This window comes from Ambystoma mexicanum, chromosome 5q (assembly GCF_040938575.1).
Source record: "Ambystoma mexicanum isolate Mex_15411 chromosome 5q, UKY_AmexF1_1, whole genome shotgun sequence".
In the NCBI taxonomy this organism is placed as follows: domain Eukaryota; kingdom Metazoa; phylum Chordata; class Amphibia; order Caudata; family Ambystomatidae; genus Ambystoma; species Ambystoma mexicanum.
Window position 1 is genome coordinate 321,241,981 of NC_090933.1, and position 72,089 is coordinate 321,314,069.

Here is a 72,089-nt window from a genome sequence, read left to right on the forward strand (position 1 = left end):
ACAACAAGCTCTCCTTCTCGCTTCTAGCTTGGATGAGCTCTGTTGATCCTTTTAACAGTCAACCACAAACGACAGTGAACCAAGAAGCAAGCTGGTCCTTTATTCAGGCAACCAAACCTCCTTAGACAGTAAAGGGTTATGATTGGCATGTAGAAGCACTCCTGGATGTTCAGTAGTTTTAATCGCCATAAGAATGAGACGCTACCCACTGAGTCTCTACCACAGCCCTGAACTGAAAAACAGTGCACAACAATTAAATCCCAAACAAGGTAATCCTCAACCTTGCATGGCACAAGGAATGGAACATCATCCAAGTCTGTGACATAACTTTACACACATCATAAATCCAACACAACATATCACATTACAATACAGTGCACTGCATCGCATTCCAATATAGGCCCTCATTAGAAGTTTCCCGGTATCACTCCGGTAATTCCGGTGGGATAACGGGTAATGGACCCACCGTTACTAGCACCTGATATCTTGGTAATTCAGGGATATTCCAGGTGCCAACAAAGGAGGTCATTCCCCATTCCATGGGGGGAATTCCAGGTATTTCCGGCACTGGTTATACCAGTGCTGGAAATTCCAGCTGCTTTGTGCTGGTGGGGGCCTGACTGACCTCAAGCTCTTGGCTGGAGTTAAGTCAGTTAACCCCCACCGGCAAACTGTAGTTTTGCGGTGCATGAAAAGTGGCAATCACAGAATAACTGCCACGTTTCCCAGCACTTTTCATGCACCACAAAACAGATAATAAGGGCCATATTCTTTGAAAGTGTCCTCAAGATCCAGTCAGGTAGCTGGTACACAGTGGGTGTGTTTTAAGGGCATCCGTTTTTCTCAGGGTTCTTTTTTATGTCCTACTGCTATGGTACAGTCCCTGTTGTGCACAAATGCCTCAACTTTCTGACCCATGCATTTTTAAATTGTTGTAATGTATGTGTTTTCTTTCCTAGGCTTTGCAGCATGCTGCTGCTGTGTCTCACAGCACTCGGAAGCAAATGCAAGGCAAGATATTAGTGTGATATAAAAAAAACCGGATTGTTTTGAAAACATCAATTTTAATTGAAGTGACCCTTTAGTTCAAATTATGAGACATACCTCAGTTGCGAAAAAGGCCCACATGTTTCTTCCTGTAGCCATACAATGGCATCTCTTAATAAAATATAAGAGCAATTTGTGACATGAGGAAGGGAGTGAAAAGGTGGAAGCCTCTTGCCTTTAATATCTGAGCCTTTTCCTCCAAAACAGCTTCCAATCACATCTCGCCAGTCAATCCACAAAGCAAATCTTCAAATGTGTGGAGTCCAGAGCAGCGATAGGGAGCGAGTGTGTGTTATGTGTATGTGTGTGTGTGTGTGAGAGAGAGAGCGAGAGAGAGAGAGAGAATGTGTCTGTGTGTGAGTGACTCGTTCTAATATCTTACTTGGAAGATGCTATGTTATTTTTGTTACACTCTACTCTGCTTGCAAAATGCTGAGATCTCCTAATTTATTATGCTACACTGTATTGTGTTATGTTATGGCACGCCACTGTCTGTTAGGTATTACATGTTTTGTTACCAAATCTAAATGCACGTTAAGTAGAAATGATGCTTCTGATGTACATCTTCCTTTTCCTTTTAGGTGGCTGACCCCCGCTCCCAACATGCATACATCCATTTGAACTTCCAGTTGCTCCCTTGCTGCATCCTAACACAACACCTCTCTTTTTCTTCTGCCTTACTGGAGTTTGGTGGTTGATTGCATCCACTCTTCTACCACCTCACCCAGCTGCGTGCACTGAACTTTGGATGGCTATGGAGCGCCATCTCCTGAAAGTAATCCCATTTGGCTGACAGCACACATTGGCAGCATGCTGCCTCACATTACATTTCATTATGCAGCTGCAGTTTTCCATAAATCACTGGGCTGCATAGTTACTTTATTGCCTGCTTTTATCCCTTCCACAATATATGTGGACAACACCAACTCTGTTGTTCTTATAACTTTCATTATGGCCTCTGAGGATTGCCATAGTGCCGGAGTCGCATTGCTCCTAATTGGCTCAACCTTGGTTTTATTTGGCCTACCAGGAGCCCTCAGTTGAGAGAGCCGACCCCCAGCACCAAGGCCCACACAAAGGCCCCTGTCTGGGGCTGTCCGGTGCTGGAGGGAGCCCCCCTCGATTCCCCCACTTCTGCAACTTTCCCTGAGCCCACGCTGCATAATGAACAATCTTGCTGAACCCCTGCCTTTCGGGACCATAACATATGTGCTAATACATTGCACCGGTAAGCACCCCGGATCACCTGTTCCAGGACCACAACCCTCTACATGGTTGCCTGCTGAACCCTGACTCGCTTGCCCAACAGCCTGACTGTAAACAGATTTTTCTTCCCACTTGATATGTGTATCTGCCGTAAATGTCACACTTAGCTTGCTTTCTGCTGCCTGTGAGTGTCAAATCCCTTATTCCTTTTTAAGAGGGCCTTTAATATCTGTTTCCTGATTTTGTGCTGTATTCAGTGCTTTTTGGCTAATTCTAATATAGGTGTGCTTTTATATTGTTGCATCCTACTTTTTGTGCTACACTTAGTGCTTTTTGGCAAATTCGAATTTAGGTGTGCTTTTTAAATTGCTGCATCCACCATTCTGTGCTGTATTTAGTGCTTTTTGGCAAATTCAAATCTAGGTGTGCTTTTTAAATTGCTGCATCCCCCAATTTGTGCTGTATTTAGTGCTGTTTTGGCAAATTAGAACCCAGGAGTGCTTTTTAATCTGTGCATTGATTGTCCTGCTTTGCACACCTCCTCCGCTCTGCCTTCCTGGCTCCTAGGCCACTCAGTGAGTTCCTGTGCACTGTGCAGCTCTCCAACTCTCCAACTCTCCTATCAATTCTAACTGCTATTCTACCACCAATCCTACCTCTCTCACCACGATGTCTGGAAGACAAAAACTGACAAAAAGCTTTCCTGGACTCTAATCCAGGCCTGCCTATCGCTGACACTTAAGTTAATGCCACTTCCAGACAGACTGTTACAGACATCCTCTTCACTGTCACCTCTCCTGATCTGGCCTCCACTCGCTCTCCTTTCTCCTCCTCACCCATTCATGGTGACACTAGGTGGGAAGTACTCCTTGCATACTTCTTATCCTCTAGTGTCACAATGGCACTATCATGGGCCAAGGTTCTCAATCTACTCTTCTCCTACTCAACCAGCTTCTGCCTTCTATCATAAATGTCATCCATTCCCCTGCCACCCCTTCTTCCTTGCCCCTCTCTCCTCCACCACCACTGATGGGAGTACCACGCCTTGTACACCCACTTGGAAAACCTTCAAAGGTAGTAACCAGTATCACTTAGCTACTGTGAATGCTCGTTCTGCTGTCAAACTCTCCGACATCTGTCTCCTGTTTGAAGCCTTGACCTGGGCGTCTTTGCGCATACTGAAATGTGGTTCAATTAGAGCTCTGTCACTTCTCTTAACACTCTCCTTCCTGAGGGCTACAAAATCCTCTCCAAACCCAGACCCAACAGGCCTAGAGATAGAGTGGCCCTGATCTTCTCTGAGTGGGTCCATGCTTCCATCATTCCGACTCAATCCTACTCTTTTGAATGCCTCATCTGTAGGCTTGTGGTCTTGCCTACTCTCTCTTTCACCACTATCTACAGACCCCCTTGCTTGATCTCCCTCTTCCTCTCTGAGTGGGCCAAACTTGCCTCTTCCCTTTCAATCTCATCTTCCAAACTCCTCCTCCTTGGTGACTTCAGCATCCACCATGACTCTTATTAATCATCATCCTCTCAGTTCTGGATCCTTTGTGACTCACTCTCTCTCACTATTCTTCCTTACGGCCCACCTCACTATGCCAGCCACTCTCTTGATGCCCTCAACTTTGGTGACACCCCTATCTCTAATCTGGTCATGACCCCCCTCTCCTTCCTGGTCTGACCACTCTCTAGATTCCTCCCACCTTGCCCTCTATCCAAGCCACACCTTGCACTGCCACCCTACTTTGCCGTAATTCGCCTGATGAAATGAGTGTGTTAGTTGCTGCTTTTGTCTCCACCTTCAACCCCCGTCCATCCCCTGCTCCTGACTCTCCCTCTGACTCTGTCCTTGCTAACCTGCAACTTGCCATCTCTAACACGCTTGACATCCTTGCCACTACCATGAGGATCCGTCTAAAACCTGGCACCAAGAATAACAGCTGGTACGGCTCTCATCTAGCATCTCTGAAATACAAGTGCAGAGTTGCTGAACAGAAGTGGCAGACCTTGGGCTCATCCTCTGACAAACTGGCCTGCTTCCTGCTCCAAAGGTAATATTGCTGCTCTATCCACTCCAGGAAGTGGGCCCACATCCAAGCTTGCATCTCTGGTACCACTAACAAAAAGGCCAAACTTTTCAAAATCTGCAAGGAACTCACCAATCCACTTGCAGTCTTCAACTCACTCCTTCCTTCCAGGCTCTCTGCACTGACTTTGCCTCCCACTTCACATACAAAACTCAGGACATTGTGCCCTCACTCTCCTCTAGCCCCATGCCCGCTGCCCTGCCTCCCTTGGCCCCCATCCACCCACCCCACTCACTCTCATCCCTCCTGCTCAGAGCACCAGGCGAGGTTTCTAAAGTGGTCCGCTCTATGAAGGCTCCTCCAAACAGGTGCCCATTGCTTCTCCAGAACCACTAAAGACACCATCTCCTCTCTCATCCCTTGCTAACTTCTGCAACCACTCCTTCGCCACTGGCTCTTTCCCTCTATCTCTCAAGCACTCTCTTGTGCACCCTCTCTTAAAAAAAAACTATCTTCTGACCCCACCTGTCTGGCTAATTATGGCCCTATCTCTATTACCCCCTGACTGAGTGAACTCTTGAAGTTGGTCCTCGCCCAACTGACCCGCCACACTGGTCTTGTTGGAATCCAGAGGGAAACTGCTCCCCTGAACACCTGTGAAACCATGCTCGCAAATCTCAACTCCAACTCTCCTGCTGTTCTCATTCTCCTGGATCTCTCCTTTGCCTTTAACATGGTCAACCATTCCATCCTCACAAAACAACTCCGTTTTACCTTCGGCATCAAAGACCAGACACTGGATTGGCTGACCTCTTTCCTCACTAACTTCTCTTCCCAGCAGCAACTGGGCCCTTTCTCCTTCACCACCACCCTTACTACCACTGTGGTGCCCCAGGTTGCTATCCTATTGCCATGGCTCTTCAATATCTATCAGGCTTGTAATGCTCACCTAATATCCTTCTTCTCTCCTCATTAACAGTGTTATGCCGATAACACACAGCTTCCGTGCAAACTTCCCTTTACTTACCCCTCTTCATTCTCTCTCATCCCTGACTGTCTTTCCACTATTCAGGCATGGTGTCCAGTGAATTATCTCTGTCTCAGCGCCAGTAAGACAGAGATCCTCCTCATCAGGACACCTTTCCCTCTTTTCCTCCTACCCTCTGGCCACCCTCATGGGGCCCTCAACCCCCACCATCTTGTGAGGCCAAAAACCAGGGTCACCGTAGACTCCACTCTCTCCTTCACACCTCTCATCATGGACCTTACCAAGAAGTCCCACTTCCAGCTCCACCTCCTCAGAGGCATTCTTCCTTTTCTCACCTTGCCCCAGAAGCTCAATGTCTCCAGAGATCTGGACCTCTCGAGGCAGGACTACTGCAACACCCTCTTTCTCAATCTCCCTCTGTCCTCCCTTCGCCCCCTTCAGCTAATCAAGAGTAGGGCTGCATGACTTATCCTTGATCTCAAGCCAGGTACCATATCTGTCCTGCCCTAAAATGTCTCCACTGGCTCCCGGTGACTGCAAAGATCAAATCAAGACCCTCTGCATCATCCACAAGGCCTTGTGGGGCCGGGAGCACACTACCTCCCTAAATACCCGCCTGCTAGAGAGTCACACTTATCTAACTCCAACTCTCTGACTGTCAAACACTTCTCCAAACAGAGAGTGGGGGGATGTCTCTCTCCTTAGCTGGTACCTCCCTTTCATCCCTTCCCCTCTCAGACTTTTTCCAGACCTCCTTAAATTCAGTAAATGGATTAAAACTCTGTTCTTCTCTACCTGTTTCCCTCTGTCCCTTCCGTGCTAATCACCCCACTGACGCTTTGACTGGTTGCCTGATCCACATGAATCCCACAGGATCCCAGGTCCTCGCTCCAGTCAGTACCAGCACCCCTGCCCCCATTGCACTGCCCTGTGGGCCCCTGCCTAGTGGCTCAACAAGCCACCCTTGAGAGTCGCCTGTACCAGCACTTAGCCTGAGGTTCTCCTCCTTGACTCCCTTCAGCACCTCCCTCCCGGGGTCCCTCACACAGGTGTCAACTCTTATGCCCATCCTTCCAATGCCATCCCTTGCACTTCTCATCAATGTACTTACATGCTTGAATGCCACAATTCGTAGATGGACCACGACTGTATATTTACTGTTTTTTCCATTGTTATTATTTCCCCTGTTCCCTTAAAATGTGGCCTTGTGGTGCTTTGAAACACAATTATGGTGTATAAAGCATGACACAAATGCAAAGAAAAATAGAAACAATACAAATTCCTGTTATTTTTCCTTTTTCAATTCTCTCTTTAAATTTTATATTACCAAATCACCAAATCTGAATACTTGTTTTGTTTAAGGGAGCTACTTACATTTCTCATTTTTATTACTAATGTATGTATTAACCCCTTCTCTTTATTTTTTTGGAACATGATGCTTGATTTGGTATATTAACTGGTTAGGTTACGTTATGATGTTTTATATTAAATCATGATTTATTTTGTTATTTCACATTATTTCACATTAACGTCTCATATCTACCTCTTGGAAGCAGTATAAATTGACAGGTAGCACTCCCCAAAACAAACAAATAAATAAACAATGAACAGGCACAGCCCAACATTTATCAAAGGGTCATAATGCCCAAAGTAGATGTGCAAATTTAAGCTGATAAACTATATACACCTGTTTCGACGTATCATCTACATGCTGCCCTTGGCAGAATGGCCATATGGTGAGTACAAGAAGCTTTTCTGAGTTTTATTATACAAAATGATGCTGCTAGTTGTATTTCTGAAAGGGAGGTCTGCTAATCAGACCCCTCCCCGGCCCCCACTTTTATACAACTCCCTGCCAAAGGCATAGTGCAATCAAGTGCTTTGGATGTATGCCTCTCCTGGCATCCACAGTAACATCTTTGCTGGTTCAAAGGTTACATGTGCATTCTTAACAGCTTATAGAACACAAAGTTCCAACAGGCGGAAGTTGTTTATTAATCTTCAGCACCTTTGAATCCCAATTTAATAATTGTGCACTGTAAGGGATCAAGAGAAAGACTCATACACAGTGGCATGTTAAGTGTTGGTTAGAGACTTTTATTTATCACAAAAGAAAAAAAGGGGTTTGGAGAAATCCTATCTATCGCTAATACTAACAGTGGTTTCCATGCCTCAACAAAACTAAGGACTGCCTGTGTCAGGATGTTAAACCAAAAAGCATCCTGTGTCCTGTGCCCGAAAACCCTAAACTGACCCTTACACACTAAACTCAATATAATTTGCAATTTATTTCAAAGTTCCAAAACATAAGGTTCTAAGTTGTAAAAAAGAAAAAGGAATAAAGTTGCATTTTCTCCTTTCATACAATGTTTTACTTCACAGTTTCAAGGGGGACTTCTCCCTTGAGTTTCCCTTAAGCACACACGTATTTTGATTGTTTCAATATCTCTCTCTCTCTCTGTATTTCAGTTATCCTTAAAGGGGTATGCTTCTTCCCTTTTCCATCTGTTGTCACTGTTCCACAATTTAAAGGAGAGGATTTGGCCATTACACTTTCTCAATCCTTTTCCTAACCCGGGTGCACTCTCCTGCCACGCTTTCACAACCCTTAACCAAAACCCCCACTGGCAAGTCCATACGCCAGGTAAGGTCAGGGTTCGGGGTTCCATTAGGGCCTCGGGAGCCTTGCACCACCTTCCAAGACTCTCTTGGAGTCAGTCCTGGTGCCTTTGGTGCAGGCTCATATTAAGTATGAGGAACATCTTTGAAGGGGACTACTTTTCCTTGGGCCTGCAGTCAACATGGGGGCACTCACACAGTCTAGTTCCCTAGAACTAGACTATGCGGTATAGTGTTTCGGGTGTGGTAGCCTGGGACTACTTTACCAGGACTACTTTGCTGGGAGGCTATTTAAACCACACCCAAGCAACAGAACACGCTTCATGTTATTCTGCAGCCTGCAGCGTAACACTCACCGTGTCCAGTGTCCTTGATACCGGCAATCATCGGAGCAGCAAACCTGCAGAGGAGAAAAAGAACATCATTAATAGACTCTTACCTGCATACTCCATCCTGTATCTGCCCGATGCTCGTCCATGCTTCTGCTTACTCGCGGTCGCCCATCCAGCAATCTGCATCTTCCGGACACCGCATACTCACCGGACCGAAGCAACCTGAAGGGAGAGAGAGAAAGACAACGTTAGAAAAGGTTACTTACGGCGTAAGCCTCAGACATCACGAGAACCTCACCTGGTTGGCTACCTTTTGGCCGGCATCGTTCCAGAATAGCACGCTCACCAGAGATGACCATCACAACCTGCAAGGAGAGAAGAAACACAGGTTAGCAAGTACAAGGCGAAGCAGCACCGTGCTTAGCGCATTACTTACCGAATCGTAGTGCGCTTCTTGCGCCATCCATACCGGCAGGTGCTCAATCTAACCAGCACGACACGCCGAATCTCCTGCTCACCTAGAGGGGAATGAAAAGACATTAACCACAAAGAAAGGAAGGCTAGGACAGTAACATACAAAGACTGCTGCAATAAGACCTACGTTAAAGACACTTGAATGGGCTCAAACCAGTGAAGTAACTCAGTCGCCCAAGCCCACCGAAGACTACGCACCCCTGCAAAGAAGGCAGGACAGAGAGCACGCCAAATGTTACAATAATGTGAGGAGAGGGCCATAGGATTGAACTCAGAGGAGGTGGAAAAAGACCTTACCTGATCTTGAATCCAGTCCTCCTCTGCTTTCAGACCCGACTTCCATCGGAGGCACCACCCGGGATTGGGAAGAGGGTTCCAGGTGCAAATCAATCAACCAGAGCTGAGTGGCGCCCCCGTGGATACCAGGTGAGCATAACACAGGCTACCCACAGCTTTATTACTTCTCTCGTTATATTGGTCTTAATTATTCTTTAAAGGGGTATGATTCTACCCTTTTCCATTGATTGTCACTATTTCACAATCTCAAGGAGGGGTTTTGACCAATGTACTTTCTCAATCCTTTTTCCACCCCTGGTGTACTCTCCTGCCAGGGTATTCACAACCTTGTTACTTATTCTTAAAAGTGGTATAATTCTTCCCTTTTTATATTGGTTATAACTATTCTACAATTTCAGGATGGGGGTTTTACCTCAGTGTTTTCTCACTTCTCTTCGTATCCCTGGTTTAAGCTCCTGCCAAGATATTGCAATTGGGTGTGTGTTCCTGCCAGGGCTTTTTTATTTCCTCTCATGGGTGTCAGTACCAGACTCACTGCTGTCTGGTTCACTATCTTGCTAGGGCTTTTTCATTCTCCATTCACTCTCTCTTGCACCCAGGAAATAATGCTTTTCAAATATTGGGTCACCGACCCTTTCTTGTCAATGTTTATATTTGTATAAACTATTCCAGTTCCTTTAATAAGGCTCCCTCATGCTGTCAATGGTATGCAGTAGTCTCTTGAAGCCCCCCCCCCCCGATGTCCCATTCACTCTCTGTGGGCTTACTGGTCTTCACTGGTGACTTTGGCATTCCTCGCGTCTTACCGTCTTCTTTGCTCTCGGCCAGCTGGCTGGGGGTGCGTCCCATTAGCTGCTTAGTTCCCACTTTGCCTTCCTCTGATTTGGGTGGCTCCAGCTGCTCGTGGCAATGATGCAGCAAACGTCACTTTGCTTGGTTGCTCTGCATGTCATTCTCATCAGTCTATGTAATGCGTCCTGCAGTCTGCTCACCTGTGATGTCCCAGTCAGCGTCAGAGTTGGATTCAGCTGTAGTCTCTGTCTCTCACACTTGTTTTTTCTGTTCAGCTCTGTCAGTTTTAAATATTGCAGTGTTGGTTAGCATTTTCCAAAGATTAGAATGTGACATTGGCTTACCGCTTCTGGTCATCCATATTACTCCATCCCTCTTCCTCATCTCAGTACTATAAAAGGGAAAGGGGGGTGAATACGGTTCTTGGCAATGAAAACCCAGGAATCCGTTATCTACCTCACAAAGGGCCATACAGGAATGTTGCAAAGGCACATGGGTGCCATTAAGAATTACAGCTGATGGATTATTCAAATTCAGTATTTTTCGGTCTCTGGAGGGTGTCTTCCCCTACGTTGTCCTCCAACAGATAGCTACCTCCAGGGTCAGTGTCAGGTAGCTTCTGACTTTCCTTGGCTACTCAAGAGAAATGTATCGAAGGAATCAGTGATGATGTTTATAGATGTGTCACAGCACTTTAATCAGCCTGGTGGTATGTTAATCTTTAAATATAAGCCATGCCTGTTTGTGGCATGGTGGCTGCTAGGGCTGCACAAATATACAGCCACTTCAATCTGACATTGTACTAGTGTCCATTTTGTGACCTTTCGGCTTCCGCTATAACAGCGTTAATGTGTATTAGCCACCTGGCCAGTGGGATAATGGACAGGAATGCACACCTTTGTTCGTCCCACAATGTTAAAGCTTCCTCCCAGGGCACAAGAACCCTCCTCAAGAGGTCCCATTGGAACTAGGGCTTCAAAGGCCGCACTCAGATAACAAAGCCACACTCAAACTAGGTTTCTGATCAAAGTAGTCGTTTTGAAGTCAGCAGACATGCAGACGAGGTGGAGTTTGAGTAACCAAATGGAAGAGATAGGCTGAGAAAGGGGTTCTACCATTTTGTTTTCTGCTAGTGCTCTCTAGAGCATCCTGTCATCCAATTTCCTGAAGGACAAGGCACTCTGTGTATGATGTCAGAAGGCAAAGGACACATTTGACAATAGCCCGGATTGAACTGCTTACAGTAGGCTTGCTTGAGGCATCTTCCGGGTCATTTTGCCTCCCTTCATCATGGGGGACACCCCCTCCTTCTTAGATGCATCCTAGGACCGTAAAGGATGTATGATTCTCCTAGAACCCTTTTTAGGATGCAATCTATTCCAAAGGCCTGGGCCATTGAGGTGAGGGCAGATATTAATTTTGACCTAGGTGTGCTCTGTCCCCTAACCATCATCATAAAACAGTGAGTTTTACACTGCTGTTGGACCATGGCCTCTCTGCTGTCTGTGCATTGGAAGCAGGATCCTGGCTGCTGGAGGCGAAAGAACCCTTGTAGATGCCAGACTGAACCAAAGGTACAGAACCAAGAACTCAACTTGCCTTTGGAGTTGTTGGTTTGGGCCTCCACGCAACCCAGATGTCCAGAAGCATTGTGGCCCCTGCATCATTGCCTTGCGATGTCTGTGAGCCAGTCTGAATGTGCTTGAAGCACTTCGATCCACTACAAATCACCCAGTGCTGCTTGTGTCACTCACCGAACCTTCAAACGGCTTGATGCACTTTGAGTCATCCAGATGCTGACTTGACCTATTGATACCGCACTGATCAACCGGCTAGCAGTTTGACTCTGTGTAGGCAAATTATTTACATGGCAAATTGACCTGCTGTAAGGCATAGACTCCCCTAGCTGGAATGCTCAGTCGACTGAGTCAATGCATCATTTTGACACAGATTTGATTGTTGTCTCATGAAATTTAAAGTCATCATCTTGACCATTTCAAATGCTGACTTTACACAATATAGCTGACACATCAACTCTCTCGATGCCAACTGCCAGGTTGGGGGACCGCATCACTCAAAATATCTTGACATCAGCTTGGAAAAAGCAAAAATGCATATATAAGCACATAGCCAAGTTTAATGATGTTGAGTATCCAATGACAAGCACTAAGGTATCTTGAAGAGACCCTTTTCTCCAAGTCCACTTTAATGGGTCATAGTGCATTTTATGCCGCCCTCAATACCTTCCAAAGAAATATCCTTGAACAATTGACATTGCTGCTAATTCTATTGCCTGAGCACCACTGCTTATCAACCCGTAGTGCCTCTTTACATCACATTTCTATGTTCTCTACCTTTCATTTACAGGGATGCTTTTTGTGTGTTTTAATTAGTTTATATGCATTGATTATTCCTATTTGTCTAGGACCTTGATTGGACATTGTTTAATTTAGCGGGACAGGGGCGAATATCGGGGGACGAGGATGGGTGTTAGGCGCTGCTGCCAAGATCTGCCCTGTTACGCTGCGTTCATCGGTGAGAAGATTAATGTTCAGATTAATTGCCAGGCGAGAAGCCATGACGGGGAGGGGGCCTCTCTGAAATGTTTTGGATTGTATCGAATTGCTGAATGGAACGGACCACTGTCAATTGCCATTTGGCTTTTCAAAACGTTATTCAAATCAATTTCTTGAAGTTGTCACGGCAGAAATGCTGGCTCCTGTAGCGTAGTCTGGCACACTCTATGCTCCACCACACAGCTGCCCCGCATGTGATAAGACAAAGCAGAAAATACTGACAATCAAATGAAATACGCCGGTCATGTTCCTTCAAACAGGTCTCTTGATTAGTACCAATGTGCAGCCACTTAGCCCTGTTAAACTCAGCGGCGAGGCACATAACATTATAAACAAGATGACCTAGTTTCACAGCAATGGGCTAAATACTCTGGGTGATAGCTAATCACTCCTATAACAGTAGCACAGGTGGGATTGCAGACTCAACGACTCCACACACCTCTGTAAATCATCGTCCAGTGAGCAACGGGCCAGAAAAATCTGACACTCTCCAATACTGTGCCAGAGAACTTTACTTGTCTGAGCATGGAAGGCCCAGAGGGCCATGAATTGCCAGTATCCGTTTGCATTTGTGCAATTGAAATGAATGCTATAGAACATTCTACAGGAAATCGCGTTCAAAATGATATTGTGGTGAACAAAATTGCTGGCCCAGACAATGCTGCATTCACTAATTCTATTGCATCGAGCTCTGACATTATGGATGAACCTGCAGCCCAGTACGCAGCGTGCAGGCACCCGCCAGAAAGGAACCAGTGGGGCAGATGTCAATAACTGGGATAATGAGGTCCAGCCCGTCCATTTTTCCTCCTGACATCAGAGTCGAGAGCCTTGCCATGATTATAGAAAACAAGTGCCAGCGGGTAGCTATTCCGCCCTGCCCTCTTGACCCTATTGGCATGGCCACTACCATAAACACTCACTGAGAAGACGAGGGATCACCATCAGGGTGTAAATGTAACCTTGTCTAGCCAGAATTATCAGTCATAAAAATACTGCTTCTGCTTATTCTGGAGGACAGTGAAACTGGAGGAGCCATGGGGGTGTGCCATTCCAGAATGGGGAGCTGCTTACAGCTGCCAAAAGGTTTCTCAGCCAAAAACGGAGAATGCCCATGGAGCCTTGGAGCTTAAATAAAAAGTGCCCAACACCATTGGTGCAACTATGAATTGTCCCCATGTCCAGCTTGAGAGTGATTTCTTTACACCAGAGGATCAGGGCACCTATATGCAAATCTCAAGCCCGTAGAATAAAATCACTCAGCAAGCTCAGCAACCTACATGTCAGCAAGTGGTCCAGGGGCTTACACCCAAACACCCAGCCAGTAAGTAAGCTAGATGAAGGAGCAGCTCATGTAAAATTTAAACTAGCCCCTCCCGAAATTAACTATCAGAGGCCCAGTCAGCATACCGGGTACTGTGTGAAACTTGGAATTATAGGGGACACGTGTTATATTTGCATAGAACACCCGAAGTTAACTCTTTTTATCCAGAATCCAGGGGCTCATTAATCAATAAGTGCACTCACAGGCTAAGTGGTTTATGGTTGTTCATCTTTAATCAAGATGATATTATCAATTGCACAAGGCTTATTTATGACAGGGATGCACCTTGGACACTATAGGCATTGATCTGAGGGACAAAAGAGTGGTTAATGGCATGGCATTGGAAAGAATTCTGTACGCCATCGAGTAGTAGAATTGTACTTAGTGCTTTCCTCCATTACAGCAGTGCTGTTTGCATGGGTACAAGACCACAGAATCCTTTGCTTCCTGGTCTGAACTCATTTCCATTGGGGAAGAGACTTTGGGGCATTGTTAATGGATAAGAAGAGTTGCGCATCCCGTTAACTGTTTAGAATCAACAAGTTATAGATGCCGACACGAGTAAAGGCTCTCGGGTTCTAGTTACTGTTCTCATCTCCTTGGGAAGATTGAATGGTGAAAAATCAGAGCTATTGTAATAGTTCTACATCATGTTGTACTTTAATGGCCGTGCGGCCGAATAAAAAGTTATTGATGATGATGATGGTTTTGGTTTGTGTTGCTACTGTGATCAGTTCACCCATATCCTGAAGAAATATTCTTCCCTTGGCCCGAGTTACCAAAAGAGGTGATGGAGGTGTACCTGCTGGACTGTGCATGTTTCAACTTTATGATTGGGACTACTGCTGGTTTAGTGGTAGTGTGGGATAGAGTAGGCAGTTTAGCCACTACACATTGTGGAGAATCCTTTGGTTCCCCAACTAAAATCCTGCCTAGAGTCTGTACTGCGGGAGGATCACATGGGTGGATACCAGGTCTAGGGATGTGGGGAGATTGCGCAGAGCGAGACACTGTATTTTTCCTTATAGAGGAATACTGTTAACCCAAGTTTAAAAGAGGTACTGGCTAATTGCTATCTTGGTACATCTTAATCTTCTAGTAAGGGGAAAGGCAGCACACCTGAAAGAGTATCTCCACTTTGTGTTGCACCCAAGAACCCAATTGTTTTTACATCTACAGTCTCAAATCCTCCAAGATCAAAAGTATTCTAACAGGAACAACAAATATGTCTCCTTTTCTGTCCCTTCTGTCTCTAAAAGGGTTAAACCTTATAATTCTTTCCTTAATAAAATCTTGGGAATAAAAAACCTTTTTACATAATTTTAAGAAGCAGAGAAATCCAAGTATTCCAAGTTAAACTTCAATTTCCAGGATTCCTCAGGGAATGTTAAGAAAAAGAGGGCTCAAGAGGCAGGCAGGAGTCCAGGTCAGGCTGACAAGCCTAATTAATCTAAACAAGGACAGCCAATTAAGCCTAAGGGCCTGCACCTAAATCTAATCAGTCCACCCAAAGGGCATAAAAGCCTGCTGTTAGTGAAGCAGCAGAAAGAATGTGGATTGTCGGAAAGCGTAGAAGCAGAGGAAACATAGCACTTAGCCAGCAGAACAAGAGGAAGTGTGACCAGAATAGGGACGCCAGAGTAGATGGGCAAATGCCAATTATAAACTCAGAGTTGGCCCTGTGCTCACAAACCCTGAAGAGCAGAGGCAGCAGTCACTGGAGAAAAAAGAAAGCAGCAGGTAGTCTTTCCAGGTGCGCCTCAGCGTGATGTATACCAAGCTGAAGTTGCAGTTGTTGCTCAGGCCCTTGCGCAGAGCCCAGCCAAGGGAAACTTGAGAGTGGGAAGCTCTCGCTCAATGGGGCTGGATCACAGACAGATGTGCAGTGGAGGGTTGTGGATCCCAGGAGTGCCTGTAGCAGGAGAAGCAGAAAAGAAAAACCCAGAAGCCTTGCAGCACGCAACCTTTATAATGGGAGTCGGAAGAAGAAGCATCATACTTCTAATAACAAGAGGTTTCCTGCTGGTAGCTGTAACCAGCTTTCAATTGTACTTGGTTATGAGCGAGTAAGAATCAACCATAGAAATTAAAAGTATTTTACTAATGCGAAAGTAGCAAGCGCTTACCTGGAATGCTAGCATGTGAAGAAAAGTCTTTCTTACATGAGAAGCAGAAATACTTTGTTGCCAAGCGGTCCCGTGTCTCTGATTAGCACAGAGAACTCTGCTGGTAGCCGAAGCAAAGCAAAACTGACTTTCCTGAAAAATTGCAGGTATTGTAAAAGGGACCACATGCATGAGACAATGTTGTCCTGATCCTTAGAGGCTGAGACCAAAAGGTGGGAACAAGTCTTTATTTGAAGTGGCAGTTCAATCTTTAAACTCAATGGCGTGCACTTAATGTTAGTTTCCATTGTGAACATTTACCTTGCAACACATCAAAGGTTGAAGAAACAGAAGAAAGCCATGATAGAAGTTGACGATATAACAGGCAATGTCCATGCACACATGAAAGGTACACTGGTGGTTTTGAAGTTGCTGAAAGTGTTCGTACCCAAAGGTCTACATCCAAAGTTGGGAATGTGGCACAACCACTTTGTGGTAAACACTGAAGATCAGGTGTACAAAAAGCTGGAGAACAGAGCTGTTTACTTGTTCACCAAAGTCAAGAGGAATCTATAGTAGCTGCAAGAAAGGTAACAAGGCTGCCCTTTCTGACGAGATAGAAGAAAGAGTGCCTTGCCAGTCTATGGTGGTCAAATACGTGTTGTAGAATGCCTACTTTTAAAGTTGCAGTTAAAGCAGCATATTGGGAAGCACTAGAAGGTGTATTAGCATTAACAAGACTGTGGTTGTCAATCTTGATGAAGTTAACTGTGGGGCCAATGGAGCTGTTCTCACAGTCATATTGCAGAAATAAGTTGGTTAAATGGTTCTACCATTTTGTTTTCTGCTAGTGCTCTCTAGAGCATCCTGTCATCCAATTTCCTGAAGGACAAGGCACTCTGTGTATGATGTCAGAAGGCAAAGGACACATTTGACAATAGCCCGGATTGAACTGCTTACAGTAGGCTTGCTTGAGGCATCTTCCGGGTCATTTTGCCTCCCTTCATCATGGGGGACACCCCCTCCTTCTTAGATGCATCCTAGGACCGTAAAAGATGTATGATTCTCCTAGAACCCTTTTTAGGATGCAATCTATTCCAAAGGCCTATGCCATTGCGGTGAGGGCAGACATTAATTTTGACCTAGGTTGAGAGAAGAATTCATCTCAAACAAGAACATCCTGACAATTGTATGAAAGATACAGCAGACTCCAGAAATTAAGAAGTTGTTGGCAAAGTGGAAGAAGAAACATTTTCCAAATTCATCTGTTCTTTCTTGAAGGAAGTCATCAAAGAAACTCCATTGGTGGTGTTAACTCTTTGTGGAACTGTAAAGAAGGAGGTCTTTTGTCAAACAAAAAGGATACTTTAAACAGTGGATTTTATTTGTATGAAATGTTTGATTCCTTTAAACTTTTCAAGACTTTTGTTGAAACTTTATTGTTGCTTGGATGAAATGTACTTTGGATATTCTTGGGGAGCAAGATCTGCATAGGACCACCAGATGCCATCCAAGAAAAATGGGTGCTTGGTAACCTTTTTTTATGTCGTGTTTATGTTATTTTATTGTGGATATTGTTTATGGTGTGGGTTAGTTTTGTGAATATAGTCGGAGGTTTTCCCTTAGATTGTCAAAAGAGAAATTATATCGTGCCTCCTATTGCAATAAATATATGTATATTGGCCTACGCCAAGCTGCTCGAAAGTCGCTTGCGAAAGAATCTGTGTTGCAAGGTCCTGACCTTAAAATCAATGTGAGCCGCCATTTTAGGTTCATCTGCCATTTTAGGATTCGCTTTGTAAAAGTCACCCTGTGAGTTAAAATGGTGGACGATGCAAGACAAGAAAGGAAGGGGGGAACAAGAGTGAACATTGGACATATTGAACTCTGTGAACTTAATACGTACTGGTCCTCACCAGGAACCTCAGAGTCAATACTCTTCGGAACGCTCCCGAGCCTTCAAACCAGTGAAGTAACTGGAATCGATGTGCCCCTGCAAATCCACGCAGGATGGAGAGCTCATCTTTCAAGAATATAAGGTGAAATTGCTGTGAGGGCATTTCTGAGGTGATTAGTTGGGGAGGACTATGGGGGTGCCATCACTTGAATCCACAAGTGGCTAAATCCATCTCTCCACTTGCAGGAGAATATTTCTACGGGTTAAGCAGTCAAGATTAGGAGGGCATATCCAGTCAGTCATCGCTGCACTACGCATCCCGTGGGTGGAGACCGCAGCTGTCTGGGTCCGACCGACGCCCCTGTGGGAGCCAGGTGAGCGTAACAATAGCTAGTACAAGAGAAGTTGCAAAGGCTCATCCACTGTGGGACGAGAATGGTGACACCCCAGCATAATTCTTGGGAGATAGAGCAAAATCATTTGTGCCATTTTGGGGGCAGATAGCGAATTCAGAAGACATTAGAAAGCTAGCGAGAGTACTGGAGAGAACTATCAACCGGACCACGGACATACTCTACAATATGACGTTAGAACAGAAGGCGATAAGACCAGTAGCACTTCAAAACCGGATGGCATTAGCTGTCATTCTGGCTGAGCGTGGTGGAGTGTGTAAATTAGTGGGGTCCGCTTTCTGTGTTTTCGTACCAGATTCCTCCCCAACTATCTTCAAGGCAATACAGAATCTGCACGTCCTTAGTTCAGAAGTACATGTTCCCGAGGGAAACTGGGATTTTACCGCTTGGTTCTGGGACTTCTTGCGACCTTGGGGTTGGAAGGTACTTTCGGTCTTGCTGATTATTTTGAGAATCCTGTTATTTCTTTGTTGCTGTATTCAGTGTCTACCTGGTATGTGTTCGATGCTAGGGGGATGTTGCGCACAAGCGATAGGTTCGATAGGACATAAAGTGTATGCCCCAGATAAAACTTCCAAAGAATATGTGTTAAAAGAAATTTTTGCAAATTACCTAATGACAATAGATATTTCTGACAGTGATTCAGGGTGCATGGACGATGATGCATGGAGTTATTTGCAAGGAGATGCAAAGTAGTTTTAGCACTTGGCATAGGCCAAAAAGAGGGTTTGTCAAAAGAGAAATTATATTGTGCCTCCTATTGCAATAAATATATGTATATTGGCCTGCGCCAAGCTGCTCAAAAGTCGCTTGCAAAAGAATCTGTGTTGCAAGGTCCTGACCTTAAAATCAATGTAAGCCGCCATTTTAGGTTCATCCGCCATTTTAGGATTCGCTTTGTAAAAGTCACCCTGTGAGTTAAAATGGTGGACGATGTCATTCCAAAATACAACATGGCCGTCTTGACCTCTGTACATAGCTAATATGTAACTTGCCTGCAGGCCACTTGTTGAGGTCGTGAACTGAGACCTTGTCCTTCGTTGACTTGTGTGTAAGGGATTACTCGTGTAAAGAAACTAATCCACGAGTATACTATAAAAACAATGTATTCAAATACTGAACATAGAACACTTGTTTATCCCAATTGTATTAATGTTTAAGAAGACTAACATGGAAAATCCCAGATCACACAGTTGCTGTATAGGCTTGTTGATCCATGTATTAAAGGCAAACAAGTTATATGCAGTTGTTCGAGACTTGGCATGAAAGCTAGATCGGTGATGTATTAAGTGGAATATTAACCCGATGTGGGGCTGGACATTGTGCGCACAAAGTGTATAAAAAGCCAATGCATTCTAATTTACAGCGTCTCTCACTGGACACACTGAACCACGCTGGAGTTCGTTGTGTTGTACTTAGGGCCGATAGCTATCTGATTTTGCTCTGTTTTTGTAACTGGATTCAGTATAAAATAAAGTACTTTGTATGTTCCTTTGTAACCCATGTTCGGTGTATTTCCTTTTGGGGTACTCAGCCTCGATATTCTGATTTTGTTTTCACAAGATATTAGAATAGTTAGGGAATCCCCTGGTAGAGTAGATTTTGTTAGGATTTTTGTTATTATTTTGTACACAATATAATGGCAAATCCTGAGAAAACTCAGTACAGTGTTGTGCCTCACATTACTGACCTTCACAACATCCATGTACTTCTTTAGAGCAATCATAATTGTGTACCTATTAACTGGACAATGTATCTGCATCCCAGGTCAAAAAGAATAGGCATTCTGTGGTTATGCAGATTAATTCCTAGAAAAGCCCAGAAGCAGTCCGGGATGAGTTGTGCCTCACCCATCACCTATACCTATCTCTTGAATGGTCCTAGTAGGTCTCAAGAAAGCCCAGGAAGCCTAGTGCAAGGCAGTGTTCCCAGAGTAACCACAGTTCAAAAGCCACCCTCACTTAAATGTGTTCATACTTCCCCCCCAGTTTTACTATTTCTGGAAACTGTCCATTCCGGGGATTATGGGAGTGTTTAGAAAATGTGGGTCTGTTTTCTTGGGCATGATTCCTTCGTGAGCAAGCTTACAATGACACCCTAGCACTGGTATGGGCTTAAAAGCATGATCAAATCATAGTTTAAGACATGCCCATGTCTCATACCTACCAAGATAACTGCTAGAAAATCTGGATGGGGGTGTGAGGCATTATCTGTCCACTTTTTAGAGGTTGGCCAAGGAACCACATTGTTCACAACACTTGAGAAAAAAAAAACGTTACCTTTGCCACCTAGGTCTATAAGAGTCACCTATCTCTCCAGGTAGTACAACACTGTGTAATAATGTAATTAAAGAACATGGTTATCATTAGAAATCATTTGCCTATATAGTCATATCACTGATCATAAGCAATATGCAAGCAAGAGCCATACATCATACCTAAAACACGAAGAAGAAACACACACACATCATTTAACCTTACATCTTGGAGCATAACTAACCCAACACATAATTGTGTCTTATCTCTCTTAAACATAGTCCTCATATAGCAGACAAAGATGTCCACATGAATGCAAACCATTTGCCCTATGCCTGAATCCTTCCCAGGAACCACAACCTCCTTGCCCACTTTCCCTCCCTCTTACTTCACGCCGACTCTTGCTCTGCTCCCCAACAGGCTAAGGTGTGTCTTCCCAGGTGGAACTTTCACATTTGAAACATTTGTGAGAGGGTCGGGGCCATGACCCTATCTGGGAAAGCTAATAGGAAATTGGGAGGGCTCCAGTCCCTGGTCCTTCTTTCTGAGCCGGCATACTTGAGAAGATTACCTATCTATTATCATCATGCCTGCCCAGAACATTCTGACCGTATCCTTTTCTTTGTCCCACAGGACTGCCAGTGACAGCAGACATGGCTGTAAGACAGACAGCAAGCAACCAAGACCACAGAGAGAGAGAGAGCTGAGTGAACGTAGTGCAGAGAAGACCATGTCTCAGCAAACCATGCCACTACATGACACACTTCATCATAATGCCAACACGATTCAGGGCACAGGGGAGTGTGCAATGTGAGGTATTGGTTGGTGGGAGGGAGTGATATTTGGGTTTGAAGATGCATGTATGGTCAGTGAGGGAGAATAGTGTAGAGAGCATATATATTGAATTAAAAGGTGACTGGGGAAGTGAAAGTAGAGTGACTGTGATAGAAGGTGGGAGTGGAGTGAGAGTAGTAGTACTGTGGGAGTGGACAGTAGTAGTGTGCAGAAGCGGAGAGTAGTAGAATGGAGAGGGGGAGCAGTAGTGTGGAGAGGGGGAAATTGTAGAGTGGGGAAGAGTAGTAGTTGTGTGGGAAGTGAAGTGTACTAGTAGAGAGTAGAGTGGATTGTGAGAAGAGTGTAGCAGGGAGTAAGATCAGATGGTGAAGGTGGTTAGTAGAGAGAGGAACATCAGCAAGACAGAGATGGAAGTGTTAGGGAGCGTAAAGACAAACCATTGGTGGAGCAGTAGGGGGAGAGAAAAAGAGAGCAACGTGAGATATAGGGAGAGGAACATGAGATCAAGGAAGGAAAAGACCTAGTTGGGCCCAAGTGTCTGAAGGCACCAATCCTAACTTTAGTTCAGATTGCAGAACCTAGAGTAGGGACCACCAATAAGGAGTTTGGAAGTAAATAATATTTGCATTTAGGCCATCATCGTGAGACGGTGAGCAATCAAGGTATTAGGAAATAACGATCTCTAGTGACAAAAAAGAGGTAAATGGATGCAGAGTTTGGGGGGGTGAACGGCCCCCTCTAGACAAGATACAGAGGGACAACCATTTTGCGAGTCCCTCTTCAAAACAATAAAAACTTGATAAAGGTTGTTGCAAGTGTGTGTGTTCTTGAGGCCATCTGTGACACATAATTTTACATGACATAACATAAAATAACGTTTTGATGTCCCGTGATTTCTCCTTGTTTTCTCATTGTTGGTCTTCTCATATGTTATTATGGTAAATATGCAGACCGCCCATTGCAAACCACCGGATGGTAACCATCATTAAGCTGTGCCCTTGAGCCAATGAAAAGTACATGTTAAGTCATTTCAAATTACATTGAATATCCGAGTTCCTGCAAATGGACACTCCATATTGCGCTAAACAAACATACAACATCTGCACTGTGCATGACTCGCAACATATGCATGTGTTCTATGTTGAAATAAATCCGTTTTCAGTTGAACAGGGATGTTTGATGCGCTGGCTGCAAATGCACCACTAAATTCAAACGGTTTACACTTCCTCCAATACACATGAATTTCATTCTTTATTTTGAATTTGCTGCTTTCTTTCTTCTGGCTGTCAGCATTGATGCATATTAAACACAAGCACCTGGTTAACCATTCGAGACAGTCAGGGTGCTAGAATAATTGGTGTTATTTGCTAATATAAATACGTTCTGTGGTGCATGCTTCTACAACCAACCAAACGTGTCCACGTGGTTGCCTTCCCCTTTTCACTGGTCTGCAACCACCAACTGCTGCCCCTGTTTGCCTTGCCCAAATAAAATAACGCCTCTTGTCTCACAGTCTGTCCCCTTTTCAGGTTAATAGCTGGTGTGTAAAAAGGATGTGGCGTGTTTGAGAGAGCCCTTTGCTTTTTTCTTTTTATGGGATGAATTTCCTTTCATGAAGGGTTAATTGCCTTTGAGTGTCATTTAATAAAAGGATTTTGTCTGTGTTTTTAAACAAACAGCACATCCTTTTCGAACTTCCGGGTGCATGGAATTAATGGCTGGTAGGCCAGACTGGACTTGCTGATAACACACATGGAAGACAAGAAAACATTCATTGCGAATTATTCCTGCATTAAACACATTGACCTATTTACATCAGCTTTTCATTCCGTGCATGAACATTTAATACATTTTTGCCCACATGTAGATCAGCTTATCTGGGCTTCTAATTAACCCATAACAATCTCCATTCCTCAACCTTTTTGGAATGTTATTACCTCCGGTAAGAAGATTTAACTTATGAGCCTCAGAACGAGGAACAAGTACATCATTATAATTAAAGGCACAGGAGACGGGGCACTGAACTTACAGGGTACTCACTGGTGGACTGCCTTGTTACATCCTGCCACGCCTATTTCTTTTCTCAACAGTATTAAGCCTCGACCTCTCGCTTAGAGGTACCAGACACCATTGCATCCCTTCGTTACCATGACGGCAACTATTACAAACAACAATAACATTGAACATTTGCTCTCTCAAATTCAGTGCATGATTATGTCATCTACCTATTCATCTAAGATATCATCTCTCAGATGCTTTGGCCTCGCCTTTGTGGCTATTGTAGTACTGGATGCCCAACCATTGGCAATATCCTGGTGGTGCCCAGTATCTGGGTTAAGTGAAATGCAACAAATAATTAAAAAAAAAAACATTAATATAAGCGCCACTAGGTGCAGCACACAGCCAAAGGGCACGAGAAGGCACCCATACCAAAGATGGGCAGAAAATGATCAACTGACAATGCAAGGGTGAATTGAAGGTTTACCTGCCCTGGATCGGTGAAGAGTAGGGTTGGGGAGGGGAGTTGGAGAGGGGAGGTGGGGAGAGGTGCTGGTGCCTGTGGAAGGTCAAATCACCCTAACACATACAGTCCATGAAACCTTGAACAATGCCAGGAAATTCCTGATTGTGTCGAAGTGGGGAAGTGAGAGACAGAAGCAGGTTAGAGGTGAGGGAAAATGTTAGCTACCAGGCAGATGAGAGACGTTTTAAGAGGGCAACTCAAAGGCGAGGAGGTAGGCTATCATTATAAAGTTTTGTTTTCCCTCTTTGCCAATATTCAATAAATGTTCTTTGCCTTACTTCCAACTTTGGAGTCCTTCGACCCATTATTCTTATTTGCTTATGGTTCTCTGCAACTTTCCGGACATCCAGTACCAGTCTCTCCCTTAGCATCCATGTTTCTCCGGTGTGCAGCATTCAGGGAGAGGTGCTTCTCTCCATCTGTCTGGTTCTTGGTGTTAGGGTTTCTTCAGTGGTTAACAGCTTCCTCGCCGCTTGCTTCCCAGTCGCTCCTCTACTGGAATTTTACTTCTTGTTGGTGACTTCCTTCACCTCTTGTTTCCTGCTTGAACCTCTCCCCCAGTTTCTGGCTTCTCTACGATGTGCACTTCTGCAGCTGCTTTCACGTCTGACGATACTGCTCCCAAGCCACAGTCTGGCCGGAGCTCTGATGAGAGGTCACTTCCGGCAACCAGGGAGTCCTTCTTCCCATGTCGTCCTCTCGCTCCAGTTCTCCTTCCTCTTCGGTGGTCTTAGCTCTCTGAGACTCCTCCAGGCAGCGGTCTCTCCTCCAGCCATGCTGAATGTACTTTTTAAATGTCCCAGCACCTATCATCAGTTCCCTACAACTAAACGAATTTCTGTGCTTCTCACTGCCAGTTATCTTCATTGCTCTATGCAGCTTTCTCATCTCAGTACCCTTTGTATTCATATAAGAGTGGTAGTAATTCTAGGTTACTTATGCACACCATAAGAGAGTATATCCACAATGGATACCCTGGGTGGTGGATGGGAGTCATGACAATGGGCCATTAAGGCATGGGGAAAAGAAGGACCATCACTTAAAGGAAAAGGGTAGTGCCATGTCTAATCTGATGATGCATGACCTGCTTGCTGCGATCTGAGCGTGATCTGCTGGTCGCAGGTTCGAATGCCGGCAAGGCCAACTCAGTCTTTCATCCTACCAAGGTCGATAAATGAGTACCAATTTCGGTTGGCTGATATTGTATGTAAATAGGTTCTCTGTAAAGCGCTTTGGATTAAGGCGCTATATAAAAAACATCATTATCATTATCATTAGTCACCCCATGGTCAGGATCAGGTAGCAGCTGCAATCCCCTGATCACAGGGGAAGAGGTCACAGCTGGGAAAGGAGTGATGACATCATCAGATTCATCCCAGGCCCTACTCCTGGTCATTCATCACACCCCTTATCACTGGGGCTGGGCAGGCTTTTGAGAATGACTGTGTATCCATGGTGCTAATGGTCTCCTTGTGCAATATTGTACAGTGTGGTTCAACTCCAAATGGATATCAGCTTTGATCATGAAGCCAACTGTCATTTTAGGCCTTACTCCCTTGCACTGGGGCCCGCCCTGAACATTCTTTGGTCACCACTAGGCCGCCTGCCCTGCCAATTTGCAGCCCATACATGTTGTGGGATGTGTGGTGTTGCATTCTGGTACCTGTCATTCAGGGTGTGATATGATATGATATGACATGTATAACCCGCCTATACACAAGTGTTTCAAGGCGCAATGAGGCTAGGGAGGGGGAACAGAGGGAAGACAGAGACAGCGATGTTAAATGGCCAGCTGACATTGAAAACGCGCAAGTGCAGGGCAAGGGGAAGTGGAAAAGTGCAGAGGGGCATGATGATGGGGCAGAGCAGTACATGGGATCGACGGTAAAAAATAAATAGAATAAATACAAGCAATAAAAGTGTGGACAGCTGGTGGCAGGTGCAAGGGTAAGTGCAGACATCAGGCGTCAAGAGCTGGTAGGGGATTGTCGGGATACAGAAAACAGTCCCCAAGTGCGGGGGTTGCCAGGAAGGCAGTGCAGGTGTGCAACTGGAGGGAACAGGACCTGGGCCCAATATCAGAGGGTGGCCAGGTGAACAGTGCAGTTTCAGTTTCAGCCAGAATTTCAGCAGGGGAGAGGAGGGGAGAAAGCAGAAGCAAAGAGGAAGGTTTTGAGGTGCTTCCAGAACTGGAGATGGTTTTCCTCAAGTTTCAGGGAGACTGTTCCAGAGGGAGGCCCCAGCCAAAGAAAGAGATCTACCACCAACTCGTTTCTTGTTGAAACGACTGACCCTGAGGGAGTTGGAGGCGGATGAACGAAGAGCTTGAGAAGGAAGATATTTAGGAAGACACAGTTGAAGGTATTTAGTCCCCAGGCCCAAGAAGGCCTTGTGGACAATGCTGAGGGTTTTAAACTAAATCCTCACAGCCACTGGGAGCCAGTGCAGAGATTTCAGTCCTGGTTAGATACGATCTCAGGGCTTGAGGCCAAGGACAATTCTTGTAGTCCTGTTCTGGATGAGTTGCGGAGAGTAGAAGCAGGCAGATTTCAAAAGAGGCTGTTGCAGTAGTCCAGCCTAGAGAGAACCACAGCTCTGCAACAGTGAGCTTCTGAGAGAAGGAGAGGAAAGGAAGAATACCTCTGACGAGGTGCAGCTGGTAGTGTACCTTCTTAGAGATATCATAGATAAGAGGATAGAATGAGAGTGTGGAATCTAACATGACCCCAAGGTTTTTAGCCTCACAGGTGGGAGCAGGAAGAGGGCCACGAGAGGCCAGCCAGTGAGTGATAGGAAAGGAGGGAGCAGGTGTGCCGATGAGGAGAATCTCATTCTTACTGGCATTACGACAGAGATCATTGGCAGCACACCACTCCTGGATAACAGACAGGCAGTCAGAGATGAGAGAAGGAGAAGAAGTGGTGGAAGGGAGCCTGAAAATGAGTTGAGTGTGAACTGCATAGTACTGAAAGTTGGGGCAGAGAGCGGCAATGTGGTGGGCAAGAAGTGGCAGGTATTGCTTTAACAGCCAGGAAGAGAGGTTAGACCCCTGGGGAACACCACAGGTAAAGGAGGAAATAGAGGAGAGAAAGGACCCAAGTTGGACCTGGGAGGGTCGATCGGAGAGAAAAGAGGTCAGCCAAGCCAGGGCATGATCGGAGATGCCCAGGTTATCACAGAGACGGTTAAGCAGGATGGCATGGTTGACCGTGTCAAAGGCAGAAGAGAGATCATGTAGATCATGTAGGATGAGGACACAGGGGTGTGGGAATCGAGGTTGGAGAGCAGGTCTTCACAAATGTTCAGGAGAGCAGTTTCCATGCTTCTGGCAGCTCTGAAGTCAGATGGTCATGGAGACAACTAACAGAATCAGTGTGAATATTAAGCTGGGAGATGGACAGATTTTCCAGGAGTTTGCCCAGGAAAGGAGTGATAGAGATTGGCCGATACTTAGCTGGGCAGGACGGGTTGTCAGAGTGTTTCTTAAGAAGAGGGTGCACCTATTTAAGCCAACCTATTGAAGTTGCATTGCCTGGCCCTCTCCTGCTGCATCATGGTCCATGTCAGGTCTTTTATTCACAATGTTTTTTCACCTTCCCCCAATTACATGTCACTCGTACAGCAAAGTTAGTGTATTTGGACATGTACTCACCCAACATCCAGGTCCATTGGCCTCTATACCAGTCTATGTCAAGAGTCAGCATGCTGTTTCTCTGGACCATGGCATTGTGTATGGATCCTTGAAATCGGGCACACCAGTGCATGATGTGAGGGTGGGGTCACAGGTGGCCCAGACGTTGAGGGAGTGGTACTGCTTGCGGTTGCAGTACGCCTCATCCAATGCATGGGCTGCCACCAACTCAACATGAGTGCAATCCAGGGCGCCATGTCCATTGGGCATCTATACCACACTGTAGAATCTGGCCGTGGTGGCATTCTCCTGTGCCGGGGTGGTACTGAGTGTGATGAAATGTACAACATGGAACAGGAGTGCTGTCAGCACCTGTCCACGCACAACAGAGAAGGCTGGCTGTGGGATGTCATGCAGTGTGGCCACTGTGTGCTGAAGCGTGCCCATTGACAGGAAGTGCAGGACAAACACGAGCTTCACCAGTAGTGGAATGGTTATGCTGATATTGATCCTGCTTCCAATATCCTCCTGGCTCAGGGTCAGTAATTCCACTATGGTAACCCTGTTGAGGCGATAAAGAGTTAGTATTTGACTATTTGTTTGGGTGCATGGTGAGGCCCTTTCCTGGGGTATGGGTGCTCTCCTTGCCCACCGTCTCGTCCTCGCCATCAGCCTCCTCCTCGTCCTCTTTCCTCTGTTGCTTACTCCCTGTGGCAGTCCTCCGTCTCTTGCAGGTCAATTTTCAACTGCAACAGCTGCATGCTCAGCCTTGCACAGGCCAATGACAACATAGTGGTGTTGGATTGGTATTTCCGAGCTGCAGGTTTGGCCCTCATGTATCCTTCATGTGTGCATTGGATGTACCTAGCTTGATTGGGAACACCTGTGGCCTATTTTCACTCATCTGTGGGCATTTCCCCTCCAGCCTGCAGATGGAGGTTACTCTAGCGTGTTTTTGCCAGTATTACCAGCAGAATTTGTCAGTATTACAGCCATTTTCCCATCTCATGATCAGCCGGTAATACCGTTTTGCCAGTAATACCTTTGGCCAACATACCGGCACCTGGTATTCTGTCACCAGTAATGCCAGTGCTGGTGTGCCTGATGATGGTATTACCATTGACGGTGTTACCTGCAATGGTGTTACAGGCTACTAATGTCTGGAGAGTACAGTAAAAGTGGCAGGAACTGGTATTATGCCACTTTTGCCGTATACGGCTAGCTCACAATGAGCACCATTGTCTGTTCGTTCTTGTTCCGTGAGCCAGTTTGTAGAAGTATTGCCCTGCAAGCATTAGCAACATGATTCATCCTTCCACGCCACCCACAGATATGACCCTTTACTGGACATGCAACAGCATGTGGCAGAGTTTAACCACGAAAAGTACAAGTGCCACTCAAGTCGGTGGGGCATTAATTTCTAACTGCCCCAAATTCTGAGACATTTTAGGTTGATTCCGGGTGATTGCACAGGTTTACTCCAATTGTACTGCTTTCAGAGCCATATCCATTCTAGAAGGCATTTCTTCCCCCAAATCATGGGACCTCCCCTCCCCAGATCCAGGATTCTGGTGTGACTGATACCAGGTTCCCTTAGTATCTGCTCTCTTAACTTCACTGAACAACAGGGTTGGATAACCTGGGCTCTATTGTTGTCCTCTTCGTTCATGAGTGTACATGTGGAAGCTTGTTGTCTCAGCCAATGAGTGAAATTAATATAGCATTTCATACTCTTTTACTTCGCATCACGCAGCAGGAAGTCTTCATAATCTGCATTTGGCATTGGTCTGAAATGTTTGCTCAGTGCAGGCTTGGCAACTTGATACAAAGTCTTGAATATTCGATGTACTGGAGGGCTGGTGGTGTGTAGTAGCGTGGATCTTTTAGAACTATCAGTGTCTTCTTTGTTAGCATCACACTACATTTCAAGCCTTTCCACTCAAGCGCCCACCCCAGGCCTTGAGTAGTTGGGGCACCTATCAAATCAAATTCCAACAAGGGGGTCAGAGATGATTGCGACCTAAGCAGCACAGCTGGCCAATTCACTCACCCTGCATTGTCTGCCATGAAGATGTCTCTGGAGCGCTGTGGTGCCTTCTTAGGGGAATTCTACATGACAGAATGTATGTGGCCCCATCACAGCAAACGGATATAGATAGAGGTCCTACTCTTGTTATATTGCAAATTATTGTAAAGGTTGGTAGAGTACCCTGACATAATCCGAAAATAATGTAAAATAATGAAAGAATAGGGTTCACAACTTGCAAGAAACAACAGCTTTTTATTATCAAAACACAGCTGAGAGAATCAGACCGCTCTGTGGAACGGAACTGAGAACAACCTCGACACACCCACTCAGGGCTACAATATTTAAATTGAGAAAGCGCAAAAAATGAATATGCTCTACAAATGAAACAGTGGACTGGGTTATGAAATAGGTCCGTGAGCAAAATAAAAGTGGCTGGAAAAAAAAAATGGCCCATTTGTCGAAATTTTAGGGATTTGTGACTTCTTCCCGTACTCTCTTTGGGAGGGTGGTGGATAGGCAACACTGCACAAATGTATAGTTGTTGCATGTAATTTCCTGACTCAACATAGGGAAAAGCCATGGTTAAAATAGATTTAGTTCCTCATAGTTGCATCAGAGCACCTGGAAACCATGCAAATGGCAGCGTTGCACCGAATAAATCCTTGTAAAATGATAGATAAAAGGCACCATCATAAAGAGATGGAGTCGTACTGTGTATAAGCTGGCTGCACCCTCCCAATACTACAGAAGCAAAGAGTTCAGAGTGAGGAAGGTGCATGTTAGTCTTTGCTCATTAACTAAAACAAATCTGGAATCAGATTTTTCTCCTCTCCTTTGCCTATCAGCCTCACCAGCTGAAGTAGGTGTCAACTACTAGGAGACACACTATCCTTAGCCACAACAATGCTGCTGATATTCACACATAAGACCTACTGGGTGGTGATTGAATAGAGGTCCATGTTGTCATGGCATTTTCACCACTCAGAAGGTCCTGATCCCTGGCATGGTTGTTGTGGCCTGGCCAGGGTCTTAGATCACAGAGTAGAATTTTAGGCAAGGCAAGAATTGCCTTTATGCTTCATCATCTTTAGTCCTACTTTGCCACCCAACGTGCAGCTGCAGGTCATGGAAACCTTACAGCTTGCAATGTTTGCAGAATTTCTCTGTGAAGTCCATCCGGTATTGTTTATATTATTGCCATTTTGAACACTGGCATTGAGATTTGTAGCTTTGCATTTTTTATGGAAAGGCAAATGCACAATCAAAATTAGAAATCTATTCACCATCGGTGTAGTTTAGATATTGTGTGGGTGTGTATAGTATTTACATATGAGCGAGAGAGAGAGCGAAAGAGAGGAAAACGTGAACTGCTGTATGTACATATGAACCGAATTTTTCATATTGTCTGATGTTTTTCTTTACAGGACCATGATACTGCTGCCTCCTCTTCACATTATAGCATTGATGAGCCTCTGTCACACCCATCCCCCAGGCACCCTTAATGTCCCCCTCTGTAACCAGTCTCATTTGGAATCCACTTTAGAACATCTACCTCCCTTCCCGTTGGCAAAACATGTTACTCTGTGCTCTCCTTCAGGTGGCCAATGTTTGATGAGGTGGCAGTGACGCAATGCAGCACAATAACAGGAGATGGAAGTCATCTTTGAGACAGTGTTGAATGCCGTCTTACTCCATCCCCACATCCTCAATAACAAGTAGTTTAGAAAGAAATGCAAAAACACAAAATGTCATGGACGGGCAGGGCAGGCAATAGTCTACACGTGATTAGATGACACAAACCGTTGTGCCCAGTTACTAAAGATTACATATGTGTTTAATGGGTGAACCTAGGCATTTAAATAAAAAAGAAGAGCTTCTACTGCATAGTATTTGCTCAAGATCACCATGAACATCAAGTCAACTTTCCTCCCATTGTCCTGAGGAAAGATAAGATCAGATGCAATGTTAATGGGGTTCTGGGCAGCCAGGAAATCAGGGGCTCACACTAGTAAGCACTGTGTATGTTTTCCTTTGTTACTGACCGTACATATACACATGTTCCAGACTATGAGCCACAGATATGAAAATCATTGTGTTTGATGCCCATAGGGATTTGAATCGGCACAACCACCAAAGAATACTGCCTCATGCCACATCACTGTGAGGTACTTGTGCCGGGCCACAATAGAGGCCAAGCTTGTAAACACCCCATATCACCATTTTACAACACAACCCAGGTCACAATTGTTTGTCTGATGCGTAGCTCACACGTAAAGTGCTGCTCTGAGACACGAGGGCAGCTTGCACTTTACAGGTATGAATACCAAAGCATTGCAGACTTTAGTCTTTTATCTTACCAATTTGATAATTTAAGTAGGATAAAATTGTATAAATAAAGCCTTTTATTATATGCTGTACTGAACACATATATTGTGCAACATGCAAAATTCCCTCGCATGTTGCACCTATCAGCGGTTCCCTACCGCTAGTCCGGGTTCTGTGCTTCTCACTGCCAGTGATCTTCATTGCTCTATGCAGCTTTCACTTTGCACTACATGTGTATTCGTAAGAGTGGTAGTTAGTTCTAGGTAACGTATGCACACCATAAGGGAATATATCCAGATTGGTTTCCGTGGGTGGCATGGGGAAAAGAAGGGCCATCATTAAAAGGAAAAGGGTAGTACCATGTCTCATCTGATGATGCACCACCCCCTTGAAGGTGACCTCCCCACATGTGGTCTTCCCCATGAAGTCACACCCAGGGTCAGGATAAGGTAGCAGATGCCATCTCCTGATCACATGGAACAAGGTCACAGCTGGGAAAGGAGCAATGACATCATCAGATTCATCACAGGCCCTGGTCCTAGTCGTTTGCCACATCCTTCATCACGCAGCAGGGACGTCTGGTGCTGGGCAGGCTTTTGAGAATTATTGTGTGTCCATGGTGCTAATGATCTCCTTGTGGTGTTGCATTCTGGTTCCTTTAGTTCAGTGTGTGATACCGGCCTGTTGAAGTTTCTTTGCTTGGCTGTTTCCTGCTGCATCATGGTCTATGTCCTACTCCTGTGAAGTGCAGCCTATCATGTGTTTGGGTTTGCTGGTGGGTCCAGCATGTACAGGGCCATGTGTGGTCATGCATTTACAGTGTGTGCCACCTTCCCCAATTGCATGTCACACGTACAGCAAGGTTAGTGTATTTGGAAATGCACTCAACCAACATCCAGGTCCATTGGCGCCTGTGCCACTCTATGTCCAAAGACAGCATGCTGTTTCTCAGGACTCTGGCAATGTGTATGGATCCTTGAAATTGGGCACACCATTCTGTGATGTGAGCGTGGGGTCACAGGTGGCCTGATGTTGACAGAATGATACTGCATGTAGTTGCGGTACTCCTCCTCGGATGCCCGGGCTGGCCACTAACTCAACATGGGTGCAATCCAGGGGACAAAGTACATTGGTCATGTCTGCCATGGCATAGAATCTGGCCTTTGTGGCATTCTCCTGTGCCAGGTGGTCGGGAGTCTGATCAAACGTCCAACATGGAGAAGGAGAGCTGTCAGCACCTTCCCAAGAATAATGTAGGTTGCTGACTGTGAGGTGCCATGCAGCGTGGACACTGTGCTGAAACATGCTCATTGCCAGGAAGTGCAGCACCGACACGAGCTTCACCAGCAGTGAAATGGCTATGCTGATATTGATCCAGCTTCCAATATCCTCCTGGATCATGGTCAGTAGTTCCACTATGGTCTCCCTGTTTGGGTCCATGGTGAGGCCCTTTCCCAGCACATGGGTGCTCTCCTTGCCCACCATCTCCTCGTAACCATTAGCCTCCTCCTCCTCCTCTGCTGCTTGGTCCTTGTTATAGTCATCCTGCACTTGCAGGTCAATGTCCAACTGCAACAGCGTCATGCTCAGCCTTGCACAGACCAATGACATAGCGGTGTTGGATTGGTATTTCTAAGGTGCAGTGTGGCACTCATGTACCATTAATTTTTGCAGTGGATGCACCTTGGTTGATTGGGAGCACTTGTGGCCTTTTTCACTCACATATGGGCATTTCTCCTCCAGCTTGCATGTGGAGGTTTATCCGGCATGCTTTTGTCAGTATTACCAGCAGAATCTGGCAGTATTACAGCCATTTTCCCATATCATGATCAGCAAGTATTGCTGTTTTGCTGGTAATACCATGAGCCAAGATACCGGTGCCTGGTATTCTTCCCCGGTAATACCAGTGCTGGTGTGCCTGATGATGGTATTACCGTAGATGGTGTTACTGGTATTGGTGTTATGGTCTACTCATGTCTGGCCAGTACGTTAAAAGTGTCGGGAACTGGTGTCACTGCCACTTTTGCCGTATAACGGCAAACTCATAATGAGCCCCATATACTGTTCTTGTTCTTTTAGCCAGTTTGTAGAAGCTTGCAATTTTTACCGAATTTCTCTGTGAAGTCCACCAAGTATTGTTTATATTATTAGCATATTGAACATTGGAACTGAGATTTGTAGCTTTGCATTTTTTAAGAAAAGTCAAATGCACAACCAGAAAAAGAAATGTATTCACCATTGGTGTAGTTTATTATTTACACACAAGTGAGAAAGAGAGAGAAAGAGAGTGAAAGAGAGGAAACCAGGAACTCCTGTATGTACATAGGAACCCAATTGTTCATATTGTCTGGTATATTTCTTTTACAGGACCATGACACCCCTTCCTCCTCTTCAACCTATGCTATTGATGAGCCTCTGTCACACCCATCCCCCAGTCACCCTTAATGTCCCCCCTCTGAAAGCAGTCCCATTTGGAATCCATTTTAGAGCATCTAACTCCCTTTCCATTGGCAAAGCACGTTATTCAGTGCTCTCTTACAGGTGGCCAACGGATGATGGGTAGGCAGTGACGCAATACAGCAGATAGACGTCAACTTTGAGACAGTGTTGAATGCTGTCTTACTCAATCTCAACATTCTCAATAAGCTTGCACTTTACAAGTATGAATACCAAGGGATGGCAGACTTTATTTATTTATTTTTACATTTATAGAGTTTGCTAAGCCCTGAGGCATCAAAATGCTGTCACATGACCAGTTAATCAAGTGAAAAGTATAAAAACGCAATAAAGCCTTAATTACATATAGGGCCTCATTATGACCTTCCCGGTAAAGTCAGCACTTTAGCGGCATGGCGGCAATGACGTATCCGAGTCCCAACCATGGTGCAATTAGTGCCCGATTAAGAGTGGTTGTGCACGCGCTTACCGCCATGCCGGTAACGTACTGCACCGCCTACCCGGAAAGGGCCCAAAAACCCCTTACAGTCAGCACGCTAAACGTAAACACCATCTCCGCCTACCACTAAGTAGCGGTCCCACAAATAGCGGGGACCGGAAATAGCGTACCTGGCAATAGCGAGCACATTAATGCCGGAAACGGAAATAACGTCATCGCACCGGAACAGGAAATGCAACGGCGGACATCTTGAAAAACACAATCCATTGCAATCCTCCATACATAGGACCTGGCCCAACTGCACATACAACCTAATCACCACATCACCATGCCCAAGGCCCTGAAAAAAGGAGCTGCGCACCTGCGCAAGGTGCGCTTCTCTAAAGAAGAGCTGAACATGCTCGCTGACACCCTGGCCGAAAATGGTGAGGTTGTGTTTGCTGCTGATCTGCGTCGACCTGCCCAGTTGCGTAAGAAAGAGATCTGGGAGGAGGTGGCGTGCAAAGTGAGTGCGGTTGGCACCACCCCACGCACGGTAAAGAACGTGCGGAAGCACTGGGATGACCTGTGCCTACGCGTCTGGAACATCCTTGCAGCAAATCGTAGCCAGGGCATGGCAACAGGTGGCGGAGGTGCCTCACCCATTAAGATGACTCGCTGGGAGGAGACATGTGCGAGCACCATTGGAATGGAGGCAATCGAGGGAGTGGGGGATATAGAGCGTGGAGCGCCGTCATCGACTGATGGAGGTAAGTGTCCTAAGAAACCACTGTAATGCAAAGCATGAAGATGTCCCCCAAAACTGACAGTGAAATGATCCAATGCTGGGGCCACCACACACATGTACGCAACCCTGCCTACAGGCAGTGCACAGCACCATCACATCCACATGCATGCTGCACCTCATACATGTGTCACCCAGACGTATCCCTGCATGACCCACCCATATGGCAAGCAACCTGCATGTCACAACTCCAACAGCAAATACCTGCCATTCCATAGAACTGCAGCAACCCCAATACATGCATGATGCACGTAGACCCATCACTGATGCTGTCCCTCTCTTGGTCCCCACAGGCACACAATCTGAGAGTGAGGCACAGGACCCCACGGAACAGCCCACAACACCAGTGAAGAAGGCCAGTGGCACGGAGGGAGCAAACAGGCCCTCAACATCAAGGGGCACAGTGAAACCTGGACTTGCACACAAGCCCAAACCAACACAGGAAGCTACTGCACCGATGCGCGAAAGGGCCACCACCACAGCACCCACACCAGCCACCACCACACAGGAGCCAGTGGCTGAAGGCTCTGTGTCCACTGCCAGCAGTACAGTCAGAGAAGCAGCTGCCATGGCACCCGTGTCAGATGATAATGCACACAGTCCGACACCCAGAACACCTGCCGCAACAAGCCTGCAGCAGTCACCCCACCACTCCCCACCCAGCACACACAATGCCAGCAGCCATGAGCTATCTGCTGTTGAGTCATGGCCAGGGAGCTTCAGCCCCACAGGGAGCATGCATGATGCAGCACCCTTGTCGCATGCTTCTCCGACATCCGCCAGTGTCAGGGAGAGGCAAGAGGGTATCACAGTCATCCAACAGCACCAAGAGGAGCTGACAGTGCTGGTGACCCAGCACATCAGTGAAGGTGCCTGGGCGAGGGAGGAGTTCTGGGAATATGCAATGTCTCTCAAAGGTGCTATTGAATCAAGTTCCACACGCATAAGCAATGAATTGGCGGCTGTGAGGCATGTCCTCACCCGCATGGCGGATGCCTTGGAGGCCCTGCATCCCACACAGGTGATTGACCAACCAGGCACCTCCTCGAATGCCAGCTCCACACAGACCAGCCCCCTGCATAGGTCCGCGCGGAACTTGTGCAGGTCGGACATGGGGCCACCCGATGCTGGCAGTGGACATGGGATGTAGGTGCAGCCTGCCATTCCAAACTATTGCAGACTAATGGTTCATGGAAGTGCACACCATATGTGGGGAAGTTGTGGGGGGAGGGGAAAGGGGGAGAGGGTGTGTGAGGTGGAGGGTTTGGGCACATACAATATTCTTAATGTTCAATACACCCGTTGTGTCAAGAGAATTCACATGACTGGGCATTGCTTATTGTGTATGTGTGCTTTATTGGTGAACAGCGCACAGTATCCACGTCCCCCACATAACTAGTGCCCCGAGTCCCACCTCCATGGCACCCTCCACATCCATGTGTATTAGAAATATTGGTTAATCAAATTCTGGCGCACAGCACGTCCCTCCTGTGCATCGCCACCTGCCTGACGTGCAGCCCCATCTCCTCCCTCCTCATCCCCCTCGTCAGGCGGTTGCAGTTCAACATCAGGGGGCAGAGGCACGTTCCGTCTGATGCACATATTGTGCAGAATGTCACATGCCATGATGATCTTGGACACCTTCTCATGCCCGTACAGGAGTGCCCAACCTGACCTGCTGAGGCAGCGAAACCGTGCCTTCAAAAGGCCAAATGCCTGCTCGATCACCACACGGGTACGGGTATGTGCACGATTGTAGTCCTCTTCGTGCCTGTTGTGCGGGTTCTGGACAGGGATAAGGAGACACCTCTTCAAGGGATAGCCAGCATCACCTGCATGGGTGCAACAATGGCAATGTGTAAGTGATTTCATCAAATGGAACCTGTACCTATGACACACAAGCATGCATTGATTTCCTGTTCTCATTCACATATACCTGCATGAATTGAGCTACTCAAAGTAACTGCAATGTGTGAAGTCTCATGATCGACAGGTGTGCGTAGCATCGTCTAGTGGATACAGGGGTGTCCTATTCCTTGTGAGTGTTCATGCACTGTGGTTGCCCACGGCAGTTGTTGCCATGATCTAGGTGATGTGTAGTTAATCGTATGCTTTGATCATATCAACATTGAAGCCAGACTCTTGATGATCTGCCATTCCATGCATGATGTCCCCATGCTGGTATGCTGCACTTCTGTGATAGTGTACGAGTGAAATTCTGTATATTGGCTTCATGTGATTCCTTTGTATGCACTAATGGACGCATGGCCGTTGTGATGCTGTTCTTCAGTCATTTGCATTGCTCATACTAACTGCATGTCACTGCATTGTGTTGCAGGGGCCACGGTCTGATTATGTGCAGTGTACATGTGGATGGCTATGGAATGGTTGCAGGACTGCTTCGTTGTTATTGTTGTGCAGCTTATGTCTTGCATTTAGGTGTCGGGTCAGGTCCAGTCTGGCCTGCTTTGGAGTATGGGCATTGTTCATTCTCTCACCTAATCTCAGCCAGGTGAAGTATGCATCTTCCGCCCCCCCATCTCAGCCAGGTGAAGTATGCATCTCCCCCCCATCTCAGCCAGGTGAAGTATGCATCTCTCCCCCCCATCTCAGCCAGGTGAAGTATGTATCTCTCCCCCCATCTGAGCCAGGTGAAGTATGCATCTCCCCTGCCCCCATCTCAGCCAGGTGAAGTATACATCTCTCCCCTCCTCCCATCTCAGCCAGGTGAAGTATGCATGACTCCCCCCACCATCTCAGCCAGGTGAAGTATGCATCTCTCCCCCCCATCTAAGCCAGGCGAAGTATGCATCTCTCCCCCCATCTCAGCCAGGTGAAGTAAGCATCTTCCCCCCCCATCTCAGCCAGGTGAAGTATTCTTCTCTCCCACCCCATCTAAGCCAGGTGAAGTATGCATCCCCCCCACATCTCAGCCAGGTGAAGTATGCATCTCCCCCCCCATCTCAGCCAGGTGAAGTATGCATCTCTCCCCCCCAATCATCTCCCCACATCACACTGCCATGTGCTTGTCATGCAGCTCACCGAGTAGCCAGGAACGTTTTCCTGTAAGAGGATTCAATTCAACACTACAGCTAAGTCAATGCCTAGTCTGGGATACTGAATGGAAACCCTTATTGATATATCTTTACGTCCAGTTCATGCGTTCTGGATGACTACCCCTATGTAACACCCCTCTCTTGGAATCCCCCTGACCCCACTGAGCCAAGAAGTAGTTCTGTTTTGCAAGTTTAAAAGGTTTATTTGATAATTTAAACAATAGATATATATATCACACTTTATAATAAATTAATAATTGAATATCACACTTAATCTGAGCAGTAATCAATAATGGATAGTCCGGCACTAGCACACTTCTTTATAATCAATGATGAGTGGTTATAAGATGGATAAGATAGCAAAAATACTTTTCTGGTTTCAAATGGATGCAAGGTGGAATGAAATTGCAGTACAGAAATACTCAATATGATTTCAACAAAACAATGTAATCACTTTTCTCTGGCAATCCACTTCCCCCTTTATGCAATGAAAGGAAATGGAAGGAAAGCACACAGTTCTCAGAAATGCAATCAAATGTAATTCAGTTCACCCCAGCAAGCTTAGACTACAGAAGTTTGAAACACAGGCCCAAAATGCTTTTATATGTGCTGGCAATGAAGTGAAAAATATGCTAAAATGCTTTTAATTCCCTCTAGGGGTTCAGGGTGAGTGAAATATACTTGGGATGAGTTCAGGCTCACTATAGCAAGGATCTAGGAGTAACTAGCAGGTTAAACAAATTTTTGGCAAAGGAAAGCAAGGAAGCTGCTGTTTCCACACGTGGCTGGATTTTTAACCAAATCGCAAATCGCGGTAAAATTCACGAGTGCGAGAATCGTGATTACGGAGAAGGTATCAGGAGTACAGCTTGCAGCTAGAAAATGACAGGTGACAGCTTTTAAAAATGACAGGTGACAACTTCTAGGAGGCAGTTCTTGTTAGATTAAAATAGCTTGCATTAGATTATTTTAACTAAGAGATTGGGTTCTGCACAGTTCTGCTATGGACTCACAATATATTTAGAAATAGGCCTCGCCACGGATCTGGTCAGGTTTTCGGACTGGACTCCCGTCTGGTCTCGGCACTTCACAGTGATCTGGGTCAGCTCTCTGGTTCTGCTAACAGCGGTCTGGGTCAGCTCTGCTCTGCTGGTCTAGCCTCTTTGGATTCTGGAAACTGCTGTGCTTTCTAGGTACTGCTACAGGTTCTGGAAATAGATGGATTTGAAGTCTGGATCTCTGGATGTGAAGTCGTCGATCAGCATGCTCCGCAGCAAATGGAATTGAATGTCTCTATCTGTCCTGACTGTCTGCTTTTATGTGTTCTGAAAGTGGGTGTGTGTGCAGCATCACTAGCCAGCCCCTCTTTCAACTTGTCATTGGCCCAATTTTCCCCTCTCCCATGATTGGGGAAGGAACTGTGAGTCAGAGCGATGCTGTAGGTTTTATGGGTCAGAGGATCCTCCCCTGGTCAGTTTGCCCACAAATCTATATTTGATTCAAAATGCACATTTCTCAAATACATAGTGGTTTGTCATTGCATGTACATATTACCTATCACATGAGGTAGTCTCTGTCCCAAATCTGCTCTTCCTAGGAGCTTGGGTTCAAAAATGGCAACATATTTCACTTTTTAGTCAGGTTACCAATATTGGATTTTTCCCCGCATTTACACAGATGTGCCCATGGTGTGTGGGCATTAGGTGGTGGAGTGTCAGATTTTTAACATACATACATTTAGAGTAATATCCTCTTTTCCGCTAAAACCCCCCTGAACATACCACCGGGTCCTACCACGTCTTCAAATGTGCACAGAAAAATCACAAGAATGATGATATCACTTATAAAATTTTCACAAGTCCGCTCTATGAATGATCCATCTTTTTAGATTTATGTTCTGGCCCCAAAGGGGTGTGGTTTCCCCCCAGCACAAGGTTGAATTTCTGGTTTTTCCAGTTCTGCCAAGCCAGCTTGCTCTCACAGGCAATGCTCCTCCCCTTTCCTTCCAGGAGGAAGCCACTTTTACGACCCCCATAATAAAACATTTGCCTGAGTCAGGACAGGGCTTTGTTCAACTTCCTGCAGAGCCCAGGTAATTCAATCAGAGAAGTGTCATATCCCTTTTGGTGGGAACAGCAAAAGGCAGGTAGGCCTGGGAACACAGCTGTTGTGCAAGTCTCAACTCCTGTCGGGGGTAGCTGGTGGGCAGAATTCAGTTTCATTAAGCCAGGTTTCAGATAAAATGTCACTTTTTGTTCCCCAGTTTAAGTCAAGACAATCTTTACACATGCAGCTAGAATGCTGATTCTAATTTCAAAACTATGACATTTTAACAGTGACAAACTAAGTGGCAGTCACAAGTCTGTCCCTCAGTTTATTTACACATTTCGATTTTTGGTAATTTTAAATCCAGTTTCAGTTTAAGCCGCTGCAGACCTGCAGAGCTCAGCCAGTCTTGTTATAAACCTTCAAGTCACTTCAGAATATAACTTTACATTGTATCCACCTCTTAGTAAGTCTTTCTTTGGCCTGCTTTGGGTTCATTTATTCAGTTTTACACAAATGTCTGGGTTTGTTTTAAAACGCCGGCTTTCTGATAGTGGTGAGTACTGGTAATGCAACCATTTTTGGGATTTTTCTTGGATTAATGCATTCCAAACAGGAATGGTTCTTGCATGGTAGTAAATAACCCTTGCTTAACATTGTTTTGATGGGGCTCCTTACAGTAAAATGGTTATGTGGAACCCCACAAAAGGGTTGAATCTTTAAAGTGGTCCGGTGAGCCACGATTTCAGCAACTTTTTGACATCATTAACAGTGGATTTTGTTAACAAAGATCTTTCTTTACACTGGTGGGTGGCAAGTGAGGTAACCATTTTGGTGTGCGCACAAACTGTGTGGTTCTCCTGGATTCTGGCGCACTTGTGGGCATTTTGGCCATCTTGGATTTTCTAAGCCCACAGCACCAAATGTTGCAGCATGATAGCTCAAACGTGGGTCATGACACCGAACAGTCCTGCATGTCGCTCGATGTAGCGTGGTATCGTGGAGTTCCGCAGAACCATTGAATCATGGGTTGATCCCGGAAATCGGGCACAACAATGTGTGATGATCTTGTTTGAGTCACATACCAATTGCACGTTGATGGAGTGGTATAGCTTGCGGTTGCGGTACACTACCTCCATGGCATGTGGGACCACAAATTCCACATGGGTGCAGTCGAGGGCACTGATGCAATTTGGGATGGCTGCCAGTAAATGGAAGCCAACTTTGGTGTTGGAGATCTCCTGGGCAGTCCGTGGTAGGGATATGTGGACGCTTGTGTGCTTCAGGAGGGCATCGAGCACTTGGTTCAGCGTGCGTGAGAATAATGGTTTTGATATGCCATGCATCTGCCCTACCGTGCGCTGGTAGGCGCCTGTGGCCAGGAAGTGGAGCACAGACACCTCCTTAAGTAGAGGGGGGACGGTGGTACAGATGTCTATGAGGCTGACGATGTTGTTGTGTATCATGTCCACAATGGTGGTGATGGTGTCCCGGTGCAGACGGTGCAGGGTGTGGATCTGCTCAGGGATTAGGTTGAATGGACTGGCTCTTATTCGAGGGATTGGGGGCTGCCTCAGTGGTACAACTGCCTGCACTGGGGGGCATGCTGTGCCTGTCTCACCCTCCTTCTCCTGCTGTGTCTCCTCTGTGCTGCCTGTTGTTGTTGTTGTTGCTGGTGTTGCAATGGAAGAATGTCCTCCAGCCCCAGTAATGCTACTAGTATTGGAATCATTTTGGTGTGTGAATGGGTGTGGGAAGGGGTGTGGTGTGCTTCTTTTGTGCTGGCCCAGTCTACATTGCCTCCACCTGTGCTGATTGTGTGCACCTGTGGCATTTGAGAACACTGCACATGGCCATTTATGGGTGGTTCGCGATGCTGGTATTTACGCCATGCCGGTATCCACTTTTAGCGCCTTCTTCATGCCGTTATTTGCATGTACGCCTGACTTGTGATGTTCGCCTGTTTACACCATGCCGGCATGTTGGGCCGCGTGCCCGCACCCATGCCGCTATTAGAGGCACCGTTAATTACGGTGCCGCTAATAGCGGGTTGGCGGGTTGTAATAGCCCGGGGCGGTTAACGATGCCGGTAATCCCTTACCGGCATAGTTTTTCCCTAACCTCCTACGTCGTAATGAGGCCGAAAGTGTTTGTCAGACATCATGGCTTAATGAAAATATCCCTAGAGAGAAAGCCAAAGTAATACAGGTTAACTGAACATCAGTGTTTTAGTGCTTTTCTGAAGATCCAGTAGGGCTAATCATCAGCAGAGTAGGTGAGAGGCGATTCCAATATTTTGCAGCAATTGCTGGGAATCTAGAGTCTACAGCTTTAGATCATTTACATTTGGGCTGGGTGATGCAGTAGACATAGGCTGCTCTGATCAGTCTGGAAGAGGACGTTTTGCCGATGTTTCGGGATAGATAAGGTGGGGCATCCTTGGATAAGCATCTTTGCGCAATGGAAGTGTTTTGAAGAGAATCCGCTATCGAACCGGGACCCAGTGGGCTTTTCATCTTCTTGCCTCAGTGATGTGATCGGCATTAAGGATACTACTATAGTGCGTTATTCGGAATAACCTGCATTTCCCAAATATTGATTTTGGTTGTACTTTCAAAGAGGGCATTACAATAGTCGAGCCTGGTTCCTATGGTGGCTCGGGCTATAGTCGGGCAGCTGTTGGTGGAGAAGAATGGTCTGGAGTCATTGATTAATTTAGTCATATAGTTGGCTGAGGAGGCAATAGCGCTAACTTGCAGTGATAGCCATAGTGTTGCAGCCAAGTACACATCAAGTGTTTTCACGAAAGGTGAGATTGGTATTGTGGTCCCGTCAATGTTAAAGGATGAGTATGTGGGCTCCAGCTTCTTGATTACTGAGGGAGGGCCAACTATGAGGAGCTCTGTTTTCTCATCATTTAGGCATGAATCGTGCATGGACATCTAGGCCTGCATGGTCATGTAGACAGAGTTGAGGTGGAATCCTCCTGGTAGTTTCCAGAGAGGGGGAGTAGGATTTGCATGTCATCATCAGAATTTATATAAGTTATGTTGATCGAGTCCAGGAGGGCAAACGTGGTTTTGTGAATATGTTGGGGACACACAAGACCCTTGAGGGGTGCTGGAACTCTCTGCAAATACTCTAATGGACCTATCCCCTAGAAAAGATGGAATCCAGCTTGAGGACTCCGGGGAGAAGTTGGTCAAGGAGGACAGGTGCTGACCCAGGATTTTGTGGTCAACCTGGTCAAACGCTGCAGAGGCTTGCCTTCATCCGTGCTTTAATCAATCTGGATCTTTAGGTTGAGTAGCTCTGACTCTGTTCCATGGCCTGGGCAGAATCCTGCTAGGCGCATGCCCAGAGTGTGGTTGGCTTCGAGATATCGCTGGATTTGCAGATAGGCTGCTCTGTCCAAAACATTTAGGAGGAAAGGGACAGTTCTAAGTGGATGGTAGTTTGTACGAATTGAAGGGTCTAATGCAGGTATTTTAATGAGAGGGAGAACCCATGATGTTTAAGGCTAGTAGGGACTATGCCAGTGGAGAAAGATGTGTTGATGAGGGAGGTAATGAAAGGTGATAGAAGTGTGAGCATTCTTTTATAAGGCTCGCTGGGCAAATGTCTACATTGCACCGAGACGGGTTGAGGCCTTTTAGAATGGATTTGACTTCCTCTTCCGAGACATTAGTGAAGTGAAACATAGGCGGGTCATGAGGTCTGCCAGTGGAGAGGCAGGGGGCTGTCAGCGTTTTGTGAGGGTTTGATCAGGGATTGTTAGATATCAATTATTTTTTTTGCAAGGTGTCCATTTTAGAGAGCCTGGCGTTTCGGATGTTGGAACACCATGACAAATCTTTGGATATGATGGTCGGAGGTGTGGTGGGAGTCTCTAATTCCCAGAGAATAGTGAAAATCTCACGGGTGTTAGATTTGGCATTTGCAATGCGGCATTGTAGGTGGAGGATCTGGCAGAGAAAATTGCCTTTTTGTAGCATTTGGCGGCTGTAGTGAACAGTAACTTATTGTCTTTGGATGTTGATTTCTTCCAGTTGGCTTAACTAGCCATTTGTTGGTATGGAATGTTTGAAGTTCTGCGGTGAACCACAAGTTTCTATGTGGCGATGGTTTAAGTTTACGTGGCTTGAGCAAGGCTATGGTATCGATGGCAGCAGTTAAGGTTTTGGCATAATGGTTTGTGAGAGTGTCGGGGTCTTTAGCAAAGGGGGGCTTGGGCAGTGAGCTGAGTGCAGGGGCTAAGCATTCCTGTGTGTGGTTTTTGGAGCTGCGGGCCAAGGTAGGGGGAAAGGATGGGGTGGGAGTATAGTAGTCAGCAGGCGAGATGGAAAAATGCATGATGTTGTGGTCAGACCACTGACATAGGCTGTTGGAAAGGACAGATATCTGTGAGTTGAGGTCATCAACCTTTGTTGTGTGTGAGGGTACTGACACAGTGTTGGAAACCCAAGGCGCTGAGCGGGTTGGAGAGCGATGAGGCAGCTGGTTCATCAAGGGCGTTAAGCAAACGGTTGAAGTCATTCAGGAGAACTGTTTTCGAGGTAGGTTTAATGTGGGCACCCAGGGTGTGAAGGAGATTTTCTTCAAACGATAGGGCAGGACCTGGGGGTGATAAATGCTGTGAAGGGTAACCATGATGGTGGCTGAAAGTGCAAGTTTGGCTGGTAGGATATTGCAGTTGTCTGACAGGTTGGAGTTCAATTCTCTAATGGGGAAAGTGTCCCTGGCAATGAGTGCCACTCCCCGTCACTGGCGTTTGCTCTATCTGCACAGAGGATAATGTATGCAGGTTGAAAGAAAGTAGATAGGGCAGTTCCAGAGGTTGCACGTAACCAGGTTTCTAAGGTTGCTAAGATTTCAATATTTGAGGTGGTGATGAGGGCATGTTCCGGGACAGATCTAGCATTGATAAGTGCACATTGTAATGGTCAGGTGGAAGCGTGTCCCTTCTGTTGGTTAATTGATGCCTTAGTAATTTCTTTCCACAGGGTCGAGGGCTTTGTGGGCTTGTGGGAGCTGTAATCTGCAGTAAACTTAGATCTAGCTTTAGTGGGGGTGGCAGGCCGATTTCCTATTCAGGAGTTCCGTGTGGGAGTGCTTAGAGGTCGTACGTTGGGGCAATGGAGGGGTAGATCTCTGGCTGGGGATGCAGCAATCTCCTAGTCAAGAGTTCCTTGTAGAGGTGATTTGCGGGTGTGAGTTGAGGCAAAGGGGGGGGGGATATCCCTGTTTGGTAATGGTTGCGCCTTGAAACACTTGTGTATAGGCGTGTTATAAATGCAATACCATATCATATCATATCATATCATGCGGCTGGGCAGGGGCCGGCCTGGAGATACTTTTGATTGCCAGTTGAGCCCAGTGCCTGGCTGTGTCCTGGTACTGTTAATGTTGCTAGTGTTAGAGGGTATTTTTGAGGGGGATAGACTGATCCAAGAGACTGGGCAGCGGGTGCTCCTAGTAGTCTCTAATGAAGGTAAGAAGGAGGTTGGTTTCGGAGGCATGAGGCATGTGTGGGGGCGTGCTGGGTTACTTTGCACTGGAAATTGTGTTCTCTGCATAGGACGTATGGCCGTTTGTAGGCATGGATGCTCATTGGTATGGGTTCTGGAGGCTAGTGATGTGGAGGTGCTAACAAGTGCGTTGGGCCTTGTAGGCATATGTAAGGAGTCAGTGATGGGTTTGGATGTAGACCGTAGGCCCCGGGACACGGGTGCTGGTGCAGGAATAGCACTTGGCGGACAGACGTAGAGCGCAGAAGTGGAGTGCAGCATTCGGACCTCTGAAGCCGGGACATGCTGCTCCATAGGGCTGGGATGTACACGTCATTAATAGGGACCTTGCAAAGGGGGGGAGTGGATTAACAGATGTAACAAGTACATAATATGCAAAATCATTTCACCTTGAGTTGGAGAGCAGGTCTGCTCATCAGAAGTTCTGGGGTGCAGACGGTCCTCGGGGCGGGCGAGTTTGTGCCAGACAGAGAGGGTCGGCTGCCAGCGTCCAGGTACGGCAAGGACAGGCCAAGACAGGCAGAAGCCTTTGGGGGCTGCGTTGGGGAGATGCCTGCTCCACCTTCCGGCTCTGGGGCTCCTGTTGCCCCCTGGCATCCGCCAATTGGCAGGCCTGGTGCTCCAGTGTTCTTGCAGGGCAGATTGCCCACTGTTGAAACAAAGTGAACCCATGTTGGCCATCTTGATATACCGACTTGAATGTTCGAGTGAATGCAGGGCTGCAGTTTCTTCTTGTGGAGGCCAAGGGGTATGCTCTCTTGAGCAGGGGCCGACAGAAATGACCAAGACAGACAGAAGACTTTGGGTGCTGCATTGAGGAGATCCTGGCTCCAACTTCCGGATCCGGGGCTCCATTTGCCTTGATGCTGCTACTTTAGTCTGTCATCTTTCAAAGTCGTTCATTTAAGTAGGATAAAATGGTATAAATACCGCCTTTTATTACAGTGTTTAGTAGCGCAAAGAATATGGCATAACACACAGATAAGAACACAAATGACCATTAATACAAGGGAAGGCTGGCTTGTGAATGCCTAATCATATTTGTTAAGACTTCAACACAACCCATACAGCAACCTCTCATATATGCCCCATTCCATCAGTGACGTTTGAATCTGAGACACATTGAAATAGGGCTTGCAAATCCTATGTCACTTTTCTGGCACGTGAAACAAGGTTACATCAAAAGGGGCAGCTGCTTAGATTTTGTGGAACTAGAACACACCCTATTTTGAGATAGTATCTTGCTAATGTTCTATATCACTTGTACCCAGGATTTGACAGAAGGGCAGCTAGTGGGTGACCTCTCAGTTTCATGGGACTTGGATGTAGTTCATATGGAAAGCTCAATACTGTCCTATTTGTACAGCTATTGAGCACTGCCTGTGAATTGGAGTGTGTCGTGCACGTTGGTGTCTGTCTCCGCTTAACTCTTTATAGCAGGTGCAATGAAACCCCCAACTAGAATGGGGAGAGTGGCAATTGAGGCTTAGGGCTTTGAGGCACCCTCCAGAAGGGTGGTGTGGTGGCCACGCTCTCAAAAACCATTACCAAATCTGTGATGCACAAATCCGACAGAAATGACCAAGACAGACATTTTTCCATGATGACAGCCTCTTTTACGTGAGGACTTTACCTATGAACAATGGATTGAAGTCCTTGGAAGTAAACATAAAGTTCCTAACTGAAGAAAGTGGTCAGGACAAAAAAGCATCTAGCTTTCAGAAAATTAATCAACACCATAAACACCAGAACAACAATGTGAGCTGTGTTCCTGCAACTTTGCTGGAAAGATACAAAGGGTATACACCTTTATAGCACACACATCCCTATTTAACTATACTCTCTCAATGTGAGACATTCTACTAAAATCTCAGTGTGAGGCATTCCAGTTTCATTCTCCAAAAACATGGTGTGGCCAGTAAGTTTCAGTAAGTTTCTAGCCTGAGACATTGATGACCTGGGATCGAGTCATGGCTTCAAAGATGAAGAAAGCACACTAACCTCATTTGATAGAAACATTTTACTTTTATATTTTTACTCCAGGCCTACAAAATGTACACTGACCTTTGTCCTGGTGCAGAGACGTTTGGCACAGGTAGAACAACACTGTTGAAGAGGGGCAGATACTCACAACATCTATAAAAAGAGGAGCAGGAGCCGAACAATTATGTTACCAAGAAGTGCAGGCTACAAAACAATACAGAGAAGATGTATCTTTATGGAGAGGTAAAGTGTCTAAAAGATCCAGCGACGTTGGCAGATTATCACTTTTTATATATTTTTAAAATAGCACCATCACGTTCAGATGCCAGCATGTAAAACTTGAACACAGGGCGAACAGTAAAAATTCACAAAACAAAGGTGTCTACTAATATCAGAACACCATAATAACTTGCCCAGGCTGCAGTCCCCTGGGAATGCATTCTCCAGGCTCGAGAGGCAAGCAGCAGCATGGTCCAGTGCATGGCGTGGGCCCCGGCAGAAGGAAGGCCCGCCCGGCTAGCCCACAGCAACAGTCATTGTGTGCACACACAGTCCAGCTTCACAAGCGTGGAACACGGCACCTCTCTCACCCACTGTTGGCCGCATTTGCGCTGCTATGATTCCTCGCCCGACAGTTGGGGTTGCTCTGTGCCTGGTGCAGCAGCGGCGCACCCCAAGCATGGCCGCATGGAAACAGAAGAGCCCAAAACAGGACCGACAGGAGGCACATGTACTGGCTGCCCAAAGCAGTCTATCCACTGTATCACACAGGGTCTTCGCATAGAGAAGGAGCAGCAAGCAGGTGAAAAGGTGAAATCGATGGAGCAAGCTATGGAATGGTATACAAAAGGAAAACGTACTGGAAAAGGAATAGCCATTGTGATAGCAGGAAATGAGAAAGGAAAAGCAGGTGTGCAAGCTCACAACCAGCAAATAAAGGTCTCTCATGACAGTACTCACCTGACATTTTGCCATGGACACCTTGACTCAGAGTGTGAAGCAGTTCCAAAAAAGAAAGACCCTTGAACTCACTCAAGTAATTCTCTTCCTCGTTCAAAAACTATTGCAAAGACTTGTTGCACATCAGGACAATCTCGGACACAAAGATGTAGTTTATTGCCTAGAGCACATAACAACTTGTTATTTATAATGGGCTTCATTATAAGCATGCCAGTCCGGAAACAACGGCGCCGGTAAGCTTACCGGCGACGTTGTCTCTGGACCGGCATACAATAGGTCGGTCTGCCGGAGCCACTGTGCCCAACAAGTTGGACCCTGCCAGGCATAGCTGACATGGTAGGCAGACCGTCACGGAAGCACTGGCACCGTTAACAACAGTGCCAATGTTTCCTTGTTCCTCATTCCCATAGAGTCCTATGGGAATCGGGATTACAATTTACCGGCGCCTGACTTTCCCGACCGCTGGGGTTGTAAAGAAAGTCAGGCGCTGGTAAATCATTCCGAGTCCGGCGGCAACCGGGAGGTATCACCGGCAGGGTTACTGCCAGACTCGGAATGAGGCCCAATGACTTGTTATTTATATAGCGCTATTATTCAAAGCGTTTGACAAAGCATATATTTACTTGCATTTATTACATTCTGTACAGGGCACAAGTGCAAAATGAAGTGTGGGGGACCAATGTGAAGTGATGGTCACAGGAATCGAAAATATCTAAAGCAAAATATGCTATTTTAATTCAATTGCCCTTTCTCTAATGGAAAGATTTGCAAAGATCAAATCAGTATTTCAGATAAGGAATAATCAGCACCTGACAACCCCAGAGCTTAGATTTTCCTATAACTTCTCTGGCAATGCATACAAGTTGCACACCTTTTAAATCCAACAATATGTACTAACATATTATTTGCAAAGTTAAATGCCAACGTGTGATGCTTTACACAATTTTGTTACGCCTTCAAGTGGCAGTGGCACCAAAACATTGAGCTGACCATGCTTCAGCCCCCCTCCCCCGAAATTGTAGGCTATGTTGACTCGACCTGACTGACCTACAGAGCTGTGGCCAGACCGAACAGGACGCAGGTAGTAAATGGTGCCTGGGCTTTGCTGTTAACAAAGGCCCTGCAATTACTAACATAAAGCATTACATTGTTAGCACATGCATTCATATGCATACATTTTTAGACAATTGAAATTGTGACATGCGGTTAGTACTTGTGCGCCAGGGAAGCGACTGGAATGGTAGAAAAGAGACAGGACACTGCTCATTCTCACAATAGTCCTTAAGTGGGTGCTTTCAGACTAAATGTAGAGAGATAACTGCTTGTAACAATTAAGCTGCACTAGAATAGTCTTATGAGAATGCGTAAATAAGTTTGCCCCGCCCTCATCGACTCTGGAGATAGCGCCTCTTCCAACATTTGAAGGGTTAGCCACCCCCAATATTTTGGTTTCGTTGCACCCCTGTCAAGGGGTCTTGTGGGGAAGTTGGTACCCTAGGGAGCGTATTACGTCAGTTGGAATACCAGCTTTGGAACATGCACTAAATCATTAATTTAGTTTAAGGAAGGATATCAATGCTTTTCCAGCCCTTCTTCCTATGTGTACCCTTAAAGAGTTTCCTAAAGTGGTTAAATGGAAATCAATGAGTTCTTCGTCCTTCCTCGCAGTGTCTCATCAAGGTCACCAACCTGCTTTCTTGTCGCCAAGCCCCTCATCCAGAACTGCCAAGTAATGAGCCAAACATGTTAAACATGAAAAGCACTTCCAATAAGTAGGAGGCAATCTTTTTTCTTCCTTTTCCTCGTTAAGATGCTCCTGCTGGTGCATCAAGCAGGCAGCACGTGAACAGGGAGATGAACTGTAAACATCCTATAGGATTTGACATTTCGGCATATGCGTCCCAGGCAGCCTGCTGCTTGCATCTCGATCTTGATGAAGGTGTCATTAATATTTGTAACGTGCATGCGGGCCCATTTGATTATGAACTGCAAGCTGGCCACATTTCATTTAATTGATTTTAGTGCAATGTGCAGCTTGTACAGTTAAAATACCAAATTGGCCCAAGAATTGGACTAAAAAACTGTCCGGCTTTGGTGCAGGGCTCCATCACCCCTGGGCCTAATGCCTGACTGGGCATTTTGAGCATTTTGACCCTGAATTGTAACATTTCCATTGGCTATTCATCATTAAACCCCTAAAGAACACTATACATTAAACAACTTGATTAGAAGTTTCCTTTCTCATGACCATCAAAATACCACCCCTTGAACATGACATAGGGCCTCATTACATGGATGGCGGTAAGGGTTTACTGGTACCGGTAAGAGTACCAGTGCTGGTAAACCCTTACCGCCTTACTGCGAGGTCTCTTTGTGGGACCCTACCTTAACGGCTGGTTTTACCAGCCGTTAAGGATGAGACCCGCAAAGGGACCTTGGCAGTAATTACGGTACCGCAATTTACGGTACCGTAATTACCACCTTCCCCATTCCCATTGAGCCCTATGGGGGCAAAAATGAGAATGCGAAGTGCCATGGTGAATGGGGAATTACTGCCCCCACACACCTTGGAATAGGGCGGTAATTCCGCCATTCACCATGGCGGACTCGGTAAAATACCGGCGGCAACCATGGCGCTAATAGCGCCATGGTTACCGCCGTCCGTGTAATGAGGCCCATAATATCACAATCAGCACAAAATAATTCAGTTTCATTGGTTAACTCTCTTCATGGTATTATTGATAGAAAATCAATACCGTAATTGGACAGCGACACCTGAGAGTACTCAGGCTGTAGCAACCCACTGAGACGAAGCAGTCATGTAGTGAGTGGAAATCAGCAAGGTCAAAACTTTGTTGCATCCTAAGAACACCCCAATCCTTTTGACCCTCTTGGCTTCCCACACCTTGCACATGCTCACTGTGCAACTCCCATCTGGAAACGTGTTTCCAACTCTGGAACCAACCTTCTAGTTATCACCTTGCAATGAATTTCTGCATGAAAACAGATCTCTGGGGACCTGCTTCTGATTTGGCAATGCTACTGTCTGGGCTTTCTTGTGTACCTCACTGTGTCCTTCACAACCATTATGTATGTATTTGTCTATCGTCTGGGAAGGCACCTGCTGTCTCGTGCCTCATTTCAGGCCCATGAGAACTTTCTTCCTAGCAACAATTAGCTGAACACTATTCTTTGACCCTTTCCATCCTGACATTGACTGCTTAGAGCATTCTGCTCAATAGCAGAAAAACTATTCAATTAAATCACCATAGCTCAGAGATGCACCCATGACCACTAAATGGCAACACCTGCAGCCTTTAACAAAGGCCTAATAGAACATGGCAGACCACTTGCTCATTACATACCTTGCAGACATCACGTAGGTTTTCTCCCTGTTCTGTGTGTTCCTCAGGTGTACAGGTCCTGAAAGAACAATCACTATTGGCATTACAATCTACCCAATGTTCAGTGTAATTTTCAGGACATGGAGGTGGATTAGAGAGCGTGCCTGGGGGATTGGATTTCCTAACTGAACTATACATTGCTCATTCTCGCCATTCCACTTATCTGTGTATAAACATGTCTCAAGAGGTGTGTGGCAGGGTCATAGCGATTCTTTAGTCTGACAGACATCATAGATGTCCCCTTAGCCCTGCCACCTTTGCAGGAACCCAAACATTTTGGAAGGCACAAAGAGCAAAGAACACTACTGCGAAGATAGGAACTAGCACTTTTACGATATTACACAACCAGCTGGGCACCCAAGAAAAAAAGGTTGAGTACCCGTCATCTTCAAACACCCTGCTGCTTTCTTTTTCCATGGTAGTGTGAAGTGTGTACAGTGCACTGAAAGCTTCAGTCAAGCCTCCATTCTCTGCATAATTTGAAGGCACATAAGTGCAGCCATATCTTCCAATATTCACACATCCATCTGTTTTCCAGAGTGGTCAAACTAACAGCTCTGAGTTCTTCCCTGGAGCATTTAAAACCCTCTCTGTGCCATTTGCCTGCTGCAACAGCTCACAACGCGTTATCTGCAAACATTTTGAATTGGCTGCTTTCTGGTTGCATGGTGCAATAAGTGATGTAAAAAATGTTGCATTTTTATTCAAAATCCAACATGTACATATGTATCGCTGCTAGTCTGTCAGAGGATTCTTTCTTATCATTTGCTGCAGCTACTCTGGTGGACCGTCTCCTAAGCCGCTTGGACCACAGCACCCTATATCTATCCTCTCACGAGACCCTATCCCATGTTTCTTCCACTGCACACCCTCCATCATCACTTTCTGCTTGCCGGTCGCAACATACTGAGTTGCTATTCCCTTGTCCTAGAAGAAGGGATGTTTCTAATGGGTTTACTGTCAAGTTTAAACATTGTCTGTTCCTTTGCACACTAATCTCTTCCTACCTTTGCACATCACCCCTCCTCATGTGCTGCTATTTTAAGACATAATCAATTTGTCTGTGTGCGTTCTTTCCTATTTCTGAAAGTAAAGAGTTTTCAACAGTGTCTGTTGATGTACCCCTAACAGCATCTGTTGATGCTATTCTAATAACCTGTGTTGTTCTCTTCATCAACCCCTTTTGATCCCCAACTATAGGTGCATAACAGGGATTTGTAAAGCCTGCAGTGGGCTGTATAGGAAAGAACCCAAGGGCAGGGCAGAAGGCATTGTAACGTCTTTGTTTGTTTTGAGTGTCTAATCATTAGGGGCAGTATACTCTTACTCAAACATTTTCCACAATTCCAATATGCTCTGTCCATTCGTCTGTTGTTTACCTTTTGTGTGTCGAAAATAAATATGTACACATGTGTTCCAGGATGTCTTTTGCAAGCATGAGTTTCGGCTGGCCATTGTTTAAACATTTTTCCTGTTGTCCCCTGGTCCCACACTCTGCGTGTTTTTAAAACATGTTATAACTATACTGTGGGAGTGCCCTATACATGTGTTCTATTGTTGTGTCCCCCATCCCTCCCCAATAAATATCTACCAACACTGTTTAAGCAGCTTTGTGTACTCCCCAACCTCTAGGTCACTTTAATAAATTAAAAAAATCCAATTGTTCAAACACCTTTGCCACTTTTATAAAACAATTTGCAAAAGATCCAATTGTCATCCAGTTTTTATAAAAAGTGCATACACTGAAACATCAACCTCTGCTCTTCTCAGTCACACATTTCTCATACCAACCAACTATTTCTCATACCAACCTATCCATCCACATCTCTAAACAAAAACCTTGTAAATACAGCACTCTAACAAAATCAACCAATAATATTTACAACAATACCTTCCTCTTGCCCCTCACAGACAGGGACAGAGGGATCCCTTTCTACTTCTACACAGCACTGACATTCACCTCATGAGAGGAGATCCCACATCAATTCCCAACTCTATTCTACTTATGATATTATCTTTCCTCAACAGAGGAGTTCCCCTTCAATATCTCCTTAAAACCACATGCAATACTACACAGTGCCGCCTTCCAACTTAATCTACTAATCAATGAATCAACAAATTGTACCAACCTCAAGGAAAACATCCACAATATTGTGTTTTCATGCAAGAGTACACGCCTGCGATATAGGAACTCTAACTCTGCTTGATGCTGAGTCTCCCCTATCAACTGCCTGCAACACTCAGATTGGCGACGCAACTAAGGGATCAGGTAGATATTTGGGCAACTCAGCATCTGTTTACCTCCTTGGTTTGTGCGCAACATAACTGGTCTATGCAGGCTGGCGCCACACCCCCAAGGTGTACAGCAGGGGGCCCCCAACTCTTTGGTTGTACTGGAGATCTCGCTGGGGCCTCCAAGTGTAAAGGTAGGTAAAGTACCATGAAATAATCCCAAAATAATGCAACATAATCCAAGAAGAATCACAAAATAGCCTGGTGCCCCTCTGCGAGAATGAACACAGCTAAATTACCTGTTCTTTGGGAAGGTACCCACTCAAGAGTCTGCAGCCACACTTTCGCTCACTGTACCTTTCACAGAAGGGAAATATCCATCTGCATATCAGTCTTTGTCCTGCCCACATGGGCAGTTCAGCACCAAAATGCTATGGCAATTCTCCTCTGAACAAGAGTATCAACAGCAACGCCATACATGTGTTTCAGCCTTTTTGGGCCTCATCTGTGAGGTTAAGCTGTGCCTCTCTGAGTGCAGTGAGCAAGGGGTCCATGTCTGGATGACCCTAGGAAACCTAGGGTGACTAAACCTAAGTCTCTTAAACAATCACAAAATAGTCTAAATGACCTGTTCTTTGGGAAGGTACCCACTCGAGAGTCCGCAGCCACACTTTAGCTCTCTGTAACTTTCACAGAAGGGAAATATCAATTTTTTGTTTTATCCAAGAAGAGAGTGCACCATTTGCAATAAAAAACTGCTTTTTATTTGCAAAATATGGACGGAGGAATGAGACAGCTCTGTGCAACTGAACTGAGAATAATCTCGACATGACTACTCATGGCTACAATATTTAAAGCGAGACACCACAAAATTAACATGTTCCACAAATGCAATATTCATTCTAATTCTAACATTTACATTGGCTATTTGTCATTAAGCCCATAAATAAAACTATACATTAAATAGCTTGCTTGGAAGTTTCCTTTCTCATGACCATTAAAATCCCCCCCTTGATCATGACATAATTTCACAGTAAGCACAAAATACTTCAGTTTCATTGGTAGGCCCTCTTCATGAAATAATTGATAAAAACAATCTCTACCCTAATTAGACAGCAACCTGTAGGGTATTTTGTGGAGATTTGGGGCCTGACGGTATTTTCTTACCGCCGAAATATAACTTAGCAACAATCACTCCTTGTATTCAGATTGGGCCATGTACAACAATAATACAGTGAACATGCATTATTTCAGCACCCAGGCCTGCATATTTGGTATGCGTGGGTGGTAGGCGTGGTTGGTGGTATATTGGTGAGCATAATTCCCTTGTTTTATTTGTGGCCCCAATGTCCAGAATCCCTTATCTTTGCTTAGATTTTTCGTGTAATCACTAGAGAGACCTCAGACCTACATTTTAGGAATACCACATTTTTCAGTGTTAGTGTTAGTGTGCCACCATGGGCGATCTCACTGACTTATTTACGACAGAGAGCTATATATGGTAATCTTGTGGTAATTTCCACTACCTTATATACGGTAGGGAGCTATGTTCAGAGAGTCTCTCTTCCCGTTGGTTCATGTACCTCCAACGAGCTATGCTACAGTCACTCACAACGGTTCATACTGAATCTGACATGCACACATCTGTCTTAAAATGACCATTGCACTGTTTAAAATCTCCCCACATCATCACTGTATTGGTAAATAGAAGACACACCACCTGTCTGCTTTCAAATATTTTTCTGTATTATAAAAGTTGCATTTAAACACGATCTCACTCTTTACAGAAATAACTAAAACAGCACAGTAACAGCTTTGTCTAGGACACACTGCAAAGAGAGTGGCGGAGAACAGAACTCAAATTGCAACATTAGCATTTGATTAAGGCATGCACAGGAATCCTACACTGACTGCATATTCTCATACACACTAAGCTCCCACACTTATGTAATTACCTTATCTGTTCAGTGAAGTTTTCTTTAGCTGTTCTCTTTCTGAGTGTGGCTCCCTTGAAGATTAACCCCAGTAAAAGGATCGCCTGCCTTCTCAAACCGGGGTCATTGCCTGGAATTTTCAGCTTTTGCAGATAGGAATGCTCCAACCAGGAAAAGGTCTTCCTCCCAGCTCTGCCAAATCTTGATTGCCTTTCTCCTCCCTCAAACTTCCCCCAGCCAAAAGCCTGATCACTCCCTCTAGCATGATACTTGCTATGACGCTGCTCCAATCAGAATCAATCACGCCATCTCCTCCTTCTCTACACAATGGCTCATTTTTATAGTAATACTTTGTAACCAACTGATTTCCTGTTCTTTCGAGCCCATTTGCTTCCTGTAATTATGTGGACAGGGCAGCAGAGAGATCAGAAAAAAAAATGGATGTGCGTTTAAAAGTTCACTTTCAGAATAGGCCTAATTCTGCAGTGGAGACACATTTTTATTAGTGGATTATGTTTCATTAGTCAGGTTAGTTGTCAGTAAGGTTAGTTATTATTTTCAAATGTGTCTCTCGCACCATAGGCATTTCAGGTGAAAAATAGTGTGCATTTTTAAATGAGCACGTGTGCTTTTAACTGTAAAAATAGATTTGCATCTTATATGTTAAAATCGTTTTTGACTGAATAGCCTGTCTTTTCTTGTTAATCTGGTAACACATATAGCAATGCACCGCACCCTTGTGGTGGTGCTGCAAAAAAAAAATTGCTACCTGTGCAGTAGTGCTGTACTCTGTGCTGTAACACGCCAAATATCCTTACATATACCCTCCTTTTGTTTTTAGAATCTGGCCACGATCCAAGCCAATTCCTAAAACAACTTGTTCTTTCTTTTTTTTTTTTTAAAAAATGCATGTGTATTGGGATATCTTTCTCTTCCTGACGTAGCTAGTAAAATCAGTAACATTTTCATTTTTACTGATAGCACAATCAACCATCCACCCATGATTAGCACCAGCATAGCCAAACTCACTATTGAGCGTTCCCCCCAGGTTCCCCAATTAAATCTTTCCACTTCTATTATGCCCAGATTACTAATTGTAATATTGTTTTTTCTCAAATTCATTTTTATAACATGTCTTTCTTTGTGATTCAATAAATATTCCACATCCGGATCTATTGGAAAAGTATCCCTTTGAAAAAAATCGATATTTTCCACTTGGCTTTCCCAAACATCATTTGTTACATGAAACAATGTTAATCCCCCAATTGACACAATTGCATCCTTTGGAACCTGTAAATAAAAAACATTATATTTTACCTGTTTAACCACGTATGTTCCATGGTTTAAATGTACTACCGTCATGTTCTTTAAACAGGTGCTGACCAACCATTTACCTCTGACCATCTTAGCCTGTGCCATTTCTTCACTCCCCATATTACTAATAATCACTTCACATCCCTCTGATATACTTGGGTCAGATTTCAAACCACAAATAGCATCTGTGGCATCAGGAACAAACGGTTTACCTGGACACATATAATTTTGTTCTTTAAATGTTACACATGTTTCCAGGTTTGGTATTAAATAAACTTCAGGTTCCCATGACTGAAATGCCACCACTTCTGGAGTCTTAATCTTAATGAATTTGTCCTCTTGCCAAAATCCCACGTTGTGTACCCACTTCGTTTGATAAATAAGTTCAGGGGCTACATATGGGATGCATAGCAAAAATCCGATCTCTAGTCTTTCCAAGTCCACATATAACGGCATTGCATTCCCCATTTCGAATGCAATTTTTACCTGTATTATGTCAATTTCCCTCCTGGTCAATCTTTCTATCATTTGACGAATGATATCCTGCGAAACAAAATACAAGGGAATATGTCCTTGAATCAGTTGTGAAACTGCAGTTTGAACTTCTCTCATATAATTCGTTAATAGTCTATCAACAGGACTCATTATGTTCAATATTTCATTTAAAGTTCTGTCATGCTTAAGTATTATTTTAGTCGCCCGTTGCATTACATCCGCTTGTTCATTTAGAATGATTGCAGTTTCATTTATGAATCTCACTTGTTCATCCAGTCCCCCTCTAATTCCATCTAATGTTTTTTGTATTATTTCTAGGTCAATACTCAGTTGTTGTGCTTTAGTACTCAGTGTTCCTACCAAAATAGAATTGGCTGTTGATATTGTGGTACCTATTATTGCTCCAATTATAGACATTACCATTGATATCGCGAGCATCACCGCACCTCTCTTTCCTCTCTTCTTCTTAATGTCTGCTGAATTCACAAATGTTTTTTCCAATTGCATTAATATATCTCTTATTGACTGCTTAGCGTCCTCTTTTCTTATTTCCAGCCACTCTTTAGTCTGTTCAATCTTAATTCCGGTATTGTTCAAGTGTTTTTCAATCAAAATCTCAGGATTTAACGGTATGTATATATTTTGGAAAATCATCCTTCTATCACTCATGATGAATCCTGGTGCCTCTTCCACCGCGATACCAGATGCTGGTCCAGGTTCAATGACAACCTGTGTTTCTGAATTCTTGAAGATCCCTCCAAATATCATCATCATCAACCAGATCATCGGTATCATCTTCAATGCTGATCGCTTTGCAGCCTTGGTCTTCACCCCTCTTTGGGGCTTTCCCGGAATCCGTCCTCGTGGGCTCCAGGACTCCATCGTCTCCCCCGTGGGCTCTGATCCCGGAACCTCCGACCAAATAATGTTAATTGTCTAAATCAAAATAGAAAATAACAAATTAAGTACATAGCGTAATACTAACTTCATCCTTTTGCCAAAAATAAAACATGCTTGGTAAAAATATTTCATTTTTTTTTTTTTTTCTGAAATTAAACACAAGTTAAAAGAAAACAAGCAGATATTCAATATTTAACACACTTTCTCTCTGCACACCAACCATGAGCTTCCATTATATGTGCATTTATTTATTTATTTATTTATATTATATATTTTTACATATATTACAGTGTTTATGTACCATCATAACAATCAACTTTTTTTTTTTTTTAACTTCTTTGTCACTGCCTCCTGATTACACACATTTATTTTCTCTTTTCTTTGTTCAAGGGACTTTATCTGTCTCTACATGCTCAAGCTGCCTGATCTCATGTCTGGGATGGCATGGTTTGATTTGATTTACATGGACAAACTGCTCTATTGCTGTTTCACCTTCATTTTTCAAAATTTTATACACTACAGGAGAGACCTTATCTATAATTCGAAATGGCCCCTGCCAGGCCGCTAGAAATTTAGAATTTTTCTGTTTGCTTTTTCCAAAATGAAACTTGTACACCTGATCCCCTACACTGTATTCCTTTACTGATGTCTTTTTATCATAATATGACTTTGCACTGTCAGCAGCTCTTTCCAGATTTCTCTGCACAAAAGCAAATGCATGTTGCAAATGCCTCCTCAGTTCATCAATATATTCATGAACTGTGGATGCACTCACTAGGGTTTGCTCATGTGTTCTGTATAGTAGGTGTTGTGGTAACACCATTTTCCTACCTGTTAAGACCTCATGGGGGCTAACACCTGTTGCTTTGGCAGGAGTCGACCTGATTGCCATCAAAACCAATGGTAAACGCAAATCCCAGCTGGAACCTGCTTCTGCCACAAATTTCTTTAAAATATCCACAACAGACCTATTGCTTCTTTCAACTGTACCTGAAGACGCCGCCCGATATGCGATATGTAGTTTCCTTTTCACACCTAGTATTTGCCATACCTTACTCATTAGAGTACTTGTGAAATGACTTCCTCTGTCTGACTCAATTCTTTGTGGCAACCCAAACCTTGAGAACACATGGTTCACCAGCAATGTGGCTGCTGTTTGCGCACTACCATCTGGTGCAGGAATGCACTCAATCCACTTCGACATCAAACATACCACACTCAAAATATAACGGTGTCCCCTGGTCGACCTTTTTAAAGGACCTACATAGTCTATTTGCAAATCTGACCATGGGAGAGTTAGGCCTCTTTTCATCAATGGTGCTCTATGCATTGGTGAAGCAGGGTTTAAATTGGGCGCATACTAGACATCCTCTAGTATATAATTCCACATCTTGGGACATATGAGGCCAGTAAGCATAATCTTTTAGTATTTCTAATGTTTTTTGTGAACCTCTATGGCCTGCAGTTATGGCATCATGTGCATGGTGTAGCATTAGTCCTCTGAATGAAAGGGGTACTACCCACTGTATTTGCCCTGTTATGGACTCTCTAATCATGAGTCCATCCTGTAATCTAATTCGTGTTTTGTTCTTTAATAACACCCTCAACTCTTCTTTTCCCATACAATCATTTTCTGTTAAAGGATTTTGTTCAGGATCTATCAAATGATTATAATAGATTCCCAAAATTTGATCATTCTTTTGTGCCTCAATCAAATCTTGGTCTGGCGTGTCATGACTCCACTGCACCACCGGTTGATCTACCTCCTTTGGTGCTTTAGAACGTGTGACTGCATCAATTTGTATTTCACCCATTAAATAATCAATAGGTAGCAATTCTCCCATCACAGCCCCAATCTTAGCCAGGTGGTCTGCCTTATCATTTCCCTCCTTATCCTCTCCTGGTGTTTTTAAATGCCCACGAATTTTTCTCCAGTATATTGTTAAATTATTTTCTGACACCAATTTGTCTATGGCTTGTATCATTTTTCCATGTTTAAGTGGCTTTTTGTTGTATGTAACCATGCCTCTTGCTTTCCAACCAGGCAAATACTCCACAAAGCTATTCCGTGCATAGTCAGAATCAGTCACCAGGACAATTTCACTGAACTTTTTATCAACTGCAGTAGCAATCGCTTTATAAATGGCTGCCAATTCCGCCACCTGACTGCTCCTATCTCCAATCCTCATCCCTATACTGGGAACGCCTTCACATTTCAACCAGACATTTCCTATTCCTGCCACTAATTGTTTATTACTGTCATTTTTAATGTGAAAAGCACAACCATCCACATATACAGTTGGCAAATCCTTGCATGTTTTTTCATCAAATGCTTTGTGTGGTGATTGTTCAAATTCCTGTAAACTAGTTTCCACTTCCATTTCATTTGGTATTTGTTCAGCTGCACAGTCATGTAAGTCAGCTAACCCTTGAGCAATTGGGCTCTTTTTATTTTGTCCATATCTCACTTCTACGGGAAAACCTTGTAATGCCAGCGTCCATGAAGTGATTCTGGATTGTGCTAGATTGCCTGATCTAATTCTTTTACTCTCTAAAAATTGCAAAGGTTGATGATTTGTTTCAATAATCACCTTTTCTCCCTGAACAATGGGGCGGAAATGTTGTAGCGCCCACACAGTGGTTAATAGGGCCTTTTCACATTCATTAAATTTCATTTCAACTTGGGAAAATGCCTTACTTGCATATGCAATGGTTTTGTGATTCAAATCGTGTTTTTGTGATAAAACTGCTGACATACAATGTTCAGAAAAACCTATTTCTATAAAGAAATCCCTGTCCTTTATGGGGTATGGTAAACATGGTGCCTTTACAAGACATTCCTTTAATTTAGCCACTGCATCAGACTGCCCTCTTTCCCATTTCCAGGGAGTATTCAGTTTAAGCAGTTTAGTCAATGGTTGAGTGATTTCTGCATAATTTTCAATGAACTTTCTGTTATAGCCTGTCATCCCTAATAAACTTTTTACTCCTTTCACATTTTTAGGATCTTTTAATCTTTGTATGGCCTCTATTTTCTTCCTTTGTGGATTTAGCCCATGTTCAGTCACTTCATGCCCTAGAAAGTTCACTTTTTTCTTGCACCATTGTGCTTTTTGCAAAGATACTTTGGCGCCTGCTTTCTGCAATTGGCCAAGTACATGTCTTATTTCATCAAAATGGCTTTTCAGGCTTTCATTTTTTATCAGGACATCATCCACATAAACTATTGTTCCTCTTTCCGCTGCATCCGGCATGGCCTTTCTCAAAAATATGCCAAATTCACTCCCACTATTGATGTACCCGAATGGAGCTCTACGCCAGGCATATTGAGTCCTGTCAAATGTAAAGGAAAATAAGTGTTGTATCTCCTCTGCCAATGGCACGCACCAATATCCAGAGGTGAGATCTAATGTGGTAAATACATTTGAACCATGTATCTGAGCTAGGCCCTGATCAATGAATGGCAGTGGCCATCTAGATATTGGTACTCTTTTATTTAACTCTCTTAAGTCTGCACACAGCCGCCATTGACCATTTGGCTTTAACACACCTAAAATAGGCGTATTGGATGTGCTATGAATGGGCCTGATTATTCCCCGTGATTCCAAATTTTTAATAATCTCTGCCAATGATTCTAAACATGCCAGCGGTAGTCTATACTGGCGTACAAACACTGGATTTCTGCTACAACCTTCTGGTAGTGTGGCCACATGTAAATCAATAAAACCACAATCATAAGCATCTTTTGCAAATACACCCTTAAACTCCATAAATATTTCCCTCAGGTCGTCCCTATCCTTATCGCTGTCACATGCATCCGCTAAGGAGATCTGCTCTTCTACCATTCTGGAAAATTCTGGAAACTCTTCTGGTAAAGGAATCTCAGCGCTTTCCTCTAACTGTGTGGCTGTGTCTTTTTGTAGAGTTGCCACTTTTAAATATTTTGGCATATCAGCTTCCACTTCAATGGGCTGATTTCCTGTTTCATTTTCATTTAAATTAAATATTATGCAATCCTCTTGATGGCAGCACACTGTCTCATTTGAATCATAAGGATACACAGAATGAATTTTAAATATTCCTTTGGGCTGAGAGTCCAGGTGTTCTGGCAACTCGCCCTTGGCATCTACATATTTTTCAGGAATATTCCCAATCACCATGTTATTTAAATCTGCCGTATAATGTGATTTTTGTATGGCCATTCCTAATGGGGAGTTTTCCTCTAAATGAATATCCTGACAACCTTTATTATTTACCATGATTTTTACAGATCCCTCACCAATGTCCATCAATGGAATGTATTCATAATCCAGGCCTTGCTGTTTTATGGATTCATTCAGGCATACAAATGCATCAGAGCCTTTTATCTGCTGTCCATTTTTGCATTTCAGTGTTATTGCAAACTGTTTTGTAAATGCAGGAATAATAGTATTTTTCCTCATTTGTAATTCGACTGCATAAGGAACCAGTTGTGCACAATGATAAGCCCTTCTTTTGTCTTCAAATTCAGGTGCCAGACCACCTAGGCGTGACCATATTTTTTGATTAAGGAAATCTAACACCATACACATTCTGTGCATGATGTCATTGCCCATGTAAAATTAATTTTGTGCTCCACTCACTATCCATACATTATGGTAAATTGTTTTTTGCCCAATGCTAATTTTAAGCATGCATCTGCCTGCAATTCGGTTTTCAAAATCTGGACTGTCCAACCCAGAAACATATTGGTTTTTAATCCTAAATTTCGGGATTTCTTCCCTCTCCATAATTTTTTGCACCAATTTCTCATTAATGAAACTCCTTTCATGTTCAAGCGCTAAAGTGGCTTTTATTGTTTTAAGATAATCATTTATACCAACATGAACCCATGGTTGCTCATCTTCCATGTGTATTTCTGCCAGAGTGGTAATGTGTTTTTCTGAATCTGTTTTAGGAGCAATATTCTGTTTGCATGTTTTCTCTTTTAAATAGAAACGTAATGTGTGCTCATCTATGGCAGTCTGCCAATCTTTCCTTGGGTCCAAGTATATTTGTACAGGTAGTTTTTCATTGTCGTTCTGCATTTTGTCTTGACACATTAATATAACAGTGACACTAGGTCTGCAGCTATTCTGGAGATATACCTCCACAGCATCATTTGTTTTGGCAACGGTGTGACATTCATTTATATTGCTGTTTTGTGATTCTAGTTTCTTAGGCCTCAATGGTTTTTTTGTTAAGGACCACAGCACTCCATTCACCCCATCTATGAGAGGAGACAATCTTTTCAGGCAATCTGTCCCCATCAGAAATGGAATTTCACAAATAGATGTGATCAATACCTCTTGTTTCATTCTGTGCTTTCCTATTTTTATGTCAACCTCAGTTACACCTATGATGGGCACCTCCTCCCCATTAAAGTTATGCACTGGGCCTTGATTTGCCTTCACTGTGATCTGACTCTGTGGAGGCCTCCCTTCATTGATACTCTTTACCAGCTCCTTGGACATAATTGTGGCCTGTGCGCCAGTGTCAATCATAGCAAAGGTGTGGCATTTTTCTTCTACAGTGATGGGTGCATAATATCTGTCCTCAACTTCCTCTAATACACATAAGAAATGTGAATTCTTACTGATTTCAGGGCTCACCTTTCTCAGATCTTTTTCACTTTTGGCTAAGCACATTGGTAAATGAAAAGACATTTTTCCCTCCTTTTTACCCATTTCTGTGCGAGAGATTTTATTCATTTCTCCATGTTCAGAGGTTTTTTGGAGTGTGGCCACTGTTCGGCCATCCATCTGGGTAACATCAGAGACCACATTACAATCCTCCAACTGAACATGTGTAACAACATCATTCAGCAATTTGTCATTTTTTAATTCTGTGCATTTGTGATCATTTAGTGTGATACCAGCCCTTTCAGCCTCTTCAAAAATATGTGGCTCAAAGAATTCTTCAGGTGATTGACTTGTACCCTCCTTGTGAGTATTTCCTTTTTCTGTCTGTGTTTGGTCATTGTTTTGCTTGCCCAGGGAAGGAGCTATGGCATCCCCACTTACTCCCTGTTCACTGGTATTCCCCATGCATGAGTCATTTTTCTTAAATCTGTCCCTTTGTTCTTTTGGAATTCCTAATGTTTCTTTTTCATTTGTGCAAATCTTTACTGTTTTATTTAGCTCTAAGTTAAACCGTACCTCTTTTTTAGAAGTATTTGCACTTTCTGTCACAATTTCATTTGCTGGTACTTTCATTTTTAATCCATTAGGCATCTCAGAGTCGTTATGCAAAATTATATCCGAGCAATCAGTCATTTTGGCACTGCAGTTATCATGAGTACTTAGTCACTTTTTGGAAGCCCCCCGGTCATTGCTATGGACTCCACTCTTTGGAAGGTTGTTTTTGCGCTGTATAGAGCTTTCCTATTTGCTCAGCTAACATTTTCACTTGGGCCTCAAGGCACTGGAACCTTTCCATCTCTCTAGGATCTTCTTTCTGTGGCCTAGGTCGATATTGGTTGTTTTCCCCCTGATTGGATCTATTCTGATACCTCTCAGGTGATTGATGTCGGTTGGGATGGTTTCTGAACTCTTGATTCATTTGTGGAGGGGAGCGGGTTGCACCCATCCTTTGATTATATTCCCCTGGTGGGGAATCATTGTACTGGCGTGGACTGTAGTTCACGTTTTGCCTCATGTCCTGTCTCTCAGATTGTGGGTACTGGCCACTATGTTGATTTCCATTATCAGTAAATCGATCCACATATCGGGGCCTATCCTGATTACCATATATCATGGTGTTGGGATCAAACCTACTCTGTGTCCCCAATGACTGGTAGGGACCATCATTTCTTTGATCTTGATTTTGTCTCTGGTTATTGTTCATACCTGCCATATCAGGCCGATATCCTACCCGGGGTCTGTCCCCTTGATACCTAGGGCTGATGTAGCTCTCTCTATTACTAGGATCATGTGATTGGAACATTGGTGCAGGGAATGGCGATCTTTGTTGATTACCCCTTTGTTCAGGTGTCCCATTATTTTTACCTTGGCTTTGAGCAGACTCAAGGGACATTTTGGCTGACCTGATTTCCATTACTGTGGCTGAGGGTTCTTTAGATTTAGGCCTAGTATCTTTCATTTTATCACTTTCTCTACCCTGACAATAGAGTACCTCATATAGCTTTGTGCTTTGATGTACAATCCATTCAAGGGACTTGTCACGGTCAAATTCACGGACCAATTGGGATATGATGTCTTTCTGTAGCCCATAGAAGTATGCAGTTTTAACTCATTGGAATTTGAGTCAAAAGATACATCAAAGCGAGAGAATGCTCTTTTTAAGTCTTGTAAAAATTGGCGAGGGGATGTATTAGGTCCAGCAGTAATTGTGTACGCGACTTTCTTTGCCCCCTGCAATGACTGAATAGGAGAAAAATGACGCCTAATTTCTTTTTCAAACTCCAGCCATGTCATATTCTGCTGTTCATTTAATCCCCTTATGATGCTGGCCGCCGGGCATCTAAAGTTAAATGAAAATATTGTCTGTACTGTTCCTTAGGTATCTGGAGTGCTTTAAAAATGTCATGCACCGCTTCTAAGTGATCCTCAATGCAGCATTCACCTCCCTTTTTAAATGGTTTTATCAGGGCTTTAATGGATTTCATTATTTTTATGGGGCTACTTGTTGCAATACATGGAATTGCACTATTTTGTGATTCAATCCTGTTTTCAGGTGTATGATATTGGTGGCTGCCCCCAATGGGAGTATCAAATCCCCCAAGGGCGCTGCAACCAAGTTCAGTCACCGGCCCAGTCACTGGAGCACTAGCTCTTTGGGCAGAGCTAGAATTCACCTCCACTCCATTGAATGTGGTACCCTGCCGCCTCTCCTGGGACCTGGGAATGCACATTTGCTGTTCTAAGTCCTTACACTTTTTAAGGAGTCTGGTTGCTTCATTTTGCAAATAATTATTTTCATCACTTATTTTATTAATCACCTCCTGCATTTCGCACATTTGCATTTGGCATTCATTGAACTCTTTATTTCTCTTGTCTCTTTCTTGGATCATTTTAATCATTTCTTGTTCTGCACTCTGGAGATCACCTTCTTTTTCACAATGTTCTTTTTGTAAAATCTGCATTTCTGAAACAACCTCATCTTTATCCTGCCTAATGTGATCCACTAAGGCTTTTAAGTGTGCCAATTCTTGCTCACTATCTTCAAATTGTTTCTTGCTTTTGGATAACTGAGTATCAAAGTCTCTGCATTTTAATTGCATGTCTTTTTGGCATACAACCAATTCTGCTCTCAACATTTCCTGATTTTTACTTGCCCCCTCCAATTCAGTCTTTAACCTGTTAATTAGCTGAGTATCATTCTCTTGCATTCGCAGGGACTTGTTTAAAATAAACCATATTTTGCCGCATAGCCGTATTAAACAGTCTTTCTCTGCACTTTTATCGGCTGCATTCAATAATCTTGTAAGGCAGACCTGAATTATGCTGCCTTCTGCAAAAATATTGTCTAGTTTTTCTTTCTGCACCTCACCCTGAATGCGGTTACTCCATTCTAACGTGCTATTCGAAGACCAATTCCCATGTGCAAATAACTTTGCCTCTAAATATTGCACTAGATCTGAGAATGTGGTTTCACTTTGTGACATTCTGAAATTCGTTTTTAGTGGCACACTGCTATTATAAAATGGGTTCCCTTTAATGTGCAAATGGCAGTGTGAGACACGCTTGCCACGCCCAGTAGGTACTCTATGATCACTTTCCCGGCCTGCAACGCACCATAAATATGTAGGGTATTTTGTGGAGATTTGGGGCCTGACGGTATTTTCTTACCGCCGAAATATAACTTAGCAACAATCACTCCTTGTATTCAGATTGGGCCATGTACAACAATAATACAGTGAACATGCATTATTTCAGCACCCAGGCCTGCATATTTGGTATGCGTGGGTGGTAGGCGTGGTTGGTGGTATATTGGTGAGCATAATTCCCTTGTTTTATTTGTGGCCCCAATGTCCAGAATCCCTTATCTTTGCTTAGATTTTTCGTGTAATCACTAGAGAGACCTCAGACCTACATTTTAGGAATACCACATTTTTCAGTGTTAGTGTTAGTGTGCCACCATTGGCGATCTCACTGACTTATTTACGACAGAGAGCTATATATGGTAATCTTGTGGTAATTTCCACTACCTTATATACGGTAGGGAGCTATGTTCAGAGAGTCTCTCTTCCCGTTGGTTCATGTACCTCCAACGAGCTATGCTACAGTCACTCACAACGGTTCATACTGAATCTGACATGCACACATCTGTCTTAAAATGACCATTGCACTGTTTAAAATCTCCCCACATCATCACTGTATTGGTAAATAGAAGACACACCACCCGTCTGCTTTCAAATATTTTTCTGTATTATAAAAGTTGCATTTAAACACGATCTCACTCTTTACAGAAATAACTAAAACAGCACAGTAACAGCTTTGTCTAGGACACACTGCAAAGAGAGTGGCGGAGAACAGAACTCAAATTGCAACATTAGCATTTGATTAAGGCATGCACAGGAATCCTACACTGACTGCATATTCTCATACACACTAAGCTCCCACACTTATGTAATTACCTTATCTGTTCAGTGAAGTTTTCTTTAGCTGTTCTCTTTCTGAGTGTGGCTCCCTTGAAGATTAACCCCAGTAAAAGGATCGCCTGCCTTCTCAAACCGGGGTCATTGCCTGGAATTCTCAGCTTTTGCAGATAGGAATGCTCCAACCAGGAAAAGGTCTTCCTCCCAGCTCTGCCAAATCTTGATTGCCTTTCTCCTCCCTCAAACTTCCCCCAGCCAAAAGCCTGATCACTCCCTCTAGCATGATACTTGCTATGACGCTGCTCCAATCAGAATCAATCACGCCATCTCCTCCTTCTCTACACAATGGCTCATTTTTATAGTAATACTTTGTAACCAACTGATTTCCTGTTCTTTCGAGCCCATTTGCTTCCTGTAATTATGTGGACAGGGCAGCAGAGAGAACAGAAAAAAAAATGGATGTGCGTTTAAAAGTTCACTTTCAGAATAGGCCTAATTCTGCAGTGGAGACACATTTTTATTAGTGGATTATGTTTCATTAGTCAGGTTAGTTGTCAGTAAGGTTAGTTATTATTTTCAAATGTGTCTCTCGCACCATAGGCATTTCAGGTGAAAAATAGTGTGCATTTTTAAATGAGCACGTGTGCTTTTAACTGTAAAAATAGATTTGCATCTTATATGTTAAAATCGTTTTTGACTGAATAGCCTGTCTTTTCTTGTTAATCTGGTAACACATATAGCAATGCACCGCACCCTTGTGGTGGTGCTGCAAAAAAAAAATTGCTACCTGTGCAGTAGTGCTGTACTCTGTGCTGTAACACGCCAAATATCCTTACAAACCCTTGAGACAGCTTGGGATGTAGCATCCCATTGAGATGGACCAATTTTGTAGTGAATTGAAATCAGCGAGGACAAAGGTTTGTTGCATCCTATGAAACACCACAATTCCTTCCCCATAATTGGCCCTCTTGGCTTTTCACCCCTTGCATATGCTCACTCTGCAACTCCCATCTCGAGACATGTTGCTAACTCTGGATGCAACCTTCTAGTTATCTCCTCACAATGAATGAATTAATAGCTACATGAAAAACTGTATCTAGGGCCCTGCTTCGAGAAATTAAATTCTTCTATTTGTTTGTTGTACCAAGGCACTTTTACCAGTGCCTTAACTTTCAGTGGGAACACTGTATTCACATCCTAGTTCTTCAATTTGGCAATGCTACTTTCTGGGCTTTCTCATGTATTTCACTGTGTCTTTCACAACCATTTTGCACTCATTTGTCTAATGCCTGGGGAGGCACCTGTTGTCTTGTGCCTCATATCAGGCCCCAGAGAACTTTCCTCCTATAAACAATTAGCTGAAGACTATTCTGCAGCCCTTCCCATCATGACCTTGGCAGCTTGGAGCCTCCTGGCCAACATCAGAAATAAAAATGTTCATAGTTCAGAAATATAGCCTTTGCCCACTAAATGGCAAAATCTGGAGCCTTTAACAATGGTCAATTTGAATATTGCAGACTTCTTGCTCATTACAACAACTAACAAACATCTGTATATATATATATATGTTTGTGAAAGTGTGTTTGTATGTTCGGGGTTGGATCCAGCCCCATAACAGTTGGTGGACTGAAATTTTGACCCAAGTTCGGGATACCAATCTGGGGTGTACTAGCAATAATGAAATTTCACCAACCCCACCCATTCGACCCTTCGCAGTGCAGGGTCCGGCCCTGTATTCGGGAGAATGCCGATTTTGCGACTTTTCCAAAAATAGGAAGTTAGGACACAAGGGGCCTCATTATGAGTCTGGTGGTTTCCCACCAGACTGGTAACACTTTTCTGGCACCTGATATCCCAGTGCCACCAGGACATTTCAAGCCCCGGTGGATCGAGAAGTCAGGCGGCGGAAAATGTTCCTCATTCCTGTGGAGTCCCAGAGGATTCCATGGGAGTTGGGTAACGGAAGCACAGCCAACGTTGCTAATGGTGCAGGTGTGTTTGTGACAAGTCTGCCTACCGGGACCGTTGCGTCTGGCAGGTTAGACCCCCCGTGCGCAATGGCCCCTGCAGGCAGACTTGTAGTTTGGCGGTCCTGAAAGGGTGCTGGTGTGTTGATACCGGCACCCTTATTTCCAGACTGCCACACGTGTAATGATGCCCAAGGTCAGGATACCAGTCTGTGGTGTACAGACGATGGTGAATTTTGACCAACCCCAACCATTTGCCCTGAACAGGGGTGGAGCGGTGTCCGGCCCTGTGCTATCAGTATAGGCGATTTCGAGAGATTTCCGATTTTGCGATTTATCAATAATAGGAAGTTATGACACAATAAAGCATACACAAGGCTATAGCAAACCCCCACGTGCATGTCAGCTACAGACCCAGGCAATGACAGCCGGTAGCACTAGTACTTAATAAATCTGCATTTACATATTCAAAATGAGTCCAAGATACATAACCTTATCTAATAATATAGGTGTGGTGATACGAATAAAAAGAAACACTTTGCAATACGTGTGTTTTGCTTTACAGCAGACAGCCTAAACATGCCCTAAAGGTAAATCTACCCTGGATACAATGTCACACCGCCAAAAACATGTGATCACTGCATCACCACCATTGGCCCAATTCCCACCTAACAGAGCTTTCTAAACTTATACTTGCGCATACGTTGAGGACGTTGGATTTACATATTTACATTGTCACTGTGGAGAACCCCTTTCAGGTGCTGCTGTTGAGAAAGAGCACACCTATATGAGCTTTATTACACTCACTGGACTGTGTGTCCTTTGAGTTTGCAGTGCCACACCCTGCTGTGTGATTAGCGAGCTTGATCTGCTACCCTCACTGTTCAGCATGGAGCTGTCTGCCCCCCAGCAATCAAGCACCACCGCTGTGTGCTGAGAGCCAAACCATGTCCTATAACCAGGGGGCTTGATTTGCCACATCAGCTTAACTGTGCAGAGCCAGTAACTCCTTTGCACTCAGGCAATCATTTTGCTTCTTGCGGGCGAGTGTCAATTGAATTGTATTGGTTAATATGGGGATTGCTGTGACCACACATAATTTGACACTGAACAAAGGCATTTCAGTTGAGCGGTTAGATATACGTTTTCAGAGCTCTTACATTTCCCCATGGGATACATGAGATAGTCTTCAGTAATTTTTTCTCAGAATTCTGGGACTGGTTATCATACATTTCGACTGGATGAGAAAAAACTCCCATTCCCAAAATTCCAAGGAAAAAACAGGAATGCATACATTGTTCACCCATGGCATGCGGTTTGTGTTTAGTCACATACAAATATAAGCTTTATACGA